The sequence below is a fragment of the Osmerus mordax genome, chromosome 15 (assembly GCF_038355195.1).
Source record: "Osmerus mordax isolate fOsmMor3 chromosome 15, fOsmMor3.pri, whole genome shotgun sequence".
Classification (NCBI taxonomy): Eukaryota; Metazoa; Chordata; class Actinopteri; order Osmeriformes; family Osmeridae; genus Osmerus; species Osmerus mordax.
Genome location: NC_090064.1, coordinates 9,787,694 through 9,859,782, shown reverse-complemented (window position 1 = coordinate 9,859,782; position 72,089 = coordinate 9,787,694). Strand labels below are relative to the sequence as shown.

General features: G+C 44.5%; 2 protein-coding genes across 2 annotated transcripts in view; both read right to left on the bottom strand.

Moving 5' to 3' along the window:
* drosha (drosha ribonuclease III) overlaps nt 1-24,536 on the bottom strand; it is a 59,746-nt gene extending 35,210 nt beyond the window's left edge. The window contains 22 exon segments of the mRNA XM_067251842.1: nt 1-58; nt 1,568-1,667; nt 4,438-4,497; nt 4,947-5,007; nt 5,108-5,246; nt 8,688-8,795; nt 10,844-10,951; nt 13,645-13,744; nt 16,074-16,198; nt 17,264-17,433; nt 18,432-18,506; nt 18,625-18,706; nt 19,058-19,129; nt 20,391-20,477; nt 20,625-20,711; nt 20,815-20,895; nt 21,249-21,409; nt 21,866-22,040; nt 22,313-22,676; nt 23,059-23,127; nt 23,289-24,125; nt 24,395-24,536. The exon segment at nt 1-58 is cut by the window's left edge and continues 45 nt beyond it. Coding sequence (XP_067107943.1) covers nt 1-58; nt 1,568-1,667; nt 4,438-4,497; nt 4,947-5,007; nt 5,108-5,246; nt 8,688-8,795; nt 10,844-10,951; nt 13,645-13,744; nt 16,074-16,198; nt 17,264-17,433; nt 18,432-18,506; nt 18,625-18,706; nt 19,058-19,129; nt 20,391-20,477; nt 20,625-20,711; nt 20,815-20,895; nt 21,249-21,409; nt 21,866-22,040; nt 22,313-22,676; nt 23,059-23,127; nt 23,289-24,118 — 3,112 coding nt within the window. The 5' untranslated portion in view covers nt 24,119-24,125; nt 24,395-24,536.
* An 18,106-nt stretch (nt 24,537-42,642) lies between these two features.
* Nucleotides 42,643-43,641, bottom strand: LOC136957501 (melanocortin receptor 4-like). The gene has a single exon (XM_067251462.1). The coding sequence runs from the start codon at nt 43,639-43,641 to the stop codon at nt 42,643-42,645; it is 999 nt and encodes a 332-aa protein (XP_067107563.1).
* Nucleotides 43,642-72,089: the final 28,448 nt, after the last annotated feature.

Here is a 72,089-nt window from a genome sequence, read left to right as displayed (position 1 = left end):
ACTCCCTGCACAGGTCCGGCCCGTGGGCGTACAGCATGAAGCGGTCCAGCTCCAGCTTCTGTGGACGTCAAGCACAACAGTGAGTGAGAGAGAGCGGGCGGGGCGTGGCACTGCTGGGCCCTCACACACACGGAGAGTGGGACTGAAACGGGACCTCGAGGAGATCCTCTCGTTTTAGATCCGACTGAACAAATAGTCTTAGGTTAAGGGATTAGCATTCATCTTCGAGTGAACCGGTCTGAGGAACAAGTGCCAACACAGACAGACACACACACAGACACAGTGTCCACAGTCAGTGGGCCAGCGTCCAGTGACAGTGGGCCAGCCCGACAGCTCTGTCCAGAGAACGGGCAGAGAGGTCTCAGAGCTCACGGGGGGGGCCGGTGTGCCATCCAGCTGCTCCTCTCTGCAACCTGTCACCACAAGCTGGATCCGGCTAGACACACACACTTTTACCCGTGTGCAAACACAGATGTACAACTTTCACACACACGCCGACCCCCACACGGGCAGTTGGGAGTCTGAGATAATCCCATATAAAACGATTGCGTTGGATCACAGCAACTGACCTTCACTCGGTCTGGGAAGACAGGAAAAAACACCTCTCCCTCTCACCATCAAACGACCCAGTACGTTTTCACCCTACTTAGGCCACTACATCGAGAAATATGCTGCTCGTTCAATTCAGTTCAAAGTAGACTTGGTGGTGACCCATGACCCGGTAGGTTTAGAGGTCGTCGGATCATCAGGTCTGTTTGTGCAGTCCTTCTAGGATGTTCTGCGGACACTTGGAGGCACCGCACCAAGCATTTGTAATTGGAGTGGTAGAAATAGGACAACAGTCCATCCTTGGCTAATAAAATTAGAGTGCCAACTAATTAGTCTGACATTGCAGGGCGGTAGTCTCCCACCCTCTATGGCACACACGCACACACATTATAGGCACCGTTGTAACAAACACCGCTACAGGGAACTCCTTCGACTTCTAAAGTCTTCCGAGTGAAGTAGAGGCTTACGCCGGGGATGTTTTTTTCCCTCTCTCTAGATAATTGCAAGCCCCCTCCAGCAGACACACTTACAAGGTGCGCCACAGCAGGCAACACGGCAAGCAGGCAACACCGAACCCCGTTCCCTTTCCACGAGCAGCGAAAAGAAAATCCAGATAATAATGAAACGAGCACAAACTCTTGGCTAACGTGGTACGTGCACAGTGGCATCTGTCTGTTTCGCGGCAGATTATTGGAGTGGGTGTTGTCGACTCACACCAGTGTGGCTACAAGCCACTGCCAAGGAGGGGAGGAGAGAGAGGGAGAGGGAGCAAGCCTGTAGGGAAGCTTGGTGTATGTTTAAGTCAAATGTACCCCTCCACACCCCTTGGAACAACAACCTTTTAACTCCAATTATAAACCTGGAGAGGGAAAGAAGGAGGGATGAAGGGGTATGAGGGGGTGAGGGGATTTCCAGTGCCCTCACAGAAAAGCTATGAAAGGCTAAAGAGACCAGAAGATACAAGTCTGTTTTCCAGGTACTTTCTTCAGATCTGATAGCATATGGGAGGGGGCCTCACCTTAGCTAGCATGGCAAGGTGCTGGTTCTGGACGATGGCTGTTCGGTAGGTGGCCAGGCCGCCCTCCTCAAGACTGGGAAACAGGTAGTATAGGTGGACACTGGGGATACAAACAGGCTGGATTAAAAATGGCCACCCATGGAGGGACAAACACAGGAAGAACTTTGTGATGTGTCCCAAAAATGTAATATGGGACAGTTTTGTCCTCAGTTCTTTTAATATTTCACAATATAATAATAATAATAAGAAGAAGAAGATGTTGCAGCTATAATGCCAAGAACCTTACACACAGAAAAACTTTTAGGTACGCATTCTTTATTGTTACTTAATTACTATCCAAGACACAGAAATCATTAATATATTATCATACTCTTGCTCTCCATCTGTCCAAATCCAAAATGGTCGCCCGTATATGGAGAAAGCACAATGGGAAACACCTCATCTCAAGTGGCTGTCTGTGGTCCAGTGATCGCACAGCTGTGTCGTGGGCAACTGGCTTCCATTTCATTACAACGCATCTCAGCCTCCCGAAAGCTCCAGCGTGTCATTAGATTTTCATATCAAAACCAGCCATTTATTTTTGCAATTTCTAATCAATGCCAAATGAGATAGCAGGTGGTGTTCTTTTTTAAAATTATTTTGTTCCCAACTAGCACAAAAAAAGTCAATTTGTCAAAGCACCGCTAACTTACCTCCTTAACAACACATTCTGAATAAATACATAATATTTATCAAAATGAAGATAATTTGTCTTGGCACATCTGTAGTTCAGACAAAATGGCGTGTCAGAGACGAGATGGCATGCAACGGAGACTGCACACCCTCTGGATTTGTGAATTTGTCACAGAGCAACCATGGAAATCATTTTTTTGTGTCCGACAAACAAACTCGAATGCCCCCAATAGATCGAGGCCGATGGAGTATTATTTCAATACACTGGGTTTCATGTTTGTGTGAATCCTTCTCATTGTCAGCCTGTCAGTCTGGAATGTGTGGGGGCGAGGCGACCTTGTGTGAACAGTGGAGGGAGTAGGCGAGGGCTGGCCAAGGCTGAGTATGGAGTGAGGTGTGTGGAAGAAATTGGGATTTCCGGTGTGCTTACATTATTCACTAATCAATAGAACTAGTCATTGGATACTAGTTAGTACGTTCTCATGTAAGCTTGCTATTAATAAGAGTAGATTGTGTCTATGTGTCAGGGTTAATAGATGTTCGGGGTCAGGAGAAAGTACTGGCTAAACGGTCCTTGTCATGACTACAAGGAGAGCTCCAACTATGAACTCTCTAGTCTGAGAGTTGTCGTGTGTTGGGAGCAGTGAATCTCTTTCTCTGAGACTGGTGAAACGTAATTACTGCCTGACTGTCACAATCTATGTTTACATTCTTGTGCCCTATAAAAGATGGTCCTCCGGCTTTCTGAGCTGAGAGGACCATCTCTCCCAATCTGCAGATTGATAAATACGTATTAAAATCCAGAACTTAACTGAACTTAGTCACTCCGTTTATGAAGAGACGGACAAAACACTTTCTTCATAGGTGTGAAAGAGAGAGAACAAGAGAGGAAATAAAAAGAGTCCTTGGCCAGTGTGTTCCATAATGTCCTAACGTAGAGCTACGTAACGAGCGTCTTGAAAAGGTTGAAGAAAAAAAAAAAAAAAAAACGGAGGGAGGGAGGGAGATCTCCCATCTCCCACTACAGCACGGAGCACGGAGCAGTCTTCAGCTGGCCTGGCTCTTTTTCTTCCCCTCTTATCTTTCCCCATTCTCAATTAATTATACTTCTTACCCAGCTTGTTCAGTTCCACTAACATGTTCTTCTGCGTCGCCCTCTAGACAGAGCGGGGGCTAGTGGATGCTTCCTCGACAGAAATTGGCTGTACCTGAGAAATCAACGGCGGGGTGGGGGAGGAGGGACTGAATAATTCACGGTCGCAGAGTTGAGAAGGAAGGCGCGCACTGGTCCCCTGTCGAGGGCAAACATATCAGAGGAGTTCCGAGGCAAGGCGAGGAGGAGCCATACTGCCCCGGGTCTGGAGAAACCACTCTTAAATGCCTTGCTTCTCTCTTCCCTCCTGTTCTCCCTCTCCCCCCTCCTTTTCCTGCCCGGTGGAGATGGAAAGGAATCTAGTCTTATTCCAGCTGTTTCTCAACCCCTGTCAGAGTCTCGTTCTCCATATCAACCCTGTATGTTGAATACTGCCAAAGGAAATGGTTAGCAAGCACACCCAAACAGCAATGTGATGGAGAGGAGGGAAAAACAAAACAAAAACAAGGGATCTCTCCCACCAAAAGACGATATGCTTCATTAGAGACTGGGAAGAGGAGGGGGGGGGGGGGGGGTGATGTCCTGAGAATGCATGTGTGTGTATGTATACATACACACACACACACACACACACACAGTGTGTGTATACATACACACGCACACACTGTGTGTCTTTTGTTGGCCACAGGCAATTTTTCTCTTCTTTCATAAGAGAAGTGGGAGGGTACTAGTGCAAGCGTGCAAATGTGTGTGTGTGTGTGAGAGAGTGAGTGAGTAATAATAGCTGAACGTAATTAGGGCTGTGCCAAGCTAAGTGGTGGGCCAGGCTGCCCGCTCTCACCTGGGAGTCAATAATACAGTCAGCAACCCAGACAGCTAATTGCACAGTTGTCATGGAGAATTTCAGCCCTTTTAAAAGGTATGCTTAAGCTGGCTCAGGTTTGGGGTGGGGTGGGAGGGGGGGGTTGGATGACTACATCCCAATCCAATCGCAGCATCGTGAATGAGGCGGGGTGAGAGATGAGAAAGAGAGCCGGTGTCGTGTTGGGGTTTAATTAGCGCTGGTCTCTGTCAGGAGGTTTTCACCCGCCCACCGCAAACTCACCTGGTGAGGAACTCGACGACGGCGTCGCCTAGGAACTCCAACCTCTCGTTGTGATTGATCCTGGAGACGGGGGAGACGGGAGGGGGTTAACCTCTCCAAGTACAGCAGACACGGATGCATGCATAGAAACACGCACACACACACGAATCTCAGGTTCTCCATCTTTCTCACTCACACACACACACACACACACACACAAACACAAACAAGCATCTTAGGTTCTTTATTTCACACACACACACACAAACTAGCATTTCAGGTTTTCCATCTTTCTCACACACACAAACAGAATTTTCATTTCCCAGACATGCCGTCCCAGCCCTGACGTCCCAGCCCTGACGTCCCAGCCCTGACGCCCCAGACATGCCGTCCCAGACATTCCGCCCCAGCCATGACGCCCCAGCCATGACGCCCCAGCCATGACGCCCCAGCCATGACGCCCCAGCCATGACGCCCCAGCCATGACGCCCCAGCCATGACGCCCCAGCCATGCCGTCCACGTGACCCACCTGGAGGGGGAGGGGTCTTCCTGGCCCAGCCGGGACATGATGTTGATCAGAGTGTTGATTCCTGGCCGACAGTAGACAGGGCGGAGGTCGTTACGGACACGTCAAACAATTGTGAAGTGATTCTGGAGTGATTCAGGCCGGACCAACACAGGTGTACCCACCCTTCTTTCTCATGTACATGTGGTGGACCTTCCTGTCGCCGTACTTGGGCTGGCGGATGCCACAGTTGGACAGGGAGTTGCGGGCGTGGTCTGGGTTCATGCCAAAGTTGAGGTGGTGGCTGGGATGGGTCATGGCCAGCTGAGAGAGAGACAGAGAGACAGCGTGCTTAAACACAACAAAAACACCAGCTATGTGGCCAAATGATTCCAAATGTGGATATTTGCCTTTAACTCTCGGTTAGGGAGTCGGGCTATTAATCAGAAGGTTGTTGGTTCGATTCCCGGCTGTGCCAAATGACTGTGTCCTTGGGCAAGGCACTTCACCCTACTTGCCTCGGGGGGAATGTCCCTGTACTTACTGTAAGTCGCTCTGGATAAGAGCTTCTGCTAATTGATTAAATATAACTCCTGTCAAAGCAGCCACAGCATACAAGTAGACTTTAGAATGAGCACCTCAGAGAGCCCACAGAAGATCAACAAGTTTGTCTCAGAGCGCTTTTCTTTTTTCCCCCCGTAATTTCGACAAAATGGTTTCCCCTCAAAAAAGTTGGTTTTGAACCAAACTGGGCTGGCTCAGGAAGAAGCAGAGATACTGTTCAGTAGGACATGTCAAGCCTTTATCAATCTTACATTAGCAGACGGTTCTCAGCAAAAAATATATATGATATATCAAATCCTCTCTCCGCTGGGCTCGCTGTTCAGAAATGCTTGTCTTCCTGCAGCTCAACTTCAAATCAATTTCAAGCTCCAATGAGATATATGTAAAATGTTAACAGAAAGGTTTCAATATTTATCATCACCGGAGATGCCTTGCGGGGTTTGTAGCGTTGAAAGGGGAAACTAATTTAAAGTCAAATAAAGAGGACAGAAGCCTTGTTGTTGCTAGGTTAGGTTCAGCACGTTGCCTCTGCCCATGTTGGTTCCAAAACAGCACACTTGGCATCTTGAGGGTCCCTTAAAAAGATGGTCCTGAGCATGCTGCAGTGATGTGAGGCTGTTCAACACAAGGAAGAGAATGTTTCAGCTGAAGCTAGGGAGCTTAAGGAGCGGATTGGCTTTTTCTAACCTTAGCCGTCAATATTATGAGTGCGTGAAGTATGAGGGATTTGGACTTAATGATCAATCTTCTGCCGCTCTGCTCAACAGCCTCTGGCTGTATGTGTGCTTGTATGTATGTATATATATATATATATATATATATATATATATATATATATATATATATATATATATATATATATATATATATATATATATGTGTGTGTGTGTGTGTGTGTGTGTGTGTGTGTGTGTGTGTGTGTGTGTGTGTGTGTTTTAACCAGGGTAAACATGATCACAGAACAGTTTTCAGAGTTAAGACACAGCTGTGTGTCTCATTTGAGTTGCCGCAGTGTTTTTCAGATTTCCGTTGGGGGTGAAGGGGTGGGGGGGGTTCTGGAGTGCTTCACCATCAAATCTGAGAGATCAAACCACTTGGGATGTTCGGCTGTCAAGTCTTCGCTCTTTGATGACCGCTCCAATTCAAAAAAGGACTTTTCTTAAAAACGTAAACCTACACGTGTTCGGCCGTGCACAGGGACACACCCAGAGGCAGACACGCACGCAGGCAGGATCAGACGGAGCGGTGCCGTGGCACAGCTGAATTCTTAAACCCCGCTGGGCCATCTCCGGTTCTGTCAACATGGGTCAATGGAGGAGGGGAGGGGATGGAGGGATGAAAGGTGGTGTGGTGATGGGATGGTTAAGGAGGCGTGGTGAGGTGATAAAGGGATAGGAGGAGGGGTGGAGGGGATGGTTAAGGAGGTGTGGTGAGGTGATAAAGGGATAGGAGGAGGGGTGGAGGGGATGGTTAAGGAGGTGTGGTGAGGTGATAAAGGGATAGGAGGAGGGGTGGTGAGATGATGGAAGGGGGGGGGGATGGTTAAGAAGGGGGGTGGAGGGTAGAGAGAAGGAAAGGAGGTAGAGGTGCTGCCGCCTCCGAGGTTTGGCTCTCGGTGGACGGACAGACACTGGACCGGGCTGGCAGACGTTCAGAAGGGCTGGGAAACAGTTTGGAGGAGATACGCATGGAGATGCGCTTGGTTTGAATGGCAGGCGTCTCTTTCGGGACTGTTCCCTCGGTTTCCATGGCCTGGGAGAGCTGAAATAAGCGCACCTCATGTGTCGAGAGGGTGACGTGTGACCGATGTCTGGTCCTTCTCAGAGCTGTGAAAAAAATAAAATAAACCAGCTGTCCAACATCTTTCCTGCGCAGCCCACTGACTCGACACACACACACACACACACAGGCACACACACAGTCTGAACACTGACGCCTCTGTGGCTCAAATTAAACACGACACACACCGTGGCGTGGTCCCGGCGGACGCCTTGTGGATCAAACGCGTCTTTATTTTCGTCTTTTTTCCTAATCTGAAACGCCAGCTCTGAGGGGGGAGCTCCACGGCGGCGCGGTCAATAACTCAAACGGAGGACGCCCCCGCGACACGGCTGTCGCCTGTCATCTGGGAAGGGGGGAGGCTTTACAGGGGGGGTCATGCCGCTTTCGCTTGAGCACTAATAATGACAGGTCATCATCTGGTCACAAAAGGCGACGGCCGTCACTCAGGATCACACGCCGCCCTGCCTACGTACACATGCTTTAAAAAGGGCTCACACAGACATAATCTTTCTCAAGCTCCTAGAACCAAGCACTTACACACACACACACACACCAGAGCAAAGTTGTACTTTTCTTTTTAACAAGCGTGAATTAGCAAAAGCTGCGACCAATGTTTGTGGACCGAGCGAGCGAGCGGCAAACAATTTGAGTGAAGCTCCATCCTATCCAAGGTCTGTCAGTGTGACAGCTTTCGCTTTTCATTCCAGGCAGCCTTGAGGGCAGAAGCTGTGGATGTCTGACCCCGGGGCCCTGTCAGCCTCTGACCCTGGGGCCCTGTCAGCCTCTGACCCTGGCGCCCTGTCAGCCTCTGACCCTGGGGCCCTGTCAGCCTCTGACCCTGGGGCCCTGTCAGCCTCTGACCCTGGGGCCCTGGGAGCCTCTGACCCTGGGAGCCTCTGACCCTGGGAGCCTCTGACCCTGGGAGCCTCTGACCCTGGGAGCCTCTGACCCTGGGAGCCTCTGACCCTGGGAGCCTCTGACCCTGGGAGCCTCTGACAGCCTCTGACTCTGGGGCCCTGGGAGCCTCTGACCCTGGGGCCCTGTCAGCCTCTGACCCTGGGGCCCTGTCAGCCTCTGACCCTGGGGCCCTGTCAGCCTCTGACCCTGGGGCCCTGTCAGCCTCTGACCCTGGGGCCCTGTCAGCCTCTGACCCTGGGGCCCTGGGTGGGGGGGAGGGAGACAGTCCAGTACAACCTAACAATGTTCATTTTTGGGTGTCCATGACTTTGGGTTGGTGGAGCAAAAACCGGAAGCCAGTCTGGTATGGTACGCTGATGAAGGGAGAAGCACAGCGAGCGGTTAGGTGTCAGCTTCGCTTCTCTTCATGTAAGAAGTGGAGGTGTGGACACTGGCTGTGACTGGTCCTGGTGGAGTCATGGTGGGGGGGAGGGGAGGGGGGATGTCGAGCATCAGACTTACCTGGAGGAGGCAGCGCTCCTTGAAGACGTAGCCGATGAGCTTGTCCAGGTGCATCAGGCACTGGTGGTAGCGGATGTGGTGGGTAAGGACTGGCAACATCATGGCATGCTGCTCAGGGAGAGAGAGAGAGAGACGCAGGGAGGGACGCAGGGAGAGACGCAGGGAGAGACGCAGGGAGAGAGAGAGGGACGCAGAGAGAGAGAGACGCAGAGAGAGAGAGAGACGCAGAGAGAGACGCAGGGAGAGAGACGCAGAGAGAGAGAGACGCAGAGAGAGAGACGCAGAGAGAGAGAGAGAGACGCAGAGAGAGAGAGACGCAGAGAGAGAGAGAGACAGAGACAGAGAGAGAGACGAAAGGAGTTGGAGATGCAAGGAGAGAGAGACAGGGAGAGATGCGCATGGGGAAACAGAGTGACACGGAAAGAGACAGATGCATAGGAACAGAGAGAGACAGAGATTCAGGGAAAGAAATAGATATGGGGAGGAAGTAGAGAGAGAGATAGATATTGGGAGGGGGTAGAGAGAGAGAGATAGATATTGGGAGGGGGTAGAGAGAGAGAGATAGATATTGGGAGGGGGTAGAGAGAGAGAGATAGATATGGGGAGGAGGTAGAGAGAGAGAACAAAAAAGCAACAGAGAAAGAAAGGGAGACAAGAGAGGGGGAAGGTGTAAGGTAGAACATGGTGAAAATCAATCAGCCAATCATTATTTATTAAGTGGTTCTCTGCTATGAGGGGAGATGAAATAATCAGAAACCCAATCACGGTGCCGGGGGAGAGGACAGGAGAAGAGGGGGATGAGACTGATGGGAAATTCACACTTTGACACGGACAGCAGGATCACAGCCCACCTCGACATGTTGACACACACGCGCACACGCACGCACGTAGCAAAGACCTATCTAGCTTCTTTTCTGGCCTCAGCGGAGAAAGACAAAGGGAGAGAAAGAGGAAAAGAAACCGATTGAGAAGGGGAAAAAGGGAGTGAGAGAAACAGGTCAAGGAGGGAGAGGGATAGAGATGGGGTCCAGGACGTGAATGAGGGAACGAGGGGGGGGGGCGGGGGACGGAGCGAGCGAGCGCTTCAGTAGCACTCGGAGCGAGTGAAGGACAGGTAGATACTTTTTTTTTGTAAGAAAGAGTGCATTAACTAGAGAATAACACAGTCCATATAGTTGTTAGCAGAGTGTTATCAAGCTTGAATAGCACAGGAGGGGAGGCAGGCAGGGAGGCAGGCAGGGAGGCAGGCAGGCAGGCAGGCAGAACACGCATTAACCCCTCGTCAGGGTGTCTGGGGGCAGCCAGCGCTGCATGTTTTAATTAGTGTTACTGGGAGATGGGGTGGGGGGGGGTGTGGGGGGGGTGCCAGCAGGTCAGAGCAATGAGGCCTGCACCACCACACACCCCCAGTCAGACCTACAACACCACCTTTGCACTGCCCTGGGGAGGCGGGGGCAGGGGACACACACACACACACACGATGCTCTGAACACGCACGCGCACATGCAAGCGTGAGAACAAACGAGCGCACACATGAACGAACACACAAACGTATGTGCGCAAATGAACGGTTCGTACTGTCCTCCGCAAAAATAGACATGTATCCACACACACACACACACACACTCACACTCCCCAGGCCTCGTTAAACAGCCAATTAAGGAAGCGAGGGTCTGCCTGTGTTTCCGGCATATGACCTATTCCGAGGAATGACTGGGCTTAGCGTGGTGGGCACTCCACCACGCTAGACCAATTTACTGGCTGGCTGTACAGCTGGCTGGCTGGCTCTCAGCTATATGCATGATAGGACCATGAGGGTACCAGGTGTACAGACAGAGTATAGTCGCTAACAGGCATCTCCCTGTGTGTGTGTGTGTGTGTGTGTGTGCGCTCTCAGGGTTTGGTGTATAAGCTGCAGTGCACTTGGCGTGACTCATGTGATTGGTAATGCTTTTTCGATAAGGCTCTGCTTAGTACGTGTTTGTTCTGCAGTGAAAGGTTTAGGGAGTGCCAGGAGCATTGAGCCTGGCGTAAAACCACGTCTCTCACCGCCCAGCCGCGTGTGCATCGCTGCGTGTGCTTGTGAGCGTATACTTGAGTTGTACTCAAGGTTTCTTTGGTTTGTGTGTGTGTATGTGTGTGTGTGTGTGTGGTACCTGACAGACGTCGGAGCGAATGCCTGTCTTCCAGAATCCCTGGCTGCTGAGCTCCACCGTCACCTCGCGGCGCATCGTGTTCTTCTGACGGATCTTCTGGAGGGCTTCCTGTTGACGGCCACGCGCACACACACACACACGACAGTCAATTATTGATCACCCCACGTTCCCTTCCCTCCCTTCCTTTCACACTCCTCTTTGCCTCATCCTTCCACTGCCACTCTCTTTCCTACCCTTCTCTACCTAGCCAGACGCATAGAGGGTCAGACACACAGGGCTAGACAGACAGACCAGACAGACAGACCAGACAGACACAGGGTCATAGCCACGTGGTGGCCAGGGGGGGCCACGGCCACCATTGGTCAGAGGATGGCCACCCTGCCGCCCCCCCCCCCCCCCCCCCAACCTCACAAAAAAACAGAAACGGTATAAAAACGAAATAAATGCATTTGTATTTTTTTTATAAAGTCGTCTTATATTGGCATTTGTCACTTATGCTACAAGCCCCATATTCTCAACATGTTGGGCCACGCCACCATCAACAGCGCAAGACACAAACCAACGTGCCTGCATTCTGACAGCGCTTCAATGGAGACTATCAGCTAACCACTGGATACCGTTAGAAAACTGCTGCTCTGAGTGATGCAGTGTGTTACTTTTAAAATAGTAGTTTTTGACAATCAAGTGCCACCCCACATAAAAGACTGGCCAGAGCAGGCCCCCCCAGAAATAATGTCCTGGCTACGCCCCTGGACAGACAGACGGGTCAGACAGACATGCAGATAGACAGACGGGTCAAACAGACAGGGTCAGACAAACGCGCAGACAGACAGGTCAGACAGACAAGGGGCAGACAGACAGGGTCAGACAGGGTCAGACAGACAGGGTCAGAGACCTCCAGCTAATTGAGGCGTTGTGGTGAAACAGCCTCTCCGAGCGCGGTGTGTGTGTGAGGGACGAAAATAAAAATGACACAGCCAAACCCTGGACTCCCAGTGTCCCTGCAGTGTCTGTGCCTAGGCACCAGGCTGTTCAATAAGACACGCAAGTACACACACACAGAGGGTGGTGGATGTGCTAGTTCCATCTGTGCTGTAGCTCGTTACCAACCGTGGGGCACACACACACACGGTGGCCGATGTGCTACCTCACACACACACACACACACACACGGTGGCCGATGTGCTACCTCACACACACACACTGGCCGATGTGCTACCTCCATCAGTAGCTCTTGTTACAAACCGCACACACACACACACACACACAGACCATGTCAGCCCGCGGCAGACAACTGGCAGCAACACAAGGACAGGAAGCTGCGGAGACAAGAGGGTCCTACAAATCAAACCAGAGATGGAAGATATTGGCTATATATGTTTCTCGGCCTGTGTGTGATTGTGTGGTGTGTGTGCCGCCTATCCTAAAGTCAGAGATGCTATCCGCCGAGTCTGAATTGGCCGCCATCCGTCTGAAATGGAACGCCAGGAATTTTTTGACTGGCAGAGGAAATAAAGAACAACAAAGGCATGAATAAATAATGTTGTCCCACTTTGAACTGTGCATCAAAGTGAAGACAGTCACACATAAACCTCTGTGTGCGTGTGTGTGTGGGGGGGGTATTTTTGAGCTCCGGTGTGTGTGTGTGTGTGTGTGTTAGCCACACTGTTGGATCATTGTATTCTCACAGGCTTCATTTACACGCAGGGGGGCCCTCTCTCTCGCTCTCTACCTCTCCCCCACTCCCTCCCTCCCCTCCTTCTCAGCTGACTCCGGTTACAGTATTAAAGCTGGGAGATGGGGAGGGGGGGGGACATCAACGCCTCTAATAAGGCTGGAGTGAATCTGGAGTGAATGACCAGACACCCACCCGCTTTATAGCCTGCTGACGCGTTCATTAAACGCACGCACACGCACACAACCTAGTGATGTTCCCCCAAGGCTGAAAATAATAAGCATGTAGCCTTTCTGCCACGGCTGCGTGGAGACACTAACACGGCTAGCTCGTGGTGTTGTGACGGCTCGGTCCGCGAGTGTGTGTGTGTGTATGTGAGTGTGTGTGTGCAGCACTAATTGCGTCTGAGGGCTCCTCTGCAGGTTGACGGTAGGGAATGCCAGGGCCCCAGTTAGGCCGAGCTTCACAGCGCTACCTGGGAAACCGGCTAATTGAGCTCTGGGCTCTGGTACAACATTGGCAGACTGGGGGAGATGGGAGGAAGAGGAGAGCTACACACCGAGGAGAAGACAGAGAGACAGATAAACACACACAGAGAGAAACATAGAGAGACAGAGAGAGACTATGGGAGAAAGAGAGCCTATGGGAGAGAGAGAGAGAGACTATGGGAGAGAAAGAGAGACTATGGGAGAGGGTGGAAAGAAAAAAAAGGGGAGGAGAGAAAGAGAGAGAAGGAAAGAGTGTGAGTGAGCGAGCGAGCACTCCTTCTGGGCTCCTCCCTTTATCTAGCGTCTGTGTGCCTGTTATCTGTGGCATCCTCAGCAGCAAGTAGACTGTGAACGCATCCCACTGAAGGGTAGGGGGACCCGGCGGAAGCTGCCGGGGGCTGGTTTGGATGGGGGGGGGGGGGTTGCAGGCACGAGTGGCATCCTGCCAAGGCGCAGTCTGAGCGGGCGCGACAAGGGGGCTAAACAGCCGTCGCGCCCCGTCGACCTCGCGCTCGGCGCTAAACGGCGGATGGCCTGCGCCGCGGTGGCGGGCGTCGCATCCAGTTAGCGCCAACACATTTTTTTTTTTTAAGGCTTAAAATAAAAAAATAGACATGTAACTTTCAGCTGTTACTCACCTCTCTCTGGGTGAGCTTCTGCTTGTCGATGTGTTTGACCTTGGGGCTGTTGGCCAGCAGGTGGCGCAGTTTGACATAACTCTTCCACAGCTTCTGGTACCTGGAGCGCAAACATTTTTGTTACAACGAGGGGAATTTTTCCACAACAGCACATCAATATTTCATCAGTTGGCTGGCCTATTAAACAACATCATTTAACCGTAGCCCAAGGTGCTTATCCCATTAGCTTTATTGGCAGGGAAATATATATAAAGCCTCCTCTTCTCTCCTCACCCCTCTCCCATCCCTGGCCTGCTCCCCTGATGCTACTGAAACGTGAAGATTAAAAGACTTGGGCGAGGTCTCTTCAGGGTCACGAGTTGAGTCCTCTCGTTTCCTTCTAAGGGCGTTAAGTTACTGCGCCTTGATGGCGTCAACAGAGCCGGCTGGGCACATAACACGCACATTTGTATTGGTCTCTTTGACTAATAAGCATTTTGTCTTCTTTTGGAGGGTGTGTGTGTGTGTGGGGGGGGGGGGGGCGGACGACATGGCAGCGTCAAGGTGACAGGGGCCTTCATTGTCCTTCCGTGTGCTTCCGTTCAGCCAATCTGTTCCTCATTGGAGGAGTTATTTCATTATGAGTGGTGTCAGGAGGGAAGAGAAATAGAGATTGTGTGAGAGAGAGAAATAGAGATTGTGTGTGTGTGTGTGTGTGTGTGTGAGAGAGTGAGTGAGTGAGTGAGTGAGTGAGTGAGTGAGTGAGTGAGTGAGTGAGTGAGTGAGTGAGTGAGAGAGAGAGAGAGAGAGATACAGTGGCAGCAGTTTAAACTGTACAGGAATTAAGGCGGCTTTATTGGTGGGGGCACTTCATTAGAGACTGAGCCTGGGGTGGGTGTCTGGGGTGGAGGGCTGTACCTTCTGAGTGTGTGTGTGTGTGTGTGTGTGTGTGTGTGTGTGTGAGTGTGAGAGATAATTCATCAGCTCAGCTCTGTATGCTGATTTAGGAAGAGGAGGAGGCTGAGGAACAGGTGACGGAGAGAGAAAAAAAAAGGGGAAATATCCACCAAACTGACCTTTCCACAGACCCCTCGCTGTCTATCTCTCGCACGCGCGTTCTTTTTCTTTCTCTCTGAGGGTACCTCTGCCCCCTCAGTCCTGCCTCTACCTACCTCTCTACCTCTGCCCCCTCCGTCCTGCCTCTACCTACCTCTCTACCTCTGCCCCCTCAGTCCTGCCTCTACCTCTGCCCCCTCAGTCCTGCCTCTACCTACCCCTCTACCTCTGCCCCCTCAGTCCTGCCTCTACCCACCTCTCTACCTCTGCCACCTCTCATTTCTTCCATCACTCTTCCTCTTTTTCTTCCCTGTGTCCATGGTCTCTGCCTCTGTGGCATTGCAGCCCCCCCACTGCTCTCCTGTTGCCGTGCCCCCCCCCCCCCCCCCCCCCCCCCTCCATCCACGTGCCAGCGTCATTACAATCAGCGGAATGTTACGGCGCTCTCGTGCATACACCGCCTTAATGAGGTCCCTGTCCGTCCATTAATTTGTCCCCGCAGAGGGTCGGCGTGTGGGGAGGGGGGGACCAGCACGGCAACAGGAGAACAGTCTTTGGTTGCTGTGTGTGTGTGTGTCTGTGTGTGTGTGAGAGCGAGCTCATAAACAAAATAAAAATACCTAATAAAACGTCACTAACAATTGTGAGGATGGCCCATAAGGGAAATCTTCCTCGTTTCAATCTCAGCCTCTTCCACCTCATCATCATCATAATCTTCCTGATCCTCTAATTGGAAGATGCCGGCGTTTCTAGGGAGATGCTGGTAAACACTGCCCTCTGACTGAAGGCCCGCGTTCCAAACTCACTTGTGATTGGTTGTCACTCTCTGTGAGCACCGTTGAGACGGTACTTGGGGAAGGTGGAGGGGGCTTTAATATACTGCCATTGGTAATTATGCACATGTACAGTATTCCCTCTCCTGGCCCTGGCGTGTGTGTGGCATTATTATTCAGGAGACGCATGTGCGCACACACACACACACACGCACGCACGATCTCCCATGGTGAAAGAACCCGGTGGAACCTGGGACCCGTGATGGTGCATGTGAAAATGTCACGCCACTCTCATCCTCTCAACGACATATGCCACTCTGCCTCTCTCTCTCTCCCCCTCTTTCTCTGCATCTCTCTCAGTCTCTCTCCAAGTCCCTCACCCTCTCTCTCTCTCTTTATCTTTCTCTCTCTGCATCTCATTCTCTGGGTGCATTTCTCCCTCTCTCCACCTCTCTCCACACGGGCTGAGATTAGCGTCTCCTGTGAGAGATGCGTTGAATAAGGAGCGCGGGGAGCCAAGGAGGGGGTGTGCACGCGTGCATGAACGTCCAATAGAGAGAGAGTAAGTGTCAAAGAGCGAGAGAACTTGTGAAGGCGTGTGAGTGAGTCTGTATTCCTTACTGGGGGTCTCCTGCATAGCTCAGCTGGGCAGGCCGGATTCCGAAGTGGACTATGATAGGAAAGGTGATGACGTCATGGTTGAACTGCTCTCTGTCCAGCTGGTCGATGCGTACAGAGCTTGGCTTCTGGAAAACCAAAACACAACCTTAGGAAAGGCCAATGACATTACAAAAAAATGTATTATTATAGTATTGTATAGCAACTTAAATATGAAAATCCAAAAGACTTCTGCACAGTGGACGGTTAACCAAGTTGGCCTTCGATGACGTCAAAACCTACATATCCGTCGCTTCCAGGAACACCTTTCATGACTCCAGAGGTGATGGAGGAGCGGGGTTCCTCGATTCACCTCGGGATAATAGCGTTGTCAAAATGTTTTGCGGCGTTGTGAATGTGTGGACCTGAGGCATATGGTTGGATATCCTCAACAGATGGCACTGAAGCCAGGATTCACCTTGACATTATCCCGACCTTGGGAGACGTTGAAATGTCGAGCCAACTTCAATTTCAAACTATAGTTTCTAATATGCCGCACTGTGTGTGTCGGGATAACCTTGCCCTGAGCTATGGTGCCCCGAGTTCTGAGGAACACCAAGCCTAGAAGGTAGCAAGTCGAGTCAAATCTGAGAGTTGCTGCTGACATTTTGTTTTTTGGCCTTTCCCATGAAAAGGGTCGACTACCATGACAGTTCCAGTACACGTTTGGATACTGGGAAAATGTGTCCTTGACTCTCTCCTAGATCTATTACATTCTATCCACTTTCTTGATCCCGATGGAAATGTAATGAAGTCTGGTAAATGACTGATCCGTGTTGAGATTGGTGGCCAACCCCAGGAAGAGACAAGGAAGGAGACTTCTGTTCCAGGGTCTACTATGCCCTGAGCAAGAAGAGGCAAGGATCATGCCATGTTATCTTAAACCAGCCTGTAGATAGACGGCTGGTAGATGATTTGCTATACCCTACCATGTCAGTCCCGACCTGCAGTACAGAACGATGCAGTCTAGAGCCCTCTCCTACCATGTCAGACTGTCAGTCCCGACCTGCAGTACAGAACGATGCAGTCTAGAGCCCTCTCCTACCATGTCAGACTGTCAGTCCCGACCTGCAGTACAGAACGATGCAGTCTAGAGCCCTCTCCTACCATGTCAGACTGCAGTGGAGTCCTGTGCGGCCAGGAGTGGCTCTCACCATGCCAGGGCTGCTGACGATCATGCCCTTGCACTCCTCTGCATACTTCTGCCACTCCAACTCCTCCCACTGCAGCATGTTGGCGATCTCCTCCTCGGGCACCAGGGCCTTGCTGCTTCGCAGAAGATACAGCAGGACCTGGTGCATGGAGAGCACCTCCTTACCGCCGTCTGACACACACACACACACACAGGAGGACACACAAGGTCAAACGGACTGGGGTTAATAGGCACTCATGAAACAATTGATCGACCTCCCTTTACAAGTGTTCACATGGACAAACACATAAACCCATTGAGAATTCTATTAGCCTCTAACTCCCTGCAAGGCATTTGGAGAACAGTACATGTGGGCACATGCACACACCAAACTGTGTTTCCAGGAAGCCCAGAATCAGATGTGCATATCGGAAACAACAGATGAATCCACAATAACGCAGAGTCATTTGGAAACCATCGTATTCCTCCATTATACCATTCCCTTTTGTATTCCGTTTCAAGTGGAGATGGCGAGCACACACACACACACACACACACCACTGTAGAGATGGTGAGCTTTGATAGGCACAGTGCACCAGCACCATCAAGTGATGCTACAAAGAATTCCCCATACTAAGGCAGCGGTTTCAAGACCTCGAGATACACCCAAGAAAGAAAGAACATTACGTTTGAACATCAATACCAACACAACGTATGGGAAAACATTCAAACTGAACATTAAGGGTGAAAAGATAGCATGAGGTTAGGTTTGGCACTCGGCTGAAAGATGTGCCGCATGAATAACATGCAGTACTGCAAGTCGCCACAAGAGGGATGTTTAGCTGTAAATCGGGCAATGTGATGGTAAAGTGGACATTGTAGCTGTAAAGAGGGCAGTGTAGAGGGAGAGTGGGTGGTGTAGCTGTAAAGAGGGCAGTGTAGAGGGAGAGTGGGTGGTGTAGCTGTAAAGAGGGCAGTGTAGAGGGAGAGTGGGTGGTGTAGCTGTAAAGAGGGCAGTGTAGAGGGAGAGTGGATGGTGTAGCTGTAAAGAGGGCAGTGTAGAGGGAGAGTGGGTGGTGTAGCTGTAAAGAGGGCAGTGTAGAGGGAGAGTGGGTGGTGTAGCTGTAAAGAGGGCAGTGTAGAGAGAGAATGGGTGGTGTAGCTGTAAAGTGAACATGAAGGGCTCTCACCAGGGAGGAAACGGACGAAGCGCGGCATGAAGTGGAACTTCTGACATCCGGGAGACTCATTGTCAAAGGTAGGATCTGGTCAATAAAACAATATTTCACAAAATAAATTATGTTCTTTATTTATTTACTCGGAAAAGGTGCTAAACTAGGAGCGATGAAAGGAAAATCTATTTTTGAGTGTGTGTGTGTTCACCTGTCAGGTTCCAGTCATAGAGTTCCAGGACGTCCTGAAACAGGTAGTTGGCAAAAAGCTCCAGGCCTCGAACACAGTAGTTCTGTCATGAAGAACACAGGGTCAATACTGCTACAGAGTAACACACACACACACACACACAACAAACCAACAAAGACTGGATGCTTTAAACCAAATCCGGTTCTCCGACTTGAAAAAAGCAGCTCTTATCAGCATAGTGGTTTCTAAGAAGTCCAATGCAGAATAAAAAGAACTTGAAAGACAGATCTTCTACGGAAATTTCAGAGACCACCTTTCGGAGATTTAGGCGCAAAAACAAAGAGAGGCGAAGGGAAGAGGAGACTAAAGACTGAAATGATTCAATTGAAAGAGAGAAAGGAAATTAAATAAAAGAGAAAGGGGGCAGGAGAGATAAAGGAGGGGCTTTACTGACCTCTGGTGACATCTCCTCTATGAAGTGGATGGTGTAATCTATGTTGAAACGGATCACCCGGCATAATGGAATCTGTGAGGTTTGGAGGAGAGGAGGAGGAGGGAGACAAGAGAAGCCAGGAGAGAATCCCCGTGGTTACGAGCTGGCGTCAGGCAGGGGGGACGTCTTTGCGGGCAAAACTCATTAAAGCCTCATCTCCAAAACACACACACCTAGGCAAACACGCGCACACACCGCTAACGATAATGAACAGACACATGGACGCCCGCACACACACACACACTTTACCCAGGGCTTTCGAACATTAAGTGACTTTTAAATCGCTATAAATAGATAAGACAGCTCTTCGGTGTTTAATCTCTTAGTTACATGGTCTTTGTTGTCGGAGTGCGGGAGTCCATTTTAGGAGATTAACCTGGGGGCCAGTGTGAAAGCTGGCCCTGCCCGTCGGGCTAACAAGAGGGGGCTAATATCGCCTTGCTCAGGAGCACCCTAATCCCCGGTCCCCACCGGCCGTATGCAGCGGGTTTCAGACAGAGGTCGTTTAAATTATCCTGCCGTAATCTGGACTAATCCCGTCTGAATTCGCTCCGAATCAAAGCAGATGCTGAGGAAATAGGTGCAAGTGTTGATTATTCTGAAACCCACAGGAGCGGGGGGGAAAGAGGGAGCCCTGGCGTACAGAGATCACTTCTACATGCAAACTCAGGAGAAAGAAGGAAATGTATTTGTGTTCCTCACACTAAGAATGATCCCTCATCCCCCTCTTTAACTCGCTTAGTCAGGCTTTGCCCCTCATTGATTTCCCATCCTTCTGCTCCTACACTATTCCTTAGTGTGTGTGTGTGGAAGGGGGGGGGGTCTATGTCTCTACATACACAGCAGGCCTTTTAACCCCTACATCAACAGATAGCGCCTCACAAGTCAAGCAGAGGAGAAGCAAGGTCAGAGCAGAAATAACTAGTCTGTGATGCCCAAAAAGACGAACAAAGGAGACGGTCAACATTAAAAGCTTCATTTGAAGTCTGTGTGTGTGTGCGCGCGCTTGGGCATTAGGTTTCAGACAAACACTGGGGGGCGGGGTGAATTATTCATTCAGTAGGATATCTTTCTGAACTAGCCTTGATGTGTGTGTGTGTGTGTGTGTGTGTGCACGCGTAGCACTCCGCTGGTGCAGTGAAGTCTGTGTGATGGGCGTCGGGGAGGGAGGGAGGGAGGGAAGGAAGGACAACAGAGGCGTTGAAGCAGACACTCCAGAGAGGACAAGGAAGGGGACATCAGAGGTGGTGAGCTGGAAGGGCAGGACGGAGGGAGGGAGGGAGGCGGGGCTTACGTTGGTGAGCGGGGTGTGCGAGAACAGGGAGAAGCCTTCGAACAGGTACTCGTGGTCGTCATACTCGATCACGGTGGGCCTGTCCGTCTGTGTAAAAACGCACGCACTGTGTTACATCGCCGCAACAATGATTCAAGGGAGCAATGGAGACCAAAAGATGCAAATGAGAGAGCTAGAGAGAGAGAGCGAGAGAGCGAGAGAGAGAGAGAGAGAGAGAGAGAGAGAGCACCTCACCAGGAAGTTAGTGGGGGGAGACACGGTGATCCTGTAGTGGAACAGCCTCCCTGAGTTGTTGTTCATGCCACGGCAGTTCTTCACTGACTGGAGGGGGAGGAAGCAGAAACAAGAGGATGAGCCGAGATGTTCCGCTCAGCGTGTGCTGTTGACCGAGGTGGAAGCAGGGGGGGGGGGGGGGGGTCAAGACCTCTTCTCCTGGGTAGATGCTGTGGCGGATCCCCGTGCGCCTGGCCTTGGCACTGCACTTGCACAGCGGCCCATCGTTCATCTGTACACACACACACACACGTATCAACTACTACTGTAGATTAACGCACCACCTGTGCAGAGAATAATGCAGCATGCACACTACACACGTCATATTTACTCGAGACAGAGTGACCAAAAAAAAGATACTCTCCCACCCAAGGTGAAAAACAAGACAAAGGGAACACCATGAAGAAGTAGATGGAAGAGGAGGGGAAGGAGACAGAACGAGAGAGAGAGACAGAGTGTGAGAGAGGGAAAGAAACAGAAAAAGAGAGAGAGAGAGACAGAGAGAGACAGAGAGAGGAAAGAGGGGGTTGCGATGGTGAGGGGGAGGTAGAGATGGACAGAGAGAGAGAGAGAGAGCCTGCTGACCTGTCCGGGGTCGTTGTACCACAGCTCGTCGTGCAGGCGGTCGGGGTGGGCCTTCTTCCTCTTGATCTCAGCGATCACGTCGAACACGTCCGAGTCGGAGCTGCTGGAGCACGTGCTGCCGCCGCCGTCCGACTCGCCGTCCGACTCACTGGAGCTGACGCCTGGGAACAGGAGAACCACAAGCGGAACCCCGTCAGCCCCCATGCTCGTCCTCGGAGCGGGGCTGAGAACCACGGCTCAGAGAGGCGTCAGGCCTTTCCTGAGTCAACGCTGGTCTAAAGGGTCACAGAGTAGCCTTAAACCCATCGTACATGACGCCGTTTGTTCACGTAGTTTCATGTTAGTGTAGATCATCAACACCTTTCATAGCATCTCATGGCAACTATGTGAGCTCAAACAAACTGTGCTGTGATAGAACTGTGATGAGAAAGCTCCTTTTCAAAATGTCTCAACGTATAGGTTAACTGCCCTACTTCTCATTCCTTTGTAGCTCAAAAAGGTTTTTACATAATATTGATTTTTTTATACCCTTCTTTTGTACCCACTGCCCAACACATAGTCATCTCAAAAATAAAATAAAATAAACTATTGACTGAACGGAGTTCGGGGTCAAATACCTTTGGTATTACTATCTGATATCAATACAGTACCAGGCTCCTCATCCAGCTTAGTTTGGGGCGGCTCCCATTGTGGGCGGGCAGCCTGGGCACGTGCCTGCCTCCTGCCCAGCTCTTCCTCAAACCTCTCATACAGGTCTCTCAGCTTGCTGGTGCCCACCACGGTGGAGTCGCCCTAGCCAGGAAGGGAAGCGGGGCGTATGAGCACAGACACGCATAGAGCCACACACAAACACACACACACACACGCGTGCACGAGGGACACTGTAAAAAGGAGCAAAATCCGCTAAATCCATCACTGTGAAGGAGAGGATCCGAGAAAGTAACAAAACACTATTTCGGTTCTAGGAGACACGCTAGTCATTTTCGAAATCGGTAAATTTTGCTACTGTTCTTTGTACATGAAAGTAACATCAAACGGCGTTCTAGTAGAGTTTAGTACTGTACCACTTGGTCCATGGGGTCATTGGAGTAGTAGTTCTCAGCATGTGTACAGCGAACCCAGGCAGGCTTCAGCAGCTCCTCCTCCTCCCTGACCTCGTCTCCTTTCTCCCTCTCCTTGTCCCTCTCCTTGTCCCTCTCCTTGTCCCTCTCCCGGTCCCTCTCCCGGTCCTTCTCCTGGTCCTTCTCCCGCTCTGCGGCGGCGGTGGAGGCAGTGGCGGGCTCCTCTGGCTCTCGGCTCCTCAGGGAGGTGTAGCTGCGTTCCCTGCTCGTCCCCGGGCCCTCCCACCTCCTCTCCTTGTCGTCGTCCGGCCTCCTCTCCCGCTCCTCCTCCCAGCGGCCACGCTTCCTCTCCCGGCTCCCTGATCGACTGGAGGAGGGGGGGGGGGGGGGGGGGGGGCGTGGGACTCGGTTGAGTGAATCCAATTTAGAACAGAGACATGTTTCCACTGCAAATGATCAGCAAATAATCTTAGTGCATTCCAACACCTCAGCTTCTTAGCAGGGAAGCAAGGTGCATGGAAAGTTAGGATGCCTAGAGCTCCATCCGATTCCCTTATTTCACAACTTGGGGATTAATAAAGTGTCACCTTATCTAGTAGTCGGACATTGTTTCCTTGCTCCTCTCCATTTCAGAGGAGGGGAGGATATACCCGAACATTAGCTGGGTGAAAGCATGCACCCCCCCCGTCCCATCAGATGAACACAAACAGGGCCTAGGTGTGTTCAGGGTTGAGGTGAGGGTTAGGTACCTCCTGGGTCTCTTTCTGGGTCTGTCGGGGGACTGGGACCTCCGGCTATCTCGGTGGCGATGCCTCTCCCTATGACGACACACACGCGTGTATATTTTCATATTGAACAAGTATTTAAAAGAATAACATATTCAAACAGATTATTATTTGTATTTTTTATTTTTTTTTACAATAACATTTGGACAGATACAACAAATGTTGACAGATATTCTAAAATAATACCACTGTACCTGCTGCGCTCTCTACTGCGGTGACGGGGTGGGGTCCGGCCATGTTGGTGGTCTGAGCGGTAGCGCCCGCTCTCCGGTCTGCCACGCCTTCCAGGGCTCCGGACGCTGTCCCTCCTCTCTGCAGGAAACTCCATCTTGTGACGGTCACCGTAGCCGTAGCTCTTCTGCCTAAAATCATCGTGACGGCGTGGACATCTCTCCGGGGACCTCCGGTCTTCCATGGGCTTGTCTGCCTTGTACTGGCCACCGTGCCTGAAGCCATGGACGGGCTTGAAGGAGCTTGAGCCCTGGGTGTACCCTGGATTGAAGCTAGGAGGTGGGAAGGGAGGGTGGGGGTAGTTCATGGAGTAGGGAGGGTGGTAGCTCATGGGCTGGGGGGGCATGGATGGGGGCATTGGTGGGTGAGGCAGGGGCGGAGGGGGTACCATGTACGGATGGTATGCATTCTGAGCTGATCCCTGGGAACCTGAAGTGGACCCAGCAGAGGAAATTGGGAGGGGGGGAGGGGGGAAGTTTGGGGGTGGTTCAGGAAAGCCCTGACGGTTAGGGGCATTGGGGAAAGGAGGGTGCATGGGGCACTGGTTGAGAGGGCTAGGGGCCTGGGTGGGAGCTTGGGTGGGGTAGGTCATGTAGTCAGCATGGCTGGACATGTAGCCACTGTTCCCTTGGTAACTAGAGCCAGGAGGGGTCTGAGGCTCATAGTGGTAGGGGGGCAAGGGAGGCTGGGGAGGAGGAGGCCTTAGGTTGGTGGGTCGGTAGTTTTGGGATGACCCATGCTGACCAGGTGGGTTTCGCCCTCTGGGGCCCCCTCTACCCTGATGGAAGGACATACTCTATCTAAAGAAGAAACAGGACCCAGAATCAAAGCTTTAGTTCATAAGTGTGTGACACACTCGTCACATTTCAAACCACCTCAGATTGCTATCTTATAAAATGAATCGTAGTGAATTGAAGCAGTGTTTAAGCGTTTGCTCATATTAAAATTAGTTATTGCTTACATTTAGCAAGCTGTTAAATATACCCAGAGCTAACAAGCCTCAGACAAGATAAATGAACGGAGAAGTAGCATCGCTAGCTAGGTTAAATACGCACAAAAAATTGCTTACCTTACTGAGTGGCGAACTTTAGCCAGTTCCGAGTCGAATATCAGTATTGCGTGAACCTCATAGTAGTCAAACTACTTACTAATCGAACCACACTACCTGTTTTAGGTCAAAAACTATCGATATTGATGCTGTGAAATAGTTAAATTACCCGTGCGCTCAAGTAATTGCCGCTTTTTGTTCGTGTTTCTAGTCGGTGTGTTAAAACAGATGGACATATATTCACCAATGGGATTACGTAGTAGTTCAGTGTTGGCCAATGGTATCCCAGTGCGCTGGCAGCGCCGGTGCATCTTTCTAAACTGCCCACCCTCCGAAAGTAAGTTCCATAATCCACTACAACTGCAAGGTCCATTCATTTTTGTTATAAATAAATGTACTTATTAATCATTCATTCAAAATGGTCTATGGTCAGTTTATTACATGTTAATTGATTTGTCTCGTGCCACTGTATTGCTGTAGAAGGGTAGCCTGGTAGACACATGGTTGGTTCGGTTTGTAGAAACGAATTTAAACTACAGTTAGAACCGTGTAACAGTTAGAGCTATTAACTATTACACCTGGCATTACATTTGTTGGAAAAATGTTGTGTGACTGACCACCAGGGGCGTTCTGAATGGCATTCAGACCTGAGTGATATAAAAAATACAAAACGTTGATGATAAAAAAATAGAATGCAACTGGAAATTGTCATTTTCTGCACCTGTACGTATCACCCACTAGAGGACAGCAGAAGCCCATAAACCAGTAGCCTACAACAGAAGGTTTACTCTCTAATCCTTAGTTGTCTTGTCTAATTCACTAATTATTGATTGCAATATCACATTTATTTAGCTATCTGCTCCATGTCCTCCCCAACCCGGCCTGTATCAATAACGGAAACCAATGTGCAACATATTGATGGGCCTATGCTCTAGGGTAGATATGCTGATTGTTGGAAATGCGTGGCTTACTGCCAATATGTAAACCTCTGGACACCCCAGTGCTGGAGCATAGCAGCAAACAGGCAGGGTGTGCGCTGGGGAAATAAATGCATTGGACCTTGGGTGTTTGCCCACGCACTTACAGAAGCCAATACAAGCAAAGTATTATGTGTCTGAAGGCTATTCTTGTTAGGCAAGGATAACTAGCAAATGCTGGGATGTCCTGGAGCAGGATAACACTAAAGAAACACTTAGCATTTTCCATGTTCTTAAACCTTGCTAGTTTCCAAATGTTTATTAATGAGTTCAGTCAATAATTTTTGTCTTCTATTCTTTTTCTATTTTCATAGGTTTTTCTATTCGGAGCTGGATACATTAACGTGTCAGTTTCGATGCAAACAGATTCAAGCACCGCAAGTCGTTTTGGTCTATCTCATGCCTCTAATCTATTTGTATAGTATTCTGTGCAAACATTGTTGAACTTCTCATCCATTCATCTCACATAAGAGTTTGTGCAATGCATCACTATTAGATACATAAAATGTGCAAGGTAAAAAAAGGTACATTCACAACATGTCTCTGGTCTGGAGAGGTGAGAGGTTGGTGGAGAAGGGAGGAGGGGGGAGTCAATGGTTGGTGTGTGATTCTATCTCATCTACCGCGGGGCAAGGTCCATTGGTATTCTGTGTCTTCCCTCAGCCTGTTACTCTGTCTGGACATGCGGTTGGAAATGCATACCTTCCTGTCTATGATCTGCCTATCCAGACATCATCAGGCTCTGGCAGTACTACTCTTTGGTGAGCGAAAACACTCGTTTCAGCACTTTATCTAGGGGCTTCCAAAGTCATGCTATACAACTGAGGTTATTTTAGCATTGTGGGGGACTGTCTCTCTGTAGTTGAACTGTAGAGGACAGTGTAGACTGTTCAGCATTGCCCGGCTGAAAACGTGCCTATGCTCAAATCAAATAGATTCAAATATCAAATAGATTTAGAATGTCTACAAGTATGTCTGGAGAAGTGAGTGAATCACTGTGAGTCATGGGTTTGTACTCACCTACAGGGCTACATGTACCTGGTCATGAAGCAGAATTTTCCATGACAGTATCTTCCCTGTTCAACCTAACGGCCTCCAACTTTTGTGAAATTGAAAGATGAGAATGAGGCCTTGATTGTTTTGGTAAATTACAACAACAAAAAAGTGATAGATAAGGGATCTTGAAAGTGTCTTTGTTTTTCAATACTATCTGCTGGAGATAATAATACAATTGCATATCCCTCATTATTGCATAGCTCCCATAGCTTTTGTGAATTAGTGACATTCATGAGATTTCATTTGATATTTGGTATGTAAAGTATAGAAAATGTCACAAAACATGGCAAATTCTTAAACTGGATTAAACAAATCAAAATAAATCTGAATTAAGGAATCTCAGATAAAGTTAATACTGTACCTGTATTTCTTAGTGATAAAGATGAATGTAACTTGACGCTATAAAAATGTAATAATTGATACTTAAAATAATCTACTGTATCAAGGGGTTTGTTGATGTTAGCATATAATATAGTATGAATACACATTAATTTAATTATGTCATACAAATATAATAATAAAGACAAAATACATTTACTTTGTCTCAAGTAAAAAAGTAGAACATGGTTATGTGGTTTAGTAAGAGATTTGAGTTGTTGCACTGCTATTTGCAACATAACAGCCATCACAACCATACTGTATTTTTGAAAGTTGCTGTAAGAAAGTAGATACTGAAAATGAAAGAAAAAGCAAAGTTGTTGCCTTGATCTGGACAAAAGACGCTGTGTTTCTTTCATGAACATGTTCCCATCTTCTTGAAAAACACACTTGTGTGGTGGAACCGGTGGGAAATGGTTGAGCTGGGCTCAGCCGGAGTAAAAAAGACTAATGGTCACACGAATAGACACACCTATACACACACCCACAAAAAATCTCTGCTGAAAGAGAGTGGCTTTGAACTAATAGATATTTATTAGTTGAGACATTTTGCATGTCAAATATAAATAGGAAAGGATCAAGTAGCCTGGAAAGAAAAATGGACAAACTGTTCTCTGTCTGTACTTCAGTTAGTTTACCCACAATGGAATCCAGACCAGGTCTTGGGAACCGTCATCAGCCCTGTGTGTGTGTGCATGTGTGTACATGCGTGTGTGTTTGACCTCATTTTGACACATCGGAGCCATAGATCTCTCAAGCTGGGATTTCATTCACAAAAGGTTATGTTATTGAAGTTTCCTAATCATTTACTTTCATCACACTTACAGAATGAAAAGGTATTTTAAGAATGGGAAGAATCACTTTTTTGAAACACAGATGTTTTTGGGGAATTGTTTTTTGTCTTTTTATTTTATGTTTCGGTGTGGCTGTTTGGCTTACTCAACAACAGATGTGATCCACCATTTCAATTCCACCTGCAGTGTTGTTAGGTCTCCATAGCTACAGTATTCACATGGCAGGGAGGATACAAATCAACAACGTACAATGAGCACAGTTTGTTATCATACGATACAGGTGTAAGGCACCTCCTACCAAGAGACAGTACTATATTTAAATAGAACAGTGGTTAAAACAAATAAGATAACAAATAATAAGGCCCTAGTTCACTCCAAGGGCATATTACCATGACTATACAGTACAAAACTGAGGTTACCCATTAGAGATTTTATATTTGAATGAAACAGAGAAATGAATAGAACACTTTGGAAACTGCTGCAAACATTGCTTTTAATGGTAACATTTTTATAACTACATTTACGTCACTGGGCTACACAGTACTTGCACAGCACTGTACAATAGTGAAAAGTTTTGTTGGTGCCCTTATAGTTAAACTACTAAGCCTAATTATCTCCTAAATATCGAGATGTAGAGAATGCAGCAACTCTCTCTGTAAAATTAGGCTTATGTTCATTTGCAGAGAGCCGCTATTATCTGAATATGTCTTTTCAGTTTATGAGGTTTGTTTACACATCTCCAGATAGGCAGTCCAGGACGGATATACCAGGACATGATGACAACATTTACTTTAATTAAAATATTTCACAAAAGTTACGATTTATCCCTATCATTCTCATACACTTTGGAATATGAGAGCAGTGAGGGAAACATGCAACAAATTGGCTTAGGACATGATGTATCACTGTGTCTAATGTGGTGTTTGTTGTACACATTAAGAAATATATACAGGATACAAGGCTGATACCCAATACTGTATACAGGAAATAATTGATGTGGATTATATTTGTATTTTCTCTATGGTTCCCATCACTTCATACTTTATTATATTTTTCAAAGTTTTTCTTCTGTTTTCCATTGGTCCACCTGTCACAACTCAAAAAACTTCTAATAAAGGGGTGTCAAACCAGAACTACACGCAGGATTTAGGAAGCCATCAAGGTGTCCGAAGGCAGAGCCCTCATCACACTTTAAGTACTCTCTTCATTGTTGTAAATTCAGGCTACTCTGTTCTTCTCAGTTAGGTTGGTTCACTGTAACGGGTGGATAAACTATTGACAGCTTTCATTCAGTGTCATCTGTCAAGCTACCAACCTCTCTCTATTTTGAAAATGTGGTTTTCGTCTTTCTCCTTTCACCAAACTGCAGAATAACACAGCAACCACTCAGGTGCAAGCAGTTAGAGACTAGAAACACACTTTAAGTAATTAGATGGAAATCCCATAATTTCCATTTGATTTGTAGTCATGAAGATGTCAGTAATTGGCCCGCAGCATCACACTGAAATGTGCCAACTACCAGGGTTGTGTTAGTGCATGCAGAATTTCAGTGTAAAAAAACCTGTGTTGTTCATCAGTTTAATAAATTAGTCTGACTAGATATCGCATGATAGAATGTAATCCAGCACCAAGTTACATGTGAATAGAAGGAAGTTTAAGGGCATGATAAACAATGAGTAGAATGAGGACACTGCCATTCACATATTCCAATCAATTAATGGTAAAATTCTGAATCTACTAAAAGGTCTAAGATCTGAACCAATATTATTTTCAGCAAGACTTGACTAAGACTAACGACCACAAACAGAAAATGAGATAAAGACAAACAAAACAAGATGCCAAATACCTTTGTTAATATTCATATGTGTCAATCCTCTGGTGACACAACCTCACACTAAGTAGATTACCTTTAAGCAATACATTGAATGGAAAATTAGATAGGAAAAACTCAGCTTTATTCAATAGACATTGGTCCTCTTTTAATCAATTGACATTTTGGATTGACCTTTTATCTGAGTAAGTTATCTTACTTGAAAACTTCAAGGCTCCACAAATTTCTGACTCAACTTCAAAAACCATTCCCAGGAAATCAAGCCCACGAAGCAGATCAACCCCAGAGTCACCCGGTCCAGCAGGGTGGAGAGTTGGCTAAGTGGAGGTGAGAGGGTTTGGCAGCATGCAGGCTTGCAGTAATGAAATATCCATGCTCCAATCTGCCCATGGAAGATTTACCTCCCAGGGGGCAGTCTTCAACATTCTCTCTTTTGTCTCAGGGAGAGCTGTGTCCTCCTGCCCACGTCCCTGGCCCCTTGCACATATTGGCACAGGTCATTGCATCTGCCTGAGATTCCCTGCTGGTCTAAGAGGTGGAGTTGAAGCATCACATTCAGGGGGAAAGGGAGAGAATTAGAGGCACGAGCAAGAAGGGGAGATGGGGATTTATTGTCTTTCATGTTGGTAATCCAAACAAGATTATTATTTAGCATTCATCTACGTTCAATTTAACCAGTCAATCACAGTGATATGTATGCTTGTTTGAGGATGACACAAAAACATTATCACCAATTTAGCTTGACTCTGAATTAATTCCTTATCTGATAATTTGACATAAATTAAGAGTTAAAATATGTATTTTTACATTGTGTTATATGGCAGGTCGGGAAATTTTCAATTATGTTTTTTAAACCCCTTGACCTGCTTATAAAATGTTCTGAGATCAACTGACTTTTAGATCTGGTCGGACGTCATAATGGTTAAATTGCTTAATTGTCATGAGTGCTAAAAAGGTTTCCACTCGAGCAGGCTCTTGACCTTTTCAAGTCCCACGCTCACTCCAGCTACAACACCATCCCACATTTGCAGAGTAGCTATAACCATTAGACGTGTGTGAGTATGTGTGTCTGTGTGTGTTTGTGTGTGTGTGGGTGGGGGGTGGCTGTGCACGGTGGTGTGCTATTGCAGGAGATTCAGCAGCACCCCCACACTCAGTGGGAGGTTAACATCCCTGATAACACACAGAGAGGAACATAATAAATGGCCAGAATGCATCAGCGAACTTCAAGGGATATGGTTGGGCTCAGTCCTCCCCACCTCTGGTTCACATGTCGAATTGTCAATTATTTGAGTGGGAGAGCAGACTAAGGGGAAAATGGATTCTCAGAAAGAGATATGTAGAACAAACAATGCTCAACAGTATGTAAACCTTGCTAAAGTACACAAGGCTTTGATTAGTATACCCCATGTAGTTTGGGGGAAGGTGTTGGAAGGTTGTGTTTTTTCATGGGTGGTTACAAATGATGTCAAAAGACTTGAAAAGAGGCCCCTGTGCTCTCAAACATTGAATCCTTGAACTTAAGTCTATGTGCTTTACTAGTCAAATTCTAGATTATGTCGTAGACATTGTAAAGGGACATCAAATTGTATGTTTGACCTCAAGGTGACTTGTGGGATCCTGGGTACTGTGTGTTACTGGTGTTATGACACTGTCTGGAGAGGTAGAGATTGCTCCACAGTGGTGCCTGTCCCACCTTTGGCTAAGTCTACAGACCACTCTGCAGTGATTATATGCTAATACACCCACCAACCGTCTTCCATAGACACAATGTGTAAAAAAAAGGATGCTATTTGAAAAGACTGAAAAAGGTTTCCTTTGCAGAAGTGCCTTGAACAAATCCTGGACTGATTGTAAATGTCTCTTTCTAGCTTGTATGACAATACCTGAAGTGGTAAAATGAGCGGGGACAATTGATTGCACACAGGGAGGGAACAATGATTTCTAGAGAGGCTTGGCTGTGAGGTTGCTTTGGCTCAGATTCAGGTTAGTGGCAGTCATTATTCCAGTCATGTGTTTCAGCAGGAGAGCTTCCCAGACACTTGTTAATGGTCTTCACGTATCCTACTGAGCAAGCACTATCAGTATGCACTCAGTTCTCATTTATAACAGTATTAGCCACAGTACTGTGCAAAAAACTTGGGCAAAGATTTGATCAAATTAAAGGTAAAGCAAAAATGCTTTAAGAAATAATTTAAACTAAGGACAAAACAAAGAATTTAAGACAGTATTCATATAAAGAATTGTGTAAAAAATTGTATAACTAGTTGACAGTTGTACAGGATATAAAGACAGTATTTTATAAAGGAATCCCTTCCTAGGTTGTAGAGAAATAATTAATAGCACACAGAAGCATTGTCTACAGTAGGACACTGTTCCAAAAAAACAACATTTATATGGATGGATTAATCCTCCTTCCAACAAGATAATCCATACGTCCATACAAGGATAATGATCAATAGTTTTGTTTTAAAATTTCACGTCATATGAGAAACTGGCACATTGAAAACAGGCAGTACAAATACATAGATAAAGCACAAGCACACATATGCTTGCATTGGATACCTGCTGTACATTTGAAATTGAGGAAATTGAATGCATAAAAAGCTCACACACTGTCTCTTTGATGAACTGTATCATGAGTCACATGGTTAATAGGTTGGAAAACCTCTGCGTCTGCAGACCCAGCATCCCAGAGGTTTCATTCATTGAAATGCAAAATGCATCTCATCTGCTGACACGCCATCAATTGTGAGGGAACATTTCGGAGCTTTACGTCGTTCTTACTTCTGTTAATCGGCTTGTCCTTGTTGCTAAGGATTTTGTGTTTTGTCAACAACCTCCCATTCAATTTGTAAAGTACTTTCACAAATTTTCCTGAAGAAAAAGATTATAACTCAGTGTTTGTTGCATGAACATAATTTACCAAACTAATGTAATAAATTAAAATGAGTTAGATATTTTTTTTTGGGGGGGGGGGATATTCCTACTGCTCATTCATCGTAGTCTTCACTTTCTACCATCTTATCTATGATGTATGTTGAATGTAGAGTAAATTAACTATGATATAAACTGTATATATCTGATTAAGGAGTATATGCAACGTTTATAATGGTTGCACATTGCTTAGTCTTGTCTGGCTTTAGTTATGATGATACAACTTCTCAAATACTGACGGGCAATGCAATGACGCCTGTGACACCTGCACACCTTGAACCATCACACCAGACATTTTACACATAGCTTTTGGTTTTGCCAGATGGGTCATCCATGAAGTTAAAGACTTTTGTATCCTTTTACTAAAATAATTATTCCATTCTAAAGGCCATTGTGGTCTACAACCTTTATCCACAATTTAAATAATAATACAAAAATACTATATATATGATAAATGTCAAACCATCATCTAAAAGGTCACTTCATTTCATAAGTACTTATAGACTTTCAGGCATTTTATTGTCTGACATTTCCAGAACGATTGAAATGTATTTATCATATTGATTCAAAGTTTTGGATTAACCTTGCATACATCTATGCAAATCATTGAGGGGGCACTGGCAAAATGATTGCACACTTCCACAAAAAAATCTGGATATTCTGAACTTTCTCATGGAGGGATATTTGCTTTACATGCTTATGTAATGTGGATACAACATGACACTACAGTACTGTATAGAAGGCTACAGAAGTCAATTGTTTGGAAAACAAAAACCATTCACAGAGTGTGCTGTGTGTTGATAAATTATTTGTTTAATCAGGAGCACAGAATGAAAAACATATAACCACTTACTTTGTATGTTTGAATAGCTCTAATTAAAAAGGAATCTTTGACAAGAGCGTAAGCAGACCAAATAAACTTAGCATGAATTGAGTCCAGATGACTTTTAGCAAACAGATAGGATGAGCGTTACAGTATTGAAATATTAAAAGCAAGCTAGCTAGCGTGTATATACTTGAGTGTCTTTGTGACAGTAGAGTGTCTTTGATCATCTTTGTGACTGTCAATGAATGAATATACTATATACGTTGTCCACTATGAAGTAGGCCAGCTGGTCTCCAGACTGAATATACTGTCGGTGCACCACACATTAGGTTTATGTAACTTAAATAAAAATGTAAGCCTCATACTATGTCAAGGTGGAAGTTTCTTTTGTTTAATTGGAACCATGTCCAATTGTGACCGAAGATCAACTGCAGTCACATGGCTTACAGTCTAGGTGATATTTTCCCACCATGAGATGGTGGGAAAATACACTGCAACACTTAGCTCCTGTTTGGAGCTAAGTGTTGCAGTTTGTGGCCAACAGCAAAACAGCTAATTTGACCTAACAGAATATAAATGATACTTGGCAATGTTAGTGCAAGGACTACCTATTGAGTCAATTAGACCACATCCGACTTAATTTGTTGAGAAGAGATATGCATCTGACTAAGGCATTTAGCTTAATCTTTTTTTGGTTTACAAACCATCACCTGAGTTTACCTCCTTGCAGAAAAACTAAAAAAACTTTCCTTGACGTACAGAAAAATGACATACAGTAAAGTCTAGATAGATAACACCATTATTGTATGAACAGGTTTATGTCCCTAACCTTCACATGGAAAACAAATGTTAAACAAATCAATTTGTGAAAATAAGTGTAACTGACAATGATGCACACACATACAGTATATATTTATATAAATAAGCAGTGTGTTTTTTCATATTAACATCAATGGAATATCATAAACACTGTGAGACTTCAAAATACTCTTATATATTCAAATATGGGGATACTTTCAGAATTAGCAGTAGATTGAGCACACAGCTTTATCCCAGAAAGAGTAGTGACTCCAATGAATGTGTTATTTAATATTTGAATCAGTCAACTCTCAGACCTGTTCAGAATATTCATGAAACTCTATCAAAGCTCAATACAAGGGTTTTGTAGTCCCGGCTCTCCAGTAGCATACGTGCTGCACTTAGCACAACAACAACAAAAAACGCTTGTCTACAGTAACAAGCAGTGAGCAAGTGCAATCAATATAGATCAATAAGGTCTGTGTCAATGTATAGGAGGGTTGCTATGTGGCTCTAAGTTTCTAACTTTCTAACCTTATTAGTCCAGAGAAACTAAACACAATGTTCTCGTTTTAGTTCTGTCAGTGACACAGTTAAGTTTCCTTTTAAAGTCATGTTGGGTGAGCTGGGTTCATTCTCAACCAATTTTAAGGAACTCAAAACAATCATAGTCAGTTCAGTTTAGCTAACTCACTCTGTCTGTTACTCGACCCGAAGCTTATCGGCTTACTTTGTGGGGGATCACTTACCATCCCAGTGGCAGCTTCTGTGACTCTCTGGTGTTATGGAAAAGGTTGATCTTCCAGGTGGATGGTGTAATATTTCTGCCCTCTCTACCCTGGATGCAGTCTAAATCACAGGTTAAAGTGTTTAATTTACTGACTCACAGGCTTATATACTGTGATGCTGGAGCAGTCTGCCTCACAGATGACTGCTTCTGTTTTATCCCTATATTGAAAATCATATCTTGTATAGGCCACATTCATTTTTTGGCATTTTAAGAACGGATTAAAAATGGGATATGTTCTTAACCCTTGTGCAGTGTTCATATTTTAGTTATTCAGCCAGTGTTCGTGGGTCTGGTGGTCCCGCTGCTTTATGGGGTTTTTAATTCAACACAATCAAACTATTTTAAGTTAAAATACTCAAAAGATGTTTACTTCATCCCAATTACAGGCAATATAAACAGCATACATTGTTAATAGTTTCCCTTTACTTTTGTTAGATCACATTTATGAATTAAAGTGGTACTCTTTTTTTGTTAGTTTTTTAATAACATTAAAAAAAAAAAGAAAATCAGTTCAATCAAATTATGAATGGAAAAACAATCTACACATTTACAAATGAAGGAATGTTTTTCATAACTAGATTTTTATCTGGTCGTGGGGCTGGCTGCTGACGGGCTGGTCGTGGGGCTGGCTGCTGACTGGCTGGTCGTGGGGCTGGCTGCTGACTGGCTGGTCCTGGGGCTGGCTGCTGACTGGCTGGTCGTGGGGCTGGCTGCTGACTGGCTGGTCGTGGGGCTGGCTGCTGACTGGCTGGTCGTGGGGCTGGCTGCTGACTGGCTGGTCCTGGGGCTGGCTGCTGACTGGCTGGTCCTGGGGCTCGTCTTAGTTTTGGAACTACCTTATGCTCAATCTCATCCACTTCTTCAAAGTCACTGTCAGACTCAGAAATACCTCTACATCATCATCAAAAGCTTCTCTCTCTTCCAAAATCAATTGCATGGCCCTCTGAGCAGAGAATCTTTTGTCCTTCTTGATCAGTTGTGATAAGGAACCACACTGGCAAAGCTATATTTATATTGTCCCACCCCCAATTTGCAGCTGGGATAGAGTATGAGCAAATAAAGATACACACACACACACACACACACACACATACTAACAGCAGGCCAAGAAAGGAAGAGGACAGAGTGAAGGTACACAGGACCTACAATTTCCACACTCTTATTAGCCCTGGGTCCAGTGGACCCGAACATCCTGTATGTAATATAAATGTGTAGGTACAGTGTGTGGTCATTGAAAATGTGTTCTGATATATGTTCTTCACAGAAAATGAGCCAAGGCCAATGACTCTGAGTTTGAAAAAATAATTACCGTATCGTAATCGTATCATTTTTATTTTGATAAAAAATGAAAATGGGTCCCACAGACCTGAACACCACACAAGGGTTTTTAATATGACTGCAAACGGCCTTGAATAGAATTTGAGGGAAATTGTATTTGTGAACGATTTGACATGAGTTTGTCGCTCTCTTCTATATGGTACTGCATAGTAAACTTAATACTGTGTTTATACTGTAGATGCTTCGAGAAGGAATTCAGAATTCAGCCTTTCCTGCCAGTTAAAGCTGTTGTTTGTTTTTCTTGCCAAACAGGAGGAATATAAAGGTAACATGATATTTGAAATTAGTGTCAGAGCATCTCTCAGGCTGTCAAACATAAACTGTACACTGACACACAAACACACACACGCACACACACAATTGCACACACACACACTGCTGTACATTTACTAGGCTTAATTACAATGACACCTAATTTAACCTCACAGTACATCACGCCCCTCCTATTGTCTTTAGACTGTAGGGCCTTCAATTCACCACTCTAAAAGTAAAATACATGGGCGTCATTCTGGTGTGTTCTGCAGAGTGCCAGTGGTGTGCAAACTAATGGTATCAATCAAGCTGGACCTAGCAATTTTGGCTTGAGTTTGAATGGATTTAAACCCAAATGACCCACCCCCTCCCTTCAAAACACATGAACGCTCTGCCTGACTACTGCCGGGAGGTAGGTAGAATGCAGACAAGTAGCCCGTCCAATCATTGCATTCGGTCAAAATACCGTTGAATCATTACGTTTGGTCCGTAAATTCAGTCCGATTTTAATGATTGGTCGTATGTATTGCATTTCTGAGATGCCCTCAGATATCAGATTTATAAAATGTTACTGTCAAACCTTTGGATGTATATGTTGCTATCAAGATGTAGACTTTATTTCAGCAAATATGACAAAAAGTGGGTCTCAACCTAATTACTGACCCTGCCTTTAAGAGCTCGGGAAAGAGTAGTGTAGATGCAGCCAGTGTTCAGTGTTTAGTTTAGGTTCACTAGCTGATTTAGAGGGCCGAGCTGGAGCCCCACAAAACCGGGCTCAAGACCTCGTCTTTGATCCTGGCTCCAAGCTCAGCATGAGCTTACAAAGCCCAGGGTTAGACTGATTAATCCTCATTTGCCTCCCTCACTAAGTGTTCCTCCAGGGCACAGAGAAACAGTTTAGACGCGCAATAAAGCCAATACAGCTTTGTGAAAATTCCTTGTGGATTAGTACTTGCATGTACTTGGAATTCATGTAGACAAATTTACTGTAATGCCTTTGGCCAAATTTTCCTTGTTTTTGATTAAGTAAATTCCAATGCCGTAAACAAGAAGAATTTATAGATATTGTGTGATTTATGGTGTCACTCACGATACATGACAGCAAAGAGTGATTCATAAAAGCTGAATGCACAATGTAATTCACTTGAAAATAAGATACTTTATCTTTTGATCACCAACACAAGGTCTTTGCCCAAACCCTGTATTTTGTGAGTGTGGGTGTACTAGTAGCAAACCTAATTCTAACAACATCAGTATTGCTTGTTTTCAGGAAGCAAACAGAAAATGCTAAATTTCAACTGAAATTCTACGTTTAAAAGGTTTTGATTATTTGTCATGATTAGAATGCTTTAAATTACTAACTGAACCCACAGCAGGAGTAGTAGAGTGTTTGCTATTATAAAACATATTTTTCTACATTATAAGGTTTATGTGTGGTGGTGTTTTGTAAATGATACATGGGGATGGCAATGTTGTGTAACCACATGGTACTATATACTGATACTGTACATAACATTGAAAAAAATACGACAGTAATCAGTCGCAACTGCAGGCAAAAAAGGTTTTTGAAGCGATGTTCTGACAAATCTATTTCCTACTATCATTGCAGTATACAGTACATGTAATGCATTTCAATTTGTAAGGTGTGCAGACCATGTGGGAAAGTCATTTTAATAGGAAATGAGTTGCCTTGAGTAGTCTGATGGACCTTTTCCTTCTCACCTAAGCGACAATGTTCTTCTGTGAATGCTTTTTTGTTCTTTAAACAAGCTTTATTGAGAGTCCAAACTCCCTTCCTAAAGTAAATATGAAACTCAGACAGTACTTAGGTCAGTATTACTTAACATGCAATAACAGTACAAGCATTAAAACTATAAAAGTACCAAGAGTGCACTGGTTATCCTTGATTTTGTGACAATCAATTAAGTATATCACCAGAAGGCACCCTCAATTACAAATGTCTACTGTTGTAACAGGCCTCTCTTTCTTTAACAGATTGTTAAATGTTAAGTGCCCTTTTACGCGAGGACCCAAATACCTATGAGCACCTATCCCTAGCTTAGACATAACTCAGTTTGTGTTGACAAAAGGAATTAAGTTAGACTGTGGAGTCAGGTTGAGTGACAGAACTGAAGGATCCAATATTCTGAAGTGTCTTTTGTAGACAGAAGATCCAGTGTTAATTCAGAGGCTTCTCTTTTGCAAATAAATAAAAAACCTCCAACATGTCCTCTAAAGGAGAGAGAGTTAATTCTGTGTCCATGAAGAAATCATAAACTTCAGGGCAGAAGATTAAATGGTGCCCCACCGGATATTACACAACGTACCTTGGGGGCTCCTCTTGATTTATCGTCATTCACCACGGTACTCTTATTACACTGGCCTGGTTTAGCACTCATCCAGCCATCTTGTGGAATGTGTGTAATGACGACAAAATACACCTACCCACTTGCTGGATCAGGATGGAGGTCTACGTGGACATGCAGTTTAGGAGCATGTCATGAGGACCTTGGCAAACATTGTGGAGCAGCACTGTACACACTCATTTCACCTTACAAAGGAACCAGACTAGACAGAAAAGCTGCTGAACCATTGGGGCGTCTTCACAGAGGTGGTCAGGAGACAGGTGGAATGCTGCAACATACTCAGATTCACCCACCCCTTCCAATATGTGTCTCACAGGTATTTGGTCCGTCACTTTCTGGTTTGAATACTAACTACAATGCAAACAGATCCAATGTTCGTGTGGCAGTTTTTAAAATTTGACCTTGGTTCCTATGACATCCAAAAGCAGACAGAGTTTGAATTGTAGAGCGCTTATGGTACATGTTCAGGGTCAGAAAAGTCAATGATGATCTATGAGGTAGATCCAAGTATAACATTGATGTAGTAATTTCACTCAGTACATACTTTACCTGGCATATTTTCGACAGTACAGTACACGAGTTGTATGTTATGGTTAAAAGCCTTGTGGGACTTAAATCAAATGATGCTTTCCAGGCCCCTTAGCATGTCATTATGAAAGCACTGCAGGATTTTTTTTTACTGTGTCGAAATGTCAGGTTGTAGACAACCGGATAGATGACAGTTAGCATACCTAATGCCTTGCTTGTGCATAAGATCCAAATGAGCAGTTAGTTCTTGTCTCTATGGTGAATCCCAATGTGATTTGACACTGGCTGAGGTGTATGTAATCCAACTACAACCTAGAAACAGGAGCATGCAAGTGATCCTACAGACGTAATGTGCAGGCCATCTCCAGTGGAAGTTCCCAGCACCCATATAATGGCGACTTACCTCCTTATCAGAGAGAAACTCTACCATTGTTTTCTTTCACATTACACACAACCCAAATGAAAAACGAATTGTTCTCAGAGACAGAAGAGCCCTTTGGTAGAAACACATCACTGAAAGCCAGTTATGAATCACACAGAGCAATGAAGCCAGTCTCCCCCCCCCAGGTCAGACGTACAGAATGTAGTTGGTCTGACCTGTGAGCTGGGAGGGTGAGCTGACTTAACTGTGTCAGACCTACCATGTATTGCCAAACATGAAGGTGGAGGAAACCTCTCTCATAATAGAAAGCAGAAACTAGTCAGTCCATAATATCAGAAACCAAGAAACGAGAGGGACTAGTGTTTATTTCGTTTTTTTTAATTCTAGATTGGGAACAACATGACCATTGCAGCTGTCATCTTCAGTCCTGATGATGAAAAAGAGGTCAGAAGACATGCAGTAAGCAGTTAAAAGTTGAAAAAACTACACCCAAAAAAAAGCCACACACATTTTGCTGTTGCTAATGTAAGGCTAATCCTTTATATCTTAGAGAATCATTGTTGATATGGAGATTTCCTCCATCTCTTGTGATTTACAGTAAACTAACCAACATTGTGATGCGTTAGCTTCAGAAGCATTAGGTTAGCCACATCATGATATTGTGCCATTATTCTTAATTCATTTCTGTCTATACTGAAAACACATTTACATCAATCTTGCTTTGTTCTGTAGTGATCGGCAAGAGAAGATGAATCTATTCTAAACACATCGACATGAGTCGCCAATGCCAAACACCTGCACAGGAACAGAACCCCTTGAAGCTACAAAGAAGTAAGGTTTTCACAGACCATGAAGTTGTGTCAACTTACCGTAGATGGAATCAGCTAAAATCTTCAGAAAGCATATGCAATTCCAGGAGAAAATACCCTTCAAACAATGGAATACCCAAATGTGTGTGTGGCTGTTTAAATAGGTTTTTCTATAATAAACAATATCTGCTTTCAGGAGAAGCCATTGTCTCCTCTCATATGTCAGAGTGAAGCACTGGACAGGATAAAGGATGTATTATCAACAGCTTGAAATATTTGTAGGTTCTGGTTAGCATTTTACGGGAATGTTGAACGATAAAGTTAAACGGCTTGAAGAATTTAAAGTTAAGCACTGATTTACTCAAATAAACTGTCACTCCAAAGTACAGTACACCCAACAATATATTAATGCTGATCTGTAGAACTGAAGCTCAATTGATCAAAACTACATTTCTGACCTTTATACAGTAAGGTTCATATTTCTTGCTTTCAGTTTCATTGGACATTGTGAGATGACTGTGCCCACACAGTAATGTGTTTCTGTCTATTTGCTCCACAATATGAAAAGAGGCAGACCTCAATCTTCCACTAACCTAGCATGGGTTTTCTCTCAGATTTTTATATTAGTGTGAGTGGATGTCTGTGATAGCTGCCGAGTCATCATGGCTCAGTCATTGATTTATTTTGTCAGAACGAAGGTTTCTGCATACTTTTCAGAAGGAGATACCACCTTCACAGAAATGTTTGTCTTTGACAGAACTGACTTTGCCTAAAGGTTAAAGTCTAAATGAGCTTTAAACAATTGCCAACTGATGTTATGAACGTATGCTCACACAGTGGTTTTAGCAAATTTGGTTTCTTATTAACTAAAATTAAAACCTTGATTCAAACAACTACTCTGACAATGATTTTTTTGTAATTATAATATTGTATTTTGTAAAAAAATTATACTGTAAAGTGTAGAAACATTGAGCATTTCATTTGAATTGTGCCTGTATAATTACTGTGAAGTTTACAACAAGAGTTCAGTTAAGGTGATTATAGTACAACATGCTTTTAACATGATACCATCAATGATGAAAAAGCAGCAGAATACATCAAATATTTCAGTGCTAAATATGGCAGTATATACACATAATTTTTATTCAAATAGTAACAATGTTACAGAAAATACTGTGGCTTATTTTACATCACAGTGCAACATATTTAAGGCAAGGATACCAAGAAGCAGCTCATACAACCTTGCATAAAAATACATACAAGTATTTCCATCCAGATATATAAATAAGAAACACTTGAGAATGAAATTCTGTTGATGGCAAAATACAAGTGCACTGTAGGCTACACAACAAAAATATAAGCACAAGTTGTATGCATAATGAAAATATCAAACGTAAATGTGATAATCCAGTCTTCTGCGATGCAAATGTTCACACAAATCACAAGCTTTAAATGAGCTTTGAACATATAACCTTTACAAACAAGACAAGACTGGATTTATTTTTAGGCAAGGCTTTTGGAACAGTTAGAATACACAACGAAAGGATATTTTGTTCCATTGATTATGCACCTGTCAACCATAGACATCTAATAAGAAATTGACATTTTTAAACATAAGATGTTTATGGAACACAAATTCAAAATACACAGCAGCTGTTTTCATCATGGAGGTAGTCTTGGGTCAATTGTAATTTGTCTGTTAAAGTAAAATATAGGAAACATACTGCATGATATTGTGCCATTTAAGTGCAATGTTTTTCCTCAAAAAATACTCTAGTTTAGGTACAATCAGCTGTGATCTTCGGCACCACAATCCATAAAATAAATATGTTTTCAATACATGACTTACTGTACAGTTTATGGTCTCGCAATGTAAATAACTAAAGTCTAGTTAGCTTTCAAATTTCAGTTATTACAAGAGAACATGCCTGTGTTTTAAAAAGCCATGGAGAAAGCATGTTGTATCTTACAGGCTGTATAAACCTACCTCTTCAGCAACCTGACTCTCGCAATCAAGAAGAGAGATTCTAACCAATTCATCATTTAGAAACAGAACACTTCTGTTTAAGGCAAAAAAAAGGTCTGATTAGTCCTTACAAATAACAATCAAACAACACCAGTTCATTGTCTGCCTTGTTCAATCTAGCTTGGGAGAAGACCAGCTGTCCTCCTACGAGGAGATATATTCTCATAAGTTACCGTCTGGCTCAGTACTTCCCAGGGAGCTCACACACACATGGGTTCGGCAGGTTCTGCCAGAAGCAGAAGATCTCCTTGAAGGTCTTCCTCATCTCCTGGCTCCGAAAGGCGTAGATGATAGGGTCGATGACGGAGTTGCACATGATCAGGATCAGGTACATGTTGAAGTGGGACATGAAGCAGGTGCAGTAGGGGTTCCGTGGGCAGGAGATCATCAGGATGAGGTGGAGGAAGAAGGGCGCCCAGCACACCACGAACACTCCCAGCAGGATGGTGAGGGTGATGGCACCTTTCATGTTGGCCCGCTGGCGGATTGGTGCATTCCCAGGGAGGGCTGCGATCCTCTTCATGTGCAGGCGTGCGAGCAGGAACATGTGGACGTAGAGAGAAGCCATGAGAGCCAACATGGTGAAGAACATGGTAATGAGGCAGATGAGGACCATGGTGCTCTCGGAGTAGATGATGAACAGCACACCGGATGCCGTACAACAAGTCCAGATGCCTGTGATGACCAGCAGTGCCCGCCGGACAGTCACGATGTTGTGGTAGCGGAGCGCGTAGAAGATGGTGATGTAGCGGTCCACGGCGATGGCCAGCAGACTACAGATGGAGGCCAGGAGAGAGCTGCAGATCAATGAATCAAACACGTTGTCCATATTCTTGATCATTGTGCCTGGGATGGTCACATTGCCCCCGTTGATCAATGCAATGACAATGGTCTCTGACGCATTTGAGACGCTCACCAGCATGTCGGCCACGGCCAGGCTGCAGATGAATAGGTACATGGGGGAGTGAAGGTTCTTGTTCTTTATTATGGCGGTGATGACCAGAATGTTCTCTAGCAGACTGACAATGCCCAGGGTGAGGAAAACCTCAGTGGAGATAAGGAGCTGGTCGTAACATCCAGTCGAGGACTCCTTGCCATCTTTGTTTATTGGCAAGGAACCCAAACTGTGGTTCCTGTTGTGGTACCCTTGGATCAGTCCATGGTGTTGCGAGGCATTCATTGTGTCGTCTCAGATGGATTTGGTCTGTTGTTAAAGAGTTCTTGTCACCTTATCCTTTTTTGCTGGGTGAGGAGTGGGTAGGGGTCAATCCATTTCTATTTGGCTCGCTGAGTTCTTAACACGTAGAGGTTTTTATCCTTCTCTTTCATGTTGCAGATTTAAGCACCACGCAGATGAGTGAGACGGTTCTGTCCTGGTCTCCAGTCCCTTTCTTTGCCAGTCCCTAGCTTTATCCAATGGAATCATTTTCTTCAGACATCTGCAGGTGTTTGTCTCATTACTGGGTAACTCTGGCTCAGTCGCTCACTATGCCACTTCAGGAGACAATGAGAAAAAGGGAGGGAGGGATGGATGAAGAGAGAGAGAGAGAGAGAGAGGGAAAGAGAGAGAAAGAACAAGACAATTAGAGAGATAGTGAACAGAGGAGAAAAAAAAGGAGGACCATTTTTGAGAATGGAATGAAAACGAGCAAGTCAAAGAATAAGATGAGGGTTGTGAGTAAAAAAAAAAATCTAATTAGGATTCAAAGACAGTCAACCTTGAAAAAGGAAAGGAGACAGAGATGGAATGCAGAAAGGAGGATAAAAAAGAGATTGCGGCAGCAGAGAGAACGAACAGGATCAGTGGCAGGAGAGTGAGCCGCAGGGGGGGCTCCAGGATTGCACACAGCATACACATGGGCAATAAGTCACTGAATCTCTCACGTTGCGTCCCACTATTATACCCTGACACACACACCCTCCCTGCCCATCCTTCTGCTCTCCCCTCCAATCAGCTTGGAGGAGAAGGGTGGGAGGAGCAATGCTTCAGGATGGTGTGGTTAAAACCTCTGGAGATTCAGGAATCACTGAATCTCAGATATTTATGAATGTGCTTTCCTAACTAAATGTGACAGTTTCATTAGTCCTGCATGATTATATTGTAACCCTTTTCCAAAGGGCTCAACTTTACCTTTAGACTTGCGAAAAAATCAACTTGGCAAAATGCATACAGTATCATCCCTTTAATGTTGTTTAATAAAGTCCAACCCAAAACATCAGAAATCGTGAAACCTTTAGTGATGAGTACTGACTACTTTGCCGTGTAACATCATTTTGTTTGCTTTCCCTCACAGTCCTGTTTCATTGTGGTCTTCAACATTACAATGCAACATTTATCAATTATCGCGATAGAGTGAAGAACATTGTGTTGTCTGTACACCTGGTCTGTGTCTTTGCAAAAACTCCATTGCTGTAGCAAGATTACAAACCTTGAGAAAGGTTCACAGCAAGCGTTTGTTATTGTAAAGTGTATTACTGGCATAACTTGGCTTATTAACTCAAGTGAGACTACATTTACAGTACTTGTGTCCTAAACATGTCTTTTTTTACCATTTTAAAATAATTTACTTGATGTTAAGAGAGAAGTATGCACTGTCCCTACCAAACTCATAGCCTGCCAAAGTGCTGGAATAAAGAGGTAAAATGGCACCCAGTATTGGCACCATTAGAACTTCATACAGGCAGTCTGTAGTATTAGTGAAGTTCTGGTCTGAGCACTCAAAGGCTTTTTATATTAAAGGACATAACGAAAAACAGTGTTTTAACCTCTGCCAGACAAGTTAGATTTGTTTTGCCTTCATCAGCAACTTCATCAAAGGGTCTTCACGCTAATGCAGTCCTCACTTCTCCTTGTGGTTCCAGATGATAAGGTACCTCTTCATTTATTTAGCGAGCTATCTCTGACTATTAAATATCAATTATACTGAACATGAATAGATAGTTAGCAAAGCAATTACTGTTGACTGTGTCCTCCTCTATCTGCACTAACACTTGGAAGAAGCAGTCTTGAAAAATAAAAGCTTCAGCTAAATGGTGACACCCATTCTTCCATAGAGGGAGAAAACCTTGGGTGGGGACTAATTAAATCTCCACTGTGGCATAGGGAGGTAGCCTGATACAGAGGGCTCAGAGGCTCAGCCACAGAGAAAGTACATGTACATTTGTGTAAATTCTCAAAAGGAACTTAAGTTTCAGTCCACAGTCCACACTGTGATTAATACCTAATTTATCACCTAATTAATTGTAACCATGACTTGAGGCTCACAAGTCATTTAGGAGTAGAAAGATGGATAGGACAACAGTGTGTGTGTATGTGTGTGTTGGACAAATAACTTGCTCCCGGGCAACTTTATCGCCATAGCAACAAGCAGAGAATTCATTTTGAAATGAGAGCAAAACCATGACAGGCAAATTCTCTGAAAGTTGTTATATACTTCATTGGCTGTAAGAAAATATATCTTTTCAGAACATCTCGGTGAGCTGAGAAAAGATTTCTCATTTATACTTATACATTTGATATTACATAATGTGGGCAGCAATGTGCTGACATAAAAAAAAAAATTAAATTAAAAAAATAGCCCTTTTTTGTGTGCTGCACTTTCTATTTTCTCTGTGTTGCATTAGTTAAAAGCTAAACAGTGTTTCATAGATAAAGAGGGATGTGTGTGGGCGGCTGTGGCTCAGGGGGTAGAGAGGGTTGTCTGTTAATCGCAAGGTTGGCGGTTCAATCCCCAGACTCCTGCCGAAGTATCCTTGAGCAAAACTCTGAACCCCAAGTTGCTCCCGGTGGCCGGCGCCTTGCATGGCAGCTTGCCGCTGTCCGTATGTGTGAGTGTGAGTATGAATGGGGGAATAAGGAATAAGTCTAATTAAAAAGGCTTTTATGAAACATAGTCAAAACAGTATCTTTACAGTATGCTGACAATAAAGCGAATCAGAGCTCTACTAAACATTTACATTTAGTCATTTAGCAGACGCTCTTATCCAGAGCGACTTACAGTAAGTACAGGGACATTCCCCCGAGGCAAGTAGGGTGAAGTGCCTTGCCCAAGGACACAACGTCATTTGGCACGGCCGGGAATCGAACCAGCGACCTTCTGAATACTAGCCCGATTCCCTCACCGCTCAGCCACCTGACTCCCCTAAACAACTCACAGATATGACAAGGGATCAGAAATGGAACAAGGAACTGGTGTACACTAGTAGGTACGTGCTCCACCACTCATACATTAAGATGAACGTTTCATGGCAATTAACCTGTAGTTCAGCATCTCAAAAGCAAGCACAGATGAACTGCGTGAGTGCCTGTGTGTCTTAATATTTCTGTATGAACACATTACTTTGATGTGTAAATTGACGTCCATTGGTTGTTTCATATGGACATCGTTTGAAGCCTATTTTTGCAACCTGCCAAGGTATTTCAGGGAATATATTGTGAGCACAGAATACATTTGTTGTAATTGGACAATTTGTTAGAAGGCCACATTTCTTTGAACGTGTCAAAGTTTTCATCATGTGGCTCGTCATCGTTTCCTCCCTCTCTGGCACACAAAAGGGTTCGAACTTGAGTTGACGCTTGACTCCCGCACACAACGAGCACCTCTGATGAAAACCTCTTGAGCCAGCTGTGCCACCGTACACGGGGCTTTTTTGATTGTGTTTATGGTTTAGATTGTAGAGTGAAAGTAGTAGAGTGACACAAAGGCAACATCAATTGTCCTCACAGATGTGAGTTTCCCAACCCTCTGAATAATATCAGTTGTGGCAGAAGTCTGAATTGTACCTGTGCACATGTCGTAACTTCCATCAGGTAGATCTGTCATGGGTGTGCTGTGCTGTTGAGTCCACTCCACCAAGCACAAGCAATGTATTCAAGGAGAACACCTTAGATGGTGTGTAGAAGTCTGGCCCATGCGGAGGAGATGGAGACACTGATTGCTTTGGCTTTGTGGCAGCATTGCATGGGTCTGCACTGTCCCTGGAGCAAAGGACAACAGCACTAGAGCCATCACAGCCTGAAGGCTAGATCAATACTCACATATTCACAGACTTGAACGTCACTGAGGCAGCTCAAGGGAACATGCACAGTGCAAGTCACAGTGCTCATACAGTATGTGTTAACCTGGACTGTTAACAGTCTCATGTCCATCAATCTGGGAACAATGTTGTATGGCACCATTGACTAAGCTGACGTTTTCATAAAAATACAGCTGTCATTCGAGTCACTAGTTACTGCTACGTCAGTGTAAACTTCAGATTTCACATTTTGGTTTATTTTGACTACATATTATACTTGCTTGAGCATGGATCATTAATCATGCTTTAAAAACAAATAATAAATACCAGTGTATGGGATTTTTTAAAGACGCAATCCAGTTTAGTTCCATCCAGCAAAAGAAACAAATCCGTTTTTGCTGTGTATCTTTTGAAGAGCTAATTCATTTTGTGCTTGTTGGGCTTAAACGTTCAACCAGGATGTTGTGGAGATACGTCTTCATTTGTCAGTGATTTAAAAGCTCCCATGACGAAAGCCTACAGGCTTATTTGCAATGGTGAATGTTTGATAATAAGAAAAAGTCTCAAAGGCACACTTTGTCTTAGATAAAAGGAGTCGAAAGAACGTGTGTGTGTGTGTGTGTGGGTAAGGGGAGGGAGGCAGCAGGAGAGTTTGCCAAGCAGTTCAACAAGAGATCTATCAAATCTAGTAATTTGATACCATCATACAAGAGACATGTTAAGATATAGCAGGCAAATATATTAATGTATTGCAATTAGTTTGTTTCTATGATTGAATGGCGTCAAGAGATGATATCCGTGAGTTAAAGAATGGACATAAGTGTGGATAAAGAAGACTTTTGCTGTGTATTGATGTTCGCGGCAATTGCAAAGTCTTACTCCCACCAAAGTCTTACTCCCATTTTCGCTGTTTGTATTAACCAGATCTGTTCTTCAAAGGGCTGAAGAACAAAGAACAGAACAGAGAAATATGGCAAAGTTATCATGAGGAGCACGTCTACGGGATATACTTGATTAATGTGACACATCCAAATGCTCCCCACTAATCACAATGCAGTATGGATGCACATGTGAGGAGGTGTGCCAGCCCACGCAACACACACACACAAGCAGACACACAAGCACACACACAAAAGTGCGAGGACTAGAGTAGCCTCTGAAAAGATATTTCAGTCTATTTCAGTCTTTCTTCTCAGTCTCATCGCAGAACCCGGGTTCCTACTTTGAATTAAAAGTGTGACTTCAGGCTCACATATGGCAGTGTATCAAAAAAACCCAGGAGAGACAAGAGACCAAATTGGTTGCTGTGAATATTGCAGAGAGGACAAGTACTCTCAGAATCAAATGGAAATCTGCTTCCAGCCACGTCACGAGAATCGCCTTTCATCACACGGTCAGGGCTGCTATGCAATTCTTTTTGCATATTTGTCAAAGATTTAAAAAAAAATAAGTTTGTACAGTAGTGCCAGTGTTACACTTTACAATAATAAAAAGTTTCTTATGAAGTGTTCTCTTTTCTACTATGTACAGCACTTACATTTTCTTGACGTCAACATCCTTTGGTAGTATCACTGTTGGATTCCACTCTGACTGAGCAATTATTGTTACTCAAATTATGGGAATTAGGCTCAGTTCAGTTTGAGAACGTTTTGTGCTAACTTGGCAACAGAACTCCTCAGTGCTCAATACAGCGTGGATGTGACGTTAATAAGACTGCCATGAACAATTAACAAATTCCACTTGTAAGTGGGCAAGGCTTTAAATCCTTATGAATGGTGACTCCAGCTTAACAAAAACTGCACAGATATGATGGTAGATGCAAATGATACATAGACCTACTATTCAACAGACCAAGCATCAAAGCTGTTTAAAGATGGCGTCCCATTAGATTCTATGGCAAGTGCTCAGTGGCGCATAGAAGCTTGCAAAACCGAGTTATGGTGAGCGCCATGTTGAACTTCCGGCTCATCCACTCTTGCGCAGTATAGTGATTTGCCGTGAATCTGACTTTATGATACGTCTACGTTATCTTTGATGTAGGGAAAATAATCGGGTGCTGGTTTCTCCATCTTGGATGTGTCTTCAGCAAAGATTCTTCTATGAAAAAGCCATTATTTTGAGCCAAAAGACCACAATTGTAAAATAGGATGTTTACCAATGTATTTTCATACATGCTAACTGAATACAATAAAAGGTTTCTCAACATCTTGTTGACATGAGGCACATTTGCACATTCTGTCTTGTTTGAGAAACATTAACGCCATGTTATCTGGAAATGAACATAACAATCTTTCTCTCCTCATTTCCTTTGAATTCGAACTGGGAGTTGTCATGGAAACATTGCTGTGGTTCTAGATACACAGATAACCACATCAGTATGATCGCGTCACTGTATAACTGTTCTTACCGCTCAACTGAGAGACGACAATCTCATTCAGTGCAACCATGTATGCTACATATCAACTGGCATGCTTTATCTCCTCACTGGGATTTAAGCATTGCAACAGTAGTGTGTTCATGCAGACAGATTAACACACACACACACTCTCACGCTGCCTTACACACAGACACATCAGCAGTACATCTGTGCTTGCTTTTGAGATACTAACCTACAGGTTAATTGCCATGAAATGTTTGTCTTAATGTATGACTGGTGGGGCAGCATGTACCTACTAGTGCACACCATTTCCTTGTACTGCGGTTGACTTGACACAGCCAATGAGGACTATATCTCATCAATGATTCATTCACAGCCAAATGGCAGTATAGAATGTGTTTGAGGTGCGGAAACTGCATGGCAATGGATAGACTTACAGCTCTGGAACAAAGAGACCACTGCACCTTTTTCTTTCCTTTAAAAAAAACCAGGCAGTGGCCTCTTAAATGTCACCCTTCTTTTGATCACTCATAATCGTCCTTATCAACTTTTTTTGCAAACGAAAGAAAAAGGTGCAGTGGTCTACACATTTTTTCCAGAGCTGTAGATGATAGAGATGACTGCAACATTCTTAGCTGAAGTGTAGATTAGTCAAACAGGGACATCTGCTGGCTTTGGTTTGATACCAAAGTCATAGACTGCACATTCGACTGCAGAATTGTGCCTTATTTGTTACAGCCATTATTAAACATTCACACAATGCATATGCAATTTCCAGTGCTAGTAGGAAAAACGTCCTAACTTAACTGACTGGGAGATTTTCAATGCTTTAAATTGTATGTACTAGAGTCCACTATAAGAATTACCCAATGCCTCAACCTTTACATGGCACCCATCTAATGGCTTTAATATTGAAGGAAGATAAAAACAAGTTCAACACCTAATTTACTGTAGCTTGTGTTTAAAAGTCTTTAGTGTTTACAGCTGCTCACATTTTGAATACAATTAGCAGGGTTCTTTGATAGCCTGCAGGTTCTAGTGCCCAGATCTCTGTTGGATGGATCCCCAGCCTGCTCCTCTCCCTGTAGTAAACAGATGTTTCCACATTGATTGGCCAGCATGAAATCAGGTATTCCAACTAGGCATCTGGACTCCCTAATGACAATGTACTCATCAAAGTCGTTTATAAACCTTCACAATAGAAGAGGAAGGGATATGAAAAAACATCTGTTGAGTCATATTTTTTCAATATAATAGTAATATAATAGTTGGGACCTTTATGTAACAGGTTATGTATTTATCCGTTTTCATGAAGAAATGTATTTGATACAAAAAAACACATCTTGTGGATAAAAAAAATAGTTTCCTGATATTATTTAAACTAACGTGTGGATGTCTGAGAGGATTGTGTATGGTTCTGCCATGGTGGTGAAGCTATCACCCTCCCAACCAATGGAACTCTGGGAAGTGATAGGTCAGCGTGCCTTGCAGGTCTCGGCTGTTTCCATAGTAACATGGTGAAGACATTCTGACTTCTAAGAAGATGTTGTGTTTCTTCAGGGAACGTTCAGAGATAGACATCAGTCAAAATGTAACCTTTCACTTCTTTTCATAATTCAAATGTTTAGTAAAACTCCTATTATTCAAACACTGAGTGAGAATGGGATAAAGCCCATTCACATTCCGTGAATCACAAATTATTACAATAATTGTAATGCCTTTATAATTTTATCCACAAGATGGCAGAAGTGTCTCATGTTCCTCTTTTTCAATAAACCTAATCACTGTTGCCTTACAAAGCAAGATGCGACAATACAGGAGTTACAACACAACCGTTAACTTGTAAAATTAGACGACAGTACCAGAAAGCATGGTTGATAGGGACACATGAACAAGGTATAAAGTAGGGACTTGAAATGTGTTCACTGGAACTTGTCAAGTACACTTAAAATATGGCATTAACTTTGAGAGCCCATCCTCTCCTTTGGATGGTTAAAAATCCCCGCCTGAAACCAGTGCATACAAGATTGAGCTCTACTTTCAATTAGAAAATCCAAACAATCGTCCTTTTGTTATTGCTTAGAATAGCTGACTCATGTAGCATTCATGCAATTCCCAGACAAACCTGGGAAACTAATCATATTGCTCATGTTTCTTGCATTGTCAACAACACCAGGATATACATTATTTATTTTGCTTTTGTCACAGAGCATGTTAAAATGAGGCAATCAAGATCAAGACAGAAGGGAGAGATGGGAGAAACGTGCATTACCACAGATGAACAACAGAGGGCGATGTGGCATTTTATATTCAGAGAAACAAAACCCACCGAGCTCCCGTCTGTATTACTTCACCAACCAGTTTGGCTGCAAACACAGTTCTAAGTGAGTTACTTTAGAATGATATGACATATATAATGTACTCGTCCAGCATCCCTTTGGACTGTAAATATTATTTGTCTTTGTGAAGCCCAGTCTGGCACAGTTTGATGCTGGCACAGTCTGAAGCTTCGATGGCCTCCCTCCCTTTCTTTCCCAGGAGGAAACATGACTTCAGTGCTTGTGTCCCCTCTCTATCACGCCACAAGGCAGATGCATACAAAACATGGTGTTTCACTCATTAAATATTGATGGGACTACTTGGAAGATATCCAGCCACTTAAAAAGAAGAGGGCTTTATTTTAGATGACAAGAAGAGACAGAAGTTGAGCTTCAAAATGCCTCTGAAAACCTTTGATTATAGAACAACTTACCAGCATACCACTCCAATCATTAATTGCCCCCAATCAATGTTTTGTCAGCAAATGGGGTACTGTCAGATTATTCAAGAGTCCAAAGGATAGTTTATTCCTTTGTGGCAAAGATCACTGTTACTTACTGTAGGTAAAATTACAATGTAACGTGACAGCCTGCTTAAATCTGGAGGAGGGGGTCAAAGAGACAGAGAGGTGATGTGTGAAAGAAAGACAGACATGTCCAGGGATGTACAGCGATCGAGAGACTGAGAGAGATGGATAAAAGATGGATAGGGAGAGAAACAGACTGACTGATGCGAAGAGAGAGAGACAGACTGACTGATGTGAAGAGAGAGAGACACTGTCCGAAAGAGAGAAAAAGGGCCAGAAAAAAATGGAGGATGTTGAGTGTGTGAAGGTGACCTGGGATTACTATGGTCCCATTCCACAATCTCATCCCAGTATCTGGAACCCATCGCACTGTGCAATGAGCTCAACCCTCCGTCCCCCGTCCCCCCCACCCCCTAAACTAAGTCTTCAACAGCTTTACCAAATCCGCCCAGAGCCAGAATGTAAATGAGGGAGTTTTATTCTCCCTGCGCAAAGTACAACAGAATTTTTGTGATCAGTTGAGGAATTTTGTGGATTAAAAAAGTACAGTATGTATGATGTATGTTTTTATACGCTTTATCTTCAGGATGAAAATTCACTTGTAGGCACACTCATTAGTGGAAATTGCCCCACTAATGTATCTAGACTTATCAACTGCACTGGCCGATATATCTAAAGTGAACTGAGTACTCGTCTTAATAATCACATCTTGTGAAAAACAGTCCTTTTTTTCACCCACCTTTATGTAATTTAGAATTATGTAATAATTATTGTATTATGGAAAACATACATGCTTTCAATTTGTATGAAGGTTAGAATCATTCTGAAAGCTTAGTTTGCACAAGCCTCCTTCTATAATCGCTGTGTGTACAGTAAATGCTATCCAATGTATTGTATTTATAATTGCACACCCATAAGTAGGCATCGTACTTACGCAATGTGGTATACTCATGATACTGTATGGTTGTAGCCTTTCTAACAAAACTGCAGGAGCAAGTCTTCCTTCAGATTCTGACACTCACCAGATGGCTTTCAAAATTCAAACCATATTGTCGGCAATGAGCGATGTGTCTGCCAGTGCTTCTGTCTGCATACATTTTAAACAAGTATCAGTCGTGAGGTAAGCATGTGTGGGGTTAGCAATTACCATGACCCCTCTGAATTAAGATAATTGTGTACATATGTGCGCAATCTGTCGGTCATGGATTTCACGAGTGATATGCAGAGTTTTTACATAAGACATTTTACATTTAGTCATTTAGCAGACGCTCTTATCCAGAGCGACTTACAGTAAGTACAGGGACATTACCCCCGAAGCAAGTAGGGTGAAGTGCCTTGCCCAAGGACACAACGTCATTTGGCACGGCTGGGAATCGAACTGGCAAACTTCAGATTACTAGCCCGACTCCCTCACCACTCAGCCACCTGACTCCCAGACTGTCCTTTGCTGAGGTCAAGAGGCCATACAGTGAGGCCCCTTACAGGCCGCATATAGAATATGGTATGCACTAGGGCTCTCGGGAGACCGTGAGCAGGAAATATTCAGAAACTGACTCATATGAGTCACGACGTTATCAGCTATGTGCCATTTCCAATGTGCGTCCTTTCTGGAGGTTGTGCTGTTTAAGGGCATGTTTTGTGGAAACTATATCTGTACTGTCCATCCATTATGTAAAGGACGTTTGTGAGACCTGTTGCCTCACTCATGTTGACCTCTCTGTCGTGGAAGGTCACATGATCCGAGCTCGTCTAATAAACGCAGTCAACCCTTTTCAGTGTCGTGCAACTCTTTCCAGCCTCCGACTGACAGATTTCATCCTATCAATGAGAAAATATGGATGATGCTAAATAAGTTTGTCTAGAAGGAAGGTCTGACAAGTGTTTATTGTGTTCTGCAATTAGGTAGTAGGGAAACCAGACAATCTTGCATTGTTATGTTGTTATTATGGACAGCATGAGAGCATAAAAAAGCAGCTTCTTGTCAGGTTGATCTACCTGCGTGGTGCAACAACCTCCGAAAACATGCTTATCTATATCCAACAGGGTCATAGCATAGGTATACAGAGATACTGCGTTTATTTTCCCGCGGTTTTAGACAACTGTTCATGCCAATCCAACACGGAGGTGCTACTCAGTGCTATTCATAGAAAAAACATACCTTTTTGTTTGGAAAATGACAGAAATTTAAAAAAGCTTTTTCAAAGGGAATGCCTGTGACATGTTCAAAGAGACAGGGACAGAGAGGGAGAAAGGGGGATATGAGGATGCTCTAATAGGGTTGGTTTGCTAGAGAGACAGAGAGATGCAGGGAGAGTAAGCGAAAAGGGAATGAGACCGACACAGACAGAGATTGAGTGAGTGACTTGGGGAGATAGAAATAGAGAGAGCGAGACTGAGAGGTGCTGGCATAGAGTGCGAAGGGGGATTTACATTTCATTTGAATGGGATGATGAGCGACGCGTGGATGGAGGAAGACGGGGTAGCAGCCCTCCCAGGGCCTCCAGGGGAGCTGTGCAAAACACAAACACCTTGCCATTTCAAACCCATCAATTCGCCAGGACACGCTCATCACAGTCTTGTTTTCATTCTTTTCCGTTCTTATTTTTTTTCTGCCCGAGATGCTATAATTGCTTTGCTTATGGACAGGCACACTGGTGATACATGAAGCCAGACCACGTGCCAACATCATGCTCGCCGCATCGCAAGGGAAACTATTGTGTACGTGTGTGTGTTCAAGTGTGCGTGTTGGTTGGAGATTGTGGGTGTTGTTGTGTGTGCGCGCTTGTGCGCGGTTGAGTAAAGGGGGGCTATGAGCTTAAGGGACACTTTAATTAAAAACAAGCCCTTATTGTAATGGATTTCTTGTTGTAAACTCCCGCCTCCTCTTTAGTTAAGTCTTGATTAATACGATTGTCTTGCGGTCAACCTCCTGTTGATTCTCCATTCCCACAATTTCTCCATTGAATAAATGGCACCAGAAGCTGTATATGAAAACAAAAGACGTTAACACTCGTTGAAAAGTCAGAACTTGAGGGTTAGGGTTGGTGTTCCAGAGTGTGGCAGCCTGTGTTGAATGTGGAGGGTTGGTGCTCAGAGCAGATTGACATAGTGACAGGCCACCAGCTGAAGAGAGGGGGTTTCATTAGCATGCCATTGTTTCCTCAGTAATGGAACTAAATAAATGTTGTCAAAAAATGTGTAGCATATGGCACTGAAAGAATACACTTACTCACCATCTTAAAACAATACAGATAATAGGCATCAAAATGGCTGTATGTATGTTAATGCCACATTGAGTCAATCAATATCTTTGTAAAGCGGAATGGGATTTTGTTATACAGCAAATTACATAGTGTGTGTGTCATAGCTAACAGAACAGTACACCAAAATGTTAAGACCCAAATCCATTAACATGACAAAGTGCTCACAAATAATTTCATTGTTTTGACACAAATTGTCAAAAATATATTTTACAGTCTAGCAATTATACACAATCACAATATTTAGAGATTATAACTAGGAAAGGACCCACATTTTATATGTAATTGTACTACATATGTTAGAAGATAAAAGTAATGGAAGAAAATATCATTTAAACTTTTTTTAATGGAGGTGCAATGTCTGCTAAAAAATGAATATTATTCACACAGGTATTATGGCACAATATTATGGGTACATTTTAGAAGTACATAGAAGGTTGAAGAAAATTTCAAGGCACCATAATGGACCCAGTGTCAGAATGCTGGGTCTCTGTCCAAGGACAGCTTTTTATTTTATCAGGACAAAAACACAACAATTATTTTAGGGCAAAATGGTAGACTATTCTGGAGCCAGTAAAGAGTCTGGATCAGTGAGACATATTCCACATTGAAAGTCTAGAAGAACTGGAGCAATTTGAACAAGAATAGTGGATCTATGCCAGGAGACAATTGCCATTGTGAACTTTTTTTAGAGAAGAGATTTGTGAGTTATTTGAAATAAGTGCTAGGGTGCCAATATCTTTGGCCATGTCTGCACCTGCAGTCAGTTTGAAACATTTCAGTTTGAGAAGTTAACTGAAAACTGTAGTTTTTTAAAGCAATGAATACATCGTTTCTACTGACTTGACTTGTCTGACTTTCTAAACCTCTTTTTGTCAAAAATTACCAACAAAATTCGACTGACAAGACTCTATAGTAATTTTTGGGATGGATTCACAGTCACAACTAACTTATTGTTTTCTCTTCTGCAATTTAATTTTTTACTCTGTAGCTTTGTATGAACCAACCAAGTATACTTTCTTATCTATGAGCTGAGAAGATTTCTGGTCTTTCATTAACATTATGGTAGTCCCCTTTTAACTGGATCTACAGTATTTTGTAACTGCTATGAAAGAGAATGTCATAAGAGGACATTCAATTAATTACTGCTTTAATTCAAAAAATGATATATAAAATATATCATCTCAAAAACTGAAAACCTACATTGCCCTTGTGGGTGGCATTACAACCTTGGAGACTGTTAGTCCTGCTTCATGCAACCGTCAAGTCCTTATGGCAAGGCAATTTAATGATATCAATGATCAGTCACCAATTACGAGGAAATAGTATTTTGAGAAAAAGGAAGTAAAAAAAAAGACATGAAAAGGGCTCCATTCTCCCTTTCCGTTTCCCCCTTCACAGTCAAAGTCACATAATTATGACTAGAGGAACGAGATCATTCACATTCAAATTCCAATCTTTTTTCTCTTTTTCTCTTGTAACGTACTGCAACCATTGGGGAGCGATGAGCTGTTGGTCACCCAATTAAAGGCCAACACAGCAGGGTGTGCTCCACTATGAAATATAGATGATTTCTAAACCCCCCACATGTCCCCATCTTTACAGCTCCCTATAGCTCCGTGAGAGTGTAGTGCCTGAAGCCACGTACTCGAACTCACCCCCAGCAGGCACTGTGGCAGGGTGGCACAACTCCACGTTCATGTACTGGACACGACGTGTTGGAATGCGTTCCAGAAATTCAGTGAGAAAAAACAACATCTGCAAAATAAAATGAAAGAATAAGAAATTAAACTGACATTAGCAACATCAGAAATCCCCCAAACAGCTTTTTAATACCCTTTCACTTATTTTCCAATTGAAGGAGGGAAGTTGTGTAAAAATACTCAATCCGGGGTGACTGTGTAAATAGGGTGAATATAGGTCGTGTGCAACAGGAAGGATTACACTATCAGCACCACACAACATGGTGCCCACACTAAACCAAATAACCACTTTTATCTGTCTAATCAAAACCCAGCAGTTTGTATCACAGCATCCAGTGGGGGATTCATTTGTTTATCACAGCCCCCTGCTCCTCTTATTAAAATCACATCCAGGCAGCAGGTGAGGTTATGAACTAGCCTTCGCTTCAGCACGCTACCAAAATTACTGAAAAGTCAGTTATTATCAACATGAGTTTCAACAAAGCCAATCAGTGTACTCTAGATGTCCCTGCTGAAGTAGACTATTTTGTTATTTGATTGACACCATAAAGTAGACATTTTGCAAGTCTTGTTAACAATTTAATCCCTACCCTATCCCTACTATTTGACATTCTGCTGAAGCTAGTTGTTGCGATGTTTTTTTTCTTTTCTTCTGTGGCCAGTATTTTGGTGTTCACACAAAATAAACAGGAGGAAAATTAACCCTAATAAAACGTCAAAAGGTGAGGTGGCCAACCTTTAGACATTTGCGGAAGTAATCAATCAAAGTGACAGCTGCACTGTAAGTGAAAAGCCTATTTTGACTGTACAAACCAGCTGCATTTGACCAAATTATGAAAACTTGTATCTTCATTTATGGATTTCAGAAGTCCAGTTGGTAATCAGTGGAGCCCGGTTGAATTGAAGGTACAGCCTAGACCTTAATTGTATGTCGGTATGCGAGGAGAGAGAATCTAGCCTTTTTCGTGTGTAAATAGAAAATTAAGGCAAACAGACCTTCAGAACTTGGGTTCTTCAGAATGACCTGTGTTCCATAATCGATTGTCGTTATTGTGTGTACAGCAATACCATGACAGACTTCACAGTAAACCATTACCACCTGGAACACAGCATTTTTGAACCAACGCTGTCCCACATATTTGACAGGATAACTACTGTGCTACACACTTCCCCCAGTCTGCTAAACGTTATTGACAAGCAGCGTTTCTGTGTAATGCTGTTGCAGTGAGCATCTCATACTGTGTGCGTTTGTTAGGGGGACCCTGCATCGACATGACAGGCACTACTGTTCTCTGACGTGAACTTTGAGGTTCTGAGGGTGATTATGTCCACACAATTACACACACACACACAAATACACTGTAAATACACACTTATTAAGGTTTATTTGAGGCCATACGTAGACACACATATGTCTCGATGGAGGCATACAGTGCACACATTTCTGATATTTCATAGCAAGCTGTTCTTACAATCTTTTACTCCCAGTCTCTCTCTCTCTCTCTCTCTCTCTCTCTCTCTCTCTCTCTCTCTCTCTCTCTCTCTCTCTCTCTCTCTCTCTCTCTCTCTCTCTCTCTCTCTCTCTCTCTCTCTCTCTCTCTCTCTCTCTCTCTCTGGGTGTCACACTTTTTTATACTGCAGAGAATAAATAGCTGGAGGCTTATGGTGGAGTCTAGTCAGAATATGTGTGGAGGGAGCTGCCTATAGCTGTTCACACGCATTCACACGTGCACACTGCCTCTCGCTCACCTGCTGAAAACCCAAACCAACGATCTAGCACTGAAACCAACAGGAAACCCACATTAAAGTAAGCAACTGTACAGCGGTCCTCAACAACCATGAAGCGACTGTATAATTACACACACGGGACCCTTAGTATGAATTATAGATAGAAGCCCTCGGACAGATAGGTAAGAGGAACCTGCTAATGATTTTGTCCAACACTGTAAAAAATGCCTCCCATAGGGGTTCCGCTTGCTTAGCCACATACAACGGAATTTGTTCATAGTTACCAAATTTAGACACAGTGATTTCGAAGCCAGTGTTCTCCATCAGAGGATCACCATTGCAGATAACTTCTGCTCCTTCCTCCTCTCTGCGTTTCCTTCCATGACCCTTTCTGCTTCGCTGCTACTCTAGCTACCATGCTATTCCCTTCCTTCCTTCCTCACCTCCTCTTCTCTTCCTATCCCCCCTCATCCGCTTTCATCCTCCCCTTCCACAGCCCCTAGCCTTCTCCCCTGTCTTTCCTTACCCTCCTTTCCTTCTCTCCCTATTTATTTTCTCTTCCTTCAAATTCATACCCGCTCCTGGTTTATGGTGTGGGTAACCTTAGGGTACATGTCTGAGTGTCTTCATTGCCACGGCGATACGGACGGTTGAGCCAAGAGTTAAAAAACGGCATGTCGTCGTGTGTTCCCTGTGCCACTAACACCGCAGGCGAGAGGAGAGGAGAGGAGAGAAAAGAAGGATGAGGCTGAGCTTACAGTCAAAGTAAGCAGGGAGAATAAGCTTAGAGGTTTTTTTTTTACAATGCCATACAACAATGTGGGCCAGAAACACTGACATGGTTTTCTGGGAGGCACTGCGGGGTATGTAGGTGTGTGGATCTCCTGGAAGGAGCGCTGTGGTGTGTTCAGTACTGTGTGTGTGTACACTGTGGGGTGTGTTCTGTACTGTGTGTGTGTACACTGTGGGGTGTGTTCTGTACTGTGTGTGTGTGTACACTGTGGGGTGTGTTCTGTACTGTGTGTGTGTGTACACTGTGGGGTGTGTTCTGTACTGTGTGTGTGTGTACACTGTGGGGTGTGTTCTGTACTGTGTGTGTGTACACTGTGGGGTGTGTTCAGTACTGTGTGTGTGTGTACACTGTGGGGTGTGTTCTGTACTGTGTGTGTGTACACTGTGGGGTGTGTTCTGTACTGTGTGTTCTGTACTGTGTGTGTGTACACTGTGGGGTGTGTTCTGTACTGTGTGTGTGTACACTGTGGGGTGTGTTCTGTACTGTGTGTGTGTACACTGTGGGGTGTGTTCTGTACTGTGTGTGTGTGTACACTGTGGGGTGTGTTCTGTACTGTGTGTGTGTGTACACTGTGGGGTGTGTTCAGTACTGTGTGTGTGTGTACACTGTGGGGTGTGTTCTGTACTGTGTGTGTGTACACTGTGGGGTGTGTTCAGTACTGTGTGTGTGTGTACACTGTGGGGTGTGTTCTGTACTGTGTGTGTGTACACTGTGGGGTGTGTTCTGTACTGTGTGTTCTGTACTGTGTGTGTGTACACTGTGGGGTGTGTTCTGTACTGTGTGTGTGTACACTGTGGGGTGTGTTCTGTACTGTGTGTGTGTACACTGTGGGGTGTGTTCTGTACTGTGTGTGTACACTGTGGGGTGTGTTCTGTACTGTGTGTGTGTACACTGTGGGGTGTGTTCTGTACTGTGTGTGTGTGTACACTGTGGGGTGTGTTCTGTACTGTGTGTGTACACTGTGGGGTGTGTTTAGTACTGTGTGTGTGTGTACACTGTGGTGTGTTCAGTACTGTGTGTGTGTGTACACTGTGGGGTGTGTTCTGTACTGTGTGTGTACACTGTGGGGTGTGTTTAGTACTGTGTGTGTGTGTACACTGTGGGGTGTGTTCTGTACTGTGTGTGTGTGTACACTGTGGGGTGTGTTCTGTACTGTGTGTGTGTACACTGTGGGGTGTGTTCTGTACTGTGTGTGTGTACATTGTGGGGTGTGTTCTGTACTGTGTGTGTGTACACTGTGGGGTGTGTTCTGTACTGTGTGTGTGTGTGTGTGTGTACACTGTGGGGTGTGTTCTGTACTGTGTGTGTACACTGTGGGGTGTGTTCAGTACTGTGTGCATGTACAGTCACAGGAGCACTGTTGTGTATCTATTCTGACACTGAGATGCGACCAACCACCAACATGCTGGTGTTATTTCATGTGCGAGGGGTTCAAGGCCAGTGTGTGGTTTGGGAGGAGATAAAAGAAAGAGCTAAAAGAGGATTCAAGTTTATTTTAAAATCTTCAGAGAGCAAGGAAGGGCGAAAACGTCGCCGCACCCCTACCCCCCACCCCCACCCCACCCTCGCCAAGCTTCACCCACCGGAATTAAAATAATCCCACTTTTCCCCCCTCGCCATCAATACTTCCCAGGGTGCCTCTTGACGCTACTCTACCACATGAAAAAAGAAACCACTCTTTTCCTTCCTTCCAGGCACAGCTGTGTGAGGTCTTATTGCGGTGGATCTGAAGGGAGGCCATCAGAGCGTCAACGGTCCATCGTTCCTGCCGCCAAGCTTAATGAGGAACATATTTCAATGGCACACAAAATGTCCTCTTTTTTTTACTTTTTACTTTCCGTTGATTGCATTTAAATGGGTCCCATGAAGCACGAGGAGATTTACGTGTGTTCCGGAGGCCGCGCCACGTGACTCAGGTTATTCAATTTCACCCAGTCGCGTGGCGTCTGTATTGAGCATATGTTGGGGGTTTTATGACAACTTTTACCGCGCGGCCCCACAAACATTATTGCATCACAGCCTATAGGCTTTCGGAGGCAAACGGCTTTGTCATCCTCAATGATATTTCCAGATTTACGGGCTCTGGGCTCCATTGTTTTGCAGTGCCGAGAGTTGCCTCCAATTGAGAGCCTCATCCGTCTCAAGGTTTCTCAAAGACATCTTAAATCCTGGACAGAAAGCGATAAGGGGAAGGGAGAAGAGAATAAGAAATAGAGGGGATGGGGATAGAGGAACAGTGTGAAATAGAAGTTGGATGAGGTAAATGGAGAGGCTGATAGGGCCATGGATGAAATTGAGAGGTAGGAGACAGAGGGAGAAAGAGAACGGAAAAGCACTGGGTGGGAGTCACTTAATCGTGTTCAGTGTGTAAGTGACCTTCAGGCCTCAGATACACACACACGCACGCACACCCAAACTAGTCATCCATTTCCCTTCTCGGTCAGTGCAATGGGACGGCGATTTCTTGGCATGTAGGTGGTCTGGATGAACGATCCCACACCCACGTGCGGCCGGCTGACAGGGTGATGATCAATGCTCCGTTTCTAATATGTCTGATCCAAAGGGTTTCAGATGGAACAACTTCCAAAACAACAAACCACCCTTGTTGTTGTACGCTGTTGTTCAATAGCATGGAACACAACGCTACAGAACAACTTCAGATGTTAGGACAAACAGCGTACACATTTCTAAGAAGCCCAGCTCATAATAACTTACAGGACCTTGGTTTCACTGAAAAGAAATAAGCTCAGGACAAGTACAAAACAAGGCCCATCTATGAGGGCTGTCAGAGTTCCACAGTGGAGATTGTTTGCTTATTAAAGATAAGAAAGTGAAGAGCTTCACCATCTGAGATGAATAGACTCAGCCCCACTCAGAAGTATTTTTTGTTAGAAAAGCACCAACATCCTTTTAACCAACGATCTGTGTCCCTTTAATTTCAGCCAAGGCAGCTAAGTACACAAACCTTGTACATAAGAGACTTTCCAGGATGTCAGTCATGTCAAATATTGGTGCAGACACGTACGGCTGCTTTTGACTAAAAAGGAAAAGAAAATGTTTATCTCGGTCTGGCGGTTCAGTCATGCCCAAAAGTCCTTGGAAAAGCTGCACATTTCTTTGCCCTAGAGTTACCAGTAGCCTAGCTTGGCCCGGCCAGGCCGGGCCTGGTCTGAGGTTGAGGAGAAAAGGGTTGACTGAAGCTCTGACTGAGCAGTGCCAGGCCACAAGCATCTGCCAGGCAGTGAGTCACTGTAGTCCGTGCCCACAGAACCCACAATCCCCCTCCTCGGCACCCCCTGCCCATCTATTCTCATCTGGAGCACAACCCCCTCCCTGCAGATGTCCTCGACTCTCTGGAACACTACCCAACCCACCCCTCAGCCCCCCCAACACCCCCACCCAGCAGCCCAGCCCACCCACCTCCTCCACTGCCCCTTCCCACCTCAAAAGCACAGCTCCTTTGCTTACACCAGCTGCGACCAGTATATAAGCACACACACATACAAGAAGAAAGGCATGTTTTTTTTGTCGCCAACATAAAAGTTCTTTATGCTAGCATCTCTCTCTCTGTCTCTCTCTCTCTGTTTCACTCTGTTTCTCTCTTGGTCTCTCTTCCAATTAGCCAAATGAGAACATGATTTAAGGGAACTAATTAATTGCATGTCATAAGGAATGAACCATGTGAAAAGAATCAATTCTAAACACATGCCTCTTTTTCTCGAGTCACTCTAGACTTGCATGCCTCATGTACTAAGTCATTATCCTTTTATTGAGAAAAAGCATGTCCTGCCGAGTTATGGGAAAATGGTGCTGCTATGGCAACTATCATTATTAAATATACTTTCATTTGTCAAATTCAATATTTCGACAGTAATCAACATAATGGACTTTAAGGGATATTGGAAACAGGATGAGGATAAGAGTTGAAGAGACAGAAATACTCTTGGACTGTTCCTAGATTCAGTTTTACGACAACTGCATGATTCACATTATTCTGTATTTTTACGGACTGTCGAAACTTTTCGATGCAATCCCTATGCACGGCTACGTTTGAATCTGTATAGTTTCAAAAGGGCGAATGTAAATATTGAGAAAGCTCCAAATGGATGCTTAAGACCAATCAGAGCACACATGTTTCACAACTCTTGCACAGGACCTTATCAGTGTGTGGCACAAACATTTGAACCATGCCCACCCTCTGCAGATAGATTAATAAAAATATGCAAGAATGTGAACCTCCTGTAAAATATGCTACACAGTAAGTTAATTCGAGCAGTTGAAATTTACTAAGCAAACCACTAACACCAAGGTGAAAACGTGAGATGTTCAGGCAAAGTCACAAATCCAAATAAAATCTGCCACATAATCCTTCTTTTGCAAAATCCCCACATCATCCACCGCCATTTTCCTTACAGACACAACCAGGTGCAGCAATTAATGTGCAAAAACAGCCATTACAGTAAAATAAATTGCATGAGGTTGAGGAATAAATACAAACCAAGGGGCTCAACTTTCTGAGAACTGCTTTGGCTCATGAGCACCCAAAAAAGTTAATGAGTGATAATAAAATGTTCATGCCAAAATACTCCCACTCTAAATGAAGACAGACTTTCCTGGGTGTCTTCCAAGTGCTTCCTTCCTTCTTCCCTGCAGATGTAATAAGCATCAAAGCATGATGCATTACTTATAAAGAAGCTCTGGAAATGGAGATTGACTACAGTACATAGCAACAATTCTGCATTTGAGCCTTCTTCTCCTGGTATCTCCCTTATGTTTGTCTAGGAAAGTATTGCTCCAAGCTCGTTGCTACAATTTCCAAACGCCTGAAACGATGCCTGCTGCATGTCCCAGGGATGTGAGTACGTACAGTAGATCGATGTTAAGGATATGTGTAGGTTGAGAATGTGTGCATGAGTTGAGGATGTGGGCGTAATGCTAGTGGTGTGTTTGCTTATTAGAAGGTGCTGGTTATTATGAGTTGCTGAAGTGCGCTCACAGATACAAAACAAAGAGAGTTGAAGCTGGGTGTCGTTTCATTAGTGTCAGAGTCGGGTAGCACACACACACACACACACACACACAAATACTAACACTAGCAGGCACACACACTGTCAAGTTGTATCTTCAAACTGCTGGTCCACTTGACAAGACCCAGAAAGAGACACAAAGAGACACAAGGCTCAATTCGGCTTTAGTTTAGAAACAGTTTCTAACACTTTCTAACAGTTCGAAAGGGTTAGAAATAGGAAGAGATAAGAGGGGTGAAGCAAGAGGCTGAGGTTAGATCTTTTTGGCACACACCGGCACACGCACACCCACCCACACAGCAGTCTCTCTCCCCACTCTTTGGGGTCGGGAACAGGCCCCGAGCGCTCACCTTAGCTGCTTGCTGAGGTTGCCAGTTAATGTCGCCCATGGGAGAGAGTCCCCCCAGCCGCCACCTCCTGTCTCTCCCTTTGGTCCAGGTGATTAGGAAGCTGCAGAGGTTCCCTTGTTCTCCTCTCACCCTCACTCTCTCTCTCTCTTCATTTCCTCTCCTCCAGGAGGCTGGAAAATCAAGGTAATCCAGTGACTTCTGCTGGGTGAGAAAGAAAAGAAACAGGAGGAGAAGGAAGGGGGAGGAAGTGATTCATCACCAGCTTCCTCTCATTGCGTGCACGTGCGCCTGGCACGGGCGTTTGAAATGGCACCCTTTGCCTGCAGACTTTAGGGAGAAGGGCGCTTTATGAAGACACATGAGTCGGAAAACAGACTATTAAAGTTAGTGAGACTTCATTAACCTTGTAAAAGTTGGCCCAGGCTCTCATAAAGCACCATATTTCAGGCATTTGAGTGTCATTTTTTATCATAAGTGCTCACGGAGGACTGATCGTTCATTTCACACGTGACAAGCATTAAATGAGACAAAGACAATAGAAATTCGTCGGACTTTGCACGCATTGGCTTAATGAACAATTTTGTGGTCTATTATCAAAAAAAGAATTGTTCCCGGTCTTCGAAGTGAATCTGTTTTTCGTGGGCTGTTACTCCCGGCCCGACGTGAACCATACTACTGGCCAAGCGTGAATTAAAGGCGCCAAGGGTAATTATAATTAGGCACATCACCAGCCTGAAATGTATTGTAGTTATTGGCAGGCATTATCAGGGACACCCCGAGGAGGGGTCCTAACCTGAGTGATGGGACAGTTTTCTCCATAAGGAAAACATTTCTGGGGGATATTGATCCAATAAGACACATACCAGTGTCAGCTCAGTATCAGTCAGCTCTGAAACCAAGAGATAATAGTATTTACACCATCTGTGGTTGTTTTCCCCCCATCATTTAATTTTGGAACCACATAATAATCATCATCACCATCTCCATATCAGGTGTCTCTGTTAACCTGTAAACCATTTGAAACACTTACACACCTCTGCACAGTATTGAGGCGGTTTTTACAATCTGTTTATAGCTTATTTGTGAAACTTGGATGACGTAGATAAACCCCAGTGTGCCGTACTAAGCCTTTAACGATTCACTGTGAAATATTCTGTTTGGGCCCATTTTTGCCAGTGTATAGTGCTTCGGTGTTTATGCACAAATTACCAGAGTCTGTATGTTTGTGCTTGCTTGTTTGCGTTGTGTCACTAAGTGTGTATGAGCGTGTGTGTTTACACGTCTGTGTGCGTGCCTGCAATGGTAAATCCCTGTGTAGGCTCGACGTGTGTGTGTGTATGCATGTCCGCAAACGTGTGTGTTGTCATGTGTAATCCGCATACAGTACATAATCGCCGCCACATGGCCACCAGTGCCCCAAACATCAACACCCCAGGAAGAGAACAAAGCTTGGTAATTTAGCCGCAGAAGCGAGCTTTTTCAGCAGCAGCGCCTCAGCGGGCAGAGAAGGCTCCCTCTCACCGGGTTCTGACAGAATTTTCCGGTGGCGGAGGAAAGTGAAGGCTGGAGAGTATCTTTATCTCCGTGGCGCCAGATCAGGGCCCGACCACACTCCTGCCGGGCCTGTTTCTAAGGAACCTCCCACTGTGGCGACAGTAGGACTGCAGCTGCATCCATCTGGTTAAAAGAGGGGACGACTGCAGGCCATCGCAAAAACGACCAGCCCCTCAGTCAGCGGGGTGGCGCTGTGATAAATATGGAACAGTTTGGAACAGTATTCTTATTAAAATGAAGCAATCAGTTTTTCTGTTTGTGTATGTGGATTTGTGTGTGTGTGTATGGTGTGTGTCCCAGGCAAAGACTGAAAAGCTGTTGGTTGGCATGCTGAGATGAAAAGGTTGAAAAATGTTAGGTACGCATGTCTTTTAAGACAGTTTTTGTCCAAGCACACAAAAGATGTTGTGGTTGTGAAACATTCTTTTTTTTGAACGACAGTTTGTTCAAACAGAATTACCTGACCGCAGTCCACATCATCATTAATATTGTTAATTCAAAAGTCAGACAAAATAATTTCATGCAGTGAATACCTTTCTTCTATTCAATACTGTTCAGAATACAGAGGTATACTGTACTGTATTCACACTGGTGTTGAAAAGACCAAGGGCAACCGATGAAGAATGAAGAAGGATAGAGTTTATTCACTGTACTGTATTTGCTATTCCGTGATTGCTACACACTACAAAACACTAATAAGCTACACTAATTTGGTGACAAAAAAAAGATTGGTTCAAAGGAATTGATATAGCGACATCATTATGATTTAGCGACTTTCATTCATACCAAGGGTAGTTTTAATTGTTAAACTTCACTCCAACGTTTCCCAAGACAGCACCTGCCTTCTTCTCTTTGTGTGTGTGTGTGGGTGTGTGTGTGTATGCGTGTGTGTGTGTCAGTGTCTGTGTGTGTGATGCAGCTAGAGAAGGCCGCTTGGCCTTCACATCCTTTGTTTTCTTATTTTTTAATTGCTGATCCATACATGAAAGGCAGCTATGCTTGTTTACTCATCTCTGTTTTTATGAAAGAGCTTCTCTTTTTGTTTTTCTTTACGGCTTGATCAGTGTCCCATACGTCTGTTACATACCAACATCAATATAACAGATTCAGCAAACAAAAGCGACGCAAAGTTTTCTAAAATCCTTGTAGTCTCATCATCCTCTTCATCTATCCCATGTCCATGGAGGTGAGGACAAGGGAGGGGAGGGGGTCCATCTGTCGTGTGATTAGAGCTCCAGCCAGGCCAATGGTTGGTTGACATGGGGCCAGATGATTAGGCTGTGCTCCAGTCCTGTCCTCACAGGTGAGCCCTGGCTTTGTTACCTTTGGCTGGCACAATCAAGGAAAGGCAGGAGATAGAGGGAGGGGGAGGAGGAGGTTCTTAGTGGGGTCCCACTTGAACCCAACTCCCAGGTCTAAAGGCACCTAGCAGGCCTCCCCCGACCCACAGGCCTCGATGAGGCTGAAGACACTTTAGGGTCGCATCTCGGTCATCTGAGGTGGTTTTCTTCTGTAGTCTCCCCCTTTTTTTCCGCCATGTGGACTTGGCCAGTTGGAGCGGAGGTTTTAATCCCCAGCAGGCAACAGTACAACGCCCGAGCCAACTAGGCTTTGATTGCAACAGAGCGTGATGACGGGAGATGAGGAGAGGAGACTACAGGAGACACATCCATAGGAGACACCCCAACACACACCCCAGCCTTCCATGTGTCTGCCGAAGTGTTAAGCACAGCACACTCTGCTGCCCAGCCTGATGTCCATTAAGTGAAAATAAAATAGTGTGGGTAACCAAAGACAAAAAAAGTAAAGGCTTAAAATATTATTAATGTTCCTGATTATTGTTCGCTGCCTATTATGTTTCCTTCAGACTGTGACCAAGAGCAGTAATAGGTGTTGATACAAAGCACTATTCATCTTCATAACGGCTAAGTGATCAAGTGACAGCCTATTTAGAATAACAAATGAGAGGGGTGCATTAAGTTTTACCAGGACGTAGTGACCTTCTTGGGTTTGAGACAAACAATTGGTCTTTTCATGTGACCTGCCGTGGCTTTTTAGCCGACAAGAGTGACGGTCAGCAGCCAGATTGGGGACAGATGGAGTAAGGACTTTGTTTATCTGCACCTGCTTTCCTATCTTTCTTCCCAGCTGTGTAAATGAACCCAAGCATACACAAACATTTTCCAACTTTGACATTAATAGGGAACGAGGTGCTTTCATCTTAGAAGAAAAGGCATGCAGAATAACGAGGACTTTGTTGAAAATAGAAACTCAACACCTTTTATGGTTTACAACCTCTGGCAATTCTGGAGGTAAAACAGTTGTTGTGCTTAATGATCGGTGGTTTCTGGTGACAATGAGCAGCAATCAGAAATAAGTCGTCAACGGTTTGAACAGACTGAAAAAGTGTCTTTGTCGACAGCGAAAATACCAACAATAAAAGAAAACCTTTCAATTCGAGTCGGTTTCACATAAATGCAATGCCTCTTACAAGAGACAAATAAACCAAATATAAGAACAAACCTCACCTTTCTGTATCTTAATCAACAACTCTGTAGACAATTTATGTCACCAGTCATCACTTCATCACCGCGCGAAAAGTGAGAATCGATGAGCTTACAACCAGCTGAGGTCATTTGTCATTTGTCAGTCTTGAAGCTCCACGGGTGCCCTCTTTACACATCCAGAAGCTGCATGTGCGCTGCCTAGCAACAGTCTTCAACTGAAATACAACTGTACTTTTCACAGATCATCACTAACCTTTTAAATGCCAGGGACCGGCAAGTGTAAGCTTTTTGAGCTTATTGAGAGAAAACGTACAAATCTAAGTCTTTCATCTGATTCATTGTTCAGACCTGGTTTTCCAAGAACCTTTTGAACTGTTTTTTTTTTTTTCAAGAATTGCCTCACTGAGCAGCTAATATGGACGGTTTGGCAGAAGCTGCAGCTAGCCAGGTATTATCATGACAAAGGATCCCACATATTCACATTTCAGATGAGACATCAAAGTCTGCAAAAATCCTGAATTACATTATGTCAATGGGACAGTTTTTCCTCTTCTGGTTGGAACCCAGCATTCATTATGATACATTTTTCACAGATGATTACTATCCCTGTAACCAAATTTTTTTTAAATGATAATTTTCTCAGAAATTAAGAATTTGCAATGCTTTGGATGAGTATGTTAACTGTACCATTGACATGGAGGCATATATCCTACTCAATCACAGATCTCTCCTCTCAATCATCTTCCTAAGCACAGGCCTAGATTTCAGTACTGTTGAATAACACCAACAATAATTTATAAGTACATATCCTGGTTTACAGTGATTTCTGGAGCATTCTCTCCTTTCTCCTTTGAATACCGAGGGGGTGGAATATTTTCCCTGCTTTTGTCAGCGGTGCCGAGTGCACAGAGGTTGAATAATGTCGATTATACCCCGTGAAAACGGCTTTTCTCGGCGGCGACCTGATTTGGTGCCGCCCCTGTTGAGGATCTGGCGTCCCTAAACACAAAAGTGTTTACGCCGGTGTTTAAGAAGAGGCTCTCCGTTAAGCCGGTAGGAGTTTGATTAGCTGAGAGAGGAGAAGGAGAAGCCAGCAGCTGCAGGGAATAAGGCCTTGTTTTGATTGCCCTGATTATCCAGCCCTGGCTCTCAGCACTGAGGGGACCTAAGGAGGTCAGTGTGATCAATATCTGCTCCTCCTCCGAAGCGCCAAATGCTAACATGTTGAATATGTATGACGGATGCTCTTTTTTTCCGCCCATCACATTTATGATTATTTGACTCTGTTAAGCCTTGTGGTGTGTGCTGTTGTCTTTGATGTTCAGCTGAGGCACCATTGCTATCGCCTCAGTTCTCCACTTAGGATTTCAAGGGAATGAATCTCACCTGCCAGTGTGTCAAAACGACACAATTGCAGGCTGTCGGGAGATACGGGTCCGTCGAAAATAAAGGGACGCAATGATTTTTCAAATGTGAACCCGGTCAGATACTTTTAGTGAACCATAATATCTATTTTGATTGCGTAGATCCTGCTAAATGACTGAAGTGCATACTCCCCCCTGGAGTTTCTGCACTGAACAGACTGCCAACACTGTCAGAGGTGGACTCCTGTCAGGCTTCAGAGAACCTATGCCAGGCCTTAACTTCGGTTGCTAGTTGCTTGCTATAGTAAAGTATTTGAAAATACATACAGTACTATCTGTTAACACATTGTTTAAGGTAATTGTTTCAAACTGGATGGGAATGGGTGGACATTTTTGTTTCAAGTTTAAGTGCATTTCATACTATATAAAAAATGTCTAAATGGGCCAAAAAAACATGGTTAACAACTGTAAAACAACTTTGTGCCCTCAGCTTAAACATTAGCTGCACTTATTTATTCAAAGCAACAACTCACCCACCAACTCCCGACCTCGCTTCTTAGATGAGTTTTCTCTTGACATTTAAAAACAATCAACCTGGAAACATTCAAATAGCACTGGATCAAAGAGACAGGAGAACCAAAATAGCACCTCATTCACTACATTCCTTTCAAGCTGTCAGACTCCAGCATGCTGCTCGCATCTGTCTTTTGTCTTTGGCTTATTAATAATTCAATTAATTATATTGACATCGTTGAGTATCCTCCTCTAATTGTAATAGGATCAGTGGGGTGATTAGGCCCTTAGCGGGCTACGGAATCCCAACCCTTTGGGAGATTGACTGTCGTTCTCCGTCTCATAATAATACACTGAAACACCTGAGACAGGTCGAGTTTCTATCTGGCACGCTCCTGTAAAATCAAATTATGTGTGAGTGTGCCAAAGTGTGTTTGCCTTAGTGTAATTCTGTTCATTTCTGTCAGCCCGTTTGTGCGCATGCGCCCTGTGGAAATGTATAATATATGTGTACATAAAACTATACTAATTATATCTATTCAAGATAATAACCTCCACCATCTGCTCAGCGAATTCAAATCCACACTGGAA

What these genes read in the sequence shown, in the direction of transcription:
- LOC136957501 (XM_067251462.1), bottom strand. Translation starts at nt 43,641, where the DNA reads ATGAATGCCTCGCAACACCATGGACTGATCCAAGGGTACCACAACAGG.